At 41.9% G+C, this 70,084-nt stretch overlaps 5 protein-coding genes across 8 annotated transcripts in view; 3 read left to right on the forward strand and 2 right to left on the reverse strand.

The window, feature by feature from the left end:
• gpatch1 (G patch domain containing 1) overlaps nucleotides 1–10,333 on the forward strand; it is a 13,019-nt gene extending 2,686 nt beyond the window's left edge. The window contains exons 4-21 of one of the 3 annotated variants that reach the window (XR_014601052.1): nucleotides 1–145; nucleotides 733–830; nucleotides 928–989; nucleotides 1,201–1,458; nucleotides 1,918–2,068; nucleotides 2,542–2,621; nucleotides 2,874–3,081; nucleotides 3,480–3,836; nucleotides 3,925–4,103; nucleotides 4,280–4,407; nucleotides 4,889–4,995; nucleotides 5,174–5,373; nucleotides 6,323–6,614; nucleotides 6,942–7,052; nucleotides 8,117–8,235; nucleotides 9,029–9,174; nucleotides 9,628–10,036; nucleotides 10,069–10,333. The exon at nucleotides 1–145 is cut by the window's left edge and continues 16 nt beyond it. Coding sequence is in view for 2 of the 3 variants with exons in the window: in XM_084060772.1 (XP_083916898.1) it covers nucleotides 1–145; nucleotides 733–830; nucleotides 928–989; nucleotides 1,201–1,458; nucleotides 1,918–2,068; nucleotides 2,542–2,621; nucleotides 2,874–3,081; nucleotides 3,480–3,836; nucleotides 3,925–4,103; nucleotides 4,280–4,407; nucleotides 4,889–4,995; nucleotides 5,174–5,373; nucleotides 6,323–6,614; nucleotides 6,942–7,052; nucleotides 8,117–8,235; nucleotides 9,029–9,174; nucleotides 9,628–9,661 (2,675 nt within the window). In the remaining variant the exon portion in view is untranslated. Of the gene's footprint in view, nucleotides 146–732; nucleotides 831–927; nucleotides 990–1,200; nucleotides 1,459–1,917; nucleotides 2,069–2,541; nucleotides 2,622–2,873; nucleotides 3,082–3,479; nucleotides 3,837–3,924; nucleotides 4,104–4,279; nucleotides 4,408–4,888; nucleotides 4,996–5,173; nucleotides 5,374–6,322; nucleotides 6,615–6,941; nucleotides 7,053–8,116; nucleotides 8,236–9,028; nucleotides 9,175–9,627 lie in introns of all 3 variants that reach the window. The other 2 variants (XM_084060772.1, XM_084060773.1) reach the window with 2 other exon arrangements.
• A 5,919-nt stretch (nucleotides 10,334–16,252) lies between these two features.
• Nucleotides 16,253–21,387, reverse strand: LOC311044550 (peroxisomal succinyl-coenzyme A thioesterase-like). Its single transcript, XM_084056224.1, has 10 exons — nucleotides 21,023–21,387; nucleotides 19,333–19,432; nucleotides 19,032–19,222; nucleotides 18,753–18,913; nucleotides 18,396–18,515; nucleotides 18,103–18,185; nucleotides 17,912–18,005; nucleotides 17,418–17,498; nucleotides 17,195–17,336; nucleotides 16,253–16,799 (listed from the first exon to the last, which is right to left on the reverse strand). Exons 1-10 carry the CDS (start codon nucleotides 21,312–21,314, stop codon nucleotides 16,669–16,671), a joined length of 1,395 nt encoding a protein of 464 aa, XP_083912350.1. The 5' UTR covers nucleotides 21,315–21,387; the 3' UTR covers nucleotides 16,253–16,668.
• A 4,800-nt stretch (nucleotides 21,388–26,187) lies between these two features.
• Nucleotides 26,188–33,830, forward strand: LOC311043807 (WD repeat-containing protein 88-like; the record flags this gene model as incomplete). Its single annotated transcript, XM_084055173.1, has 11 exons — nucleotides 26,188–26,295; nucleotides 27,783–27,893; nucleotides 28,478–28,566; nucleotides 29,646–29,709; nucleotides 30,566–30,704; nucleotides 31,050–31,179; nucleotides 31,316–31,500; nucleotides 32,241–32,323; nucleotides 32,718–32,786; nucleotides 32,907–33,005; nucleotides 33,380–33,830. 11 exons carry the CDS (start codon nucleotides 26,188–26,190, stop codon nucleotides 33,500–33,502), a joined length of 1,200 nt encoding a protein of 399 aa, XP_083911299.1. The 3' UTR covers nucleotides 33,503–33,830.
• A 5,008-nt stretch (nucleotides 33,831–38,838) lies between these two features.
• On the forward strand, nucleotides 38,839–59,143 carry lrp3 (low density lipoprotein receptor-related protein 3). 2 transcript variants are annotated; one of them, XM_084059514.1, is made up of 8 exons: nucleotides 38,839–39,194; nucleotides 42,328–42,466; nucleotides 44,204–44,415; nucleotides 47,270–47,835; nucleotides 49,096–49,215; nucleotides 49,402–49,901; nucleotides 50,458–50,590; nucleotides 53,775–59,143. In XM_084059514.1, exons 1-8 carry the CDS (start codon nucleotides 39,083–39,085, stop codon nucleotides 54,651–54,653), a joined length of 2,661 nt encoding a protein of 886 aa, XP_083915640.1. In that variant the 5' UTR covers nucleotides 38,839–39,082; the 3' UTR covers nucleotides 54,654–59,143. The 2 variants fall into 2 exon arrangements, with proteins under 2 accessions (XP_083915640.1, XP_083915641.1); XM_084059515.1 differs by having other exon boundaries at nucleotides 42,331–42,466.
• Nucleotides 59,144–63,024: 3,881 nt separating this feature from the next.
• Nucleotides 63,025–70,084, reverse strand: part of slc7a10a (solute carrier family 7 member 10a) — a 40,317-nt gene continuing 33,257 nt past the window's right edge. Inside the window, exons 4-11 of the mRNA XM_084059532.1 lie at nucleotides 69,387–69,512; nucleotides 68,613–68,766; nucleotides 68,382–68,505; nucleotides 68,154–68,257; nucleotides 67,909–68,005; nucleotides 67,571–67,720; nucleotides 66,373–66,550; nucleotides 63,025–65,890 (exon numbers count right to left, since the gene is read on the reverse strand). Coding sequence (XP_083915658.1) covers nucleotides 65,787–65,890; nucleotides 66,373–66,550; nucleotides 67,571–67,720; nucleotides 67,909–68,005; nucleotides 68,154–68,257; nucleotides 68,382–68,505; nucleotides 68,613–68,766; nucleotides 69,387–69,512 — 1,037 coding nt within the window. The 3' untranslated portion in view covers nucleotides 63,025–65,786. The remainder of the gene's footprint in view (nucleotides 65,891–66,372; nucleotides 66,551–67,570; nucleotides 67,721–67,908; nucleotides 68,006–68,153; nucleotides 68,258–68,381; nucleotides 68,506–68,612; nucleotides 68,767–69,386; nucleotides 69,513–70,084) is intronic.

Here is a 70,084-nt window from a genome sequence, read left to right on the forward strand (position 1 = left end):
GTATTGCTCCCAGCGAGATCAGTCGGACAGAGGAGTTTGGGTCAGGGAGGAGAGACCAGCTGCAGGAGAAGGCCAGACTCATCAGCTCTCTGTCAGCTACTATACCTGGAGACACTCTGCTGAAGGAGCTCATAGCTCCAGCCAGGTACGCTACAAACATTATCGTCATCATTATAAAGAATAGCTTTTATTTGCATATTACCTTTCCAGATGTCATTAGCACTTGGACAAAAAGTGAACAAAAGTGAAAAGAACCAGTATAAAGACAGGATTCAGCCCCATCATAATAATAATAAACATAACACTTTTAATAACCACATTGTAAAATCCTTATGTGTCCATTTGTTTACATTTGTGTACACTCAAGACTTAACCACTTACCCTATTTACTCCTTTCTTCTTCTACACCAAAGCTCTTTGCAGAAAAATGGCCCATCTACAAGCTCACAAGGTGTCATGTTGCGACATGTTGTGATATTGTAGATCTGCTATTTTTGCGGAATATTTCTCTATTATGACATTCCCAGAATAGGGACGCTATGGATAAAGAGGTTAGATTAACAATGAGGATTATCTTCTTCATGTGGGGGCTGCATGTTTGGAGTGTGTAGATGTACTATTTTTTTAGGGGCTACAGGATCACTTTGTTGAGCAGCTTACATACTCAGTAGCAGCTTTAACGCAGTAGTGCAAGTCTGTGTTATTTGATTGTTTGTTTGTTTTGCATGTCAGGACCTCCATAGGGGTGGAGCTACTGAGGAAAATGGGTTGGAAGGATGGCCAAGGGGTGGGTCCTCGAATCAAAAGGAAGAAAGGCAAGCAGAAAACAGGTATGTTACCCATGGAGACAGACACAGGTGATTCCCTGTACCTGAGATTCTCACTGGTTACACTAAGCATATAAAAATACTCTTTTTCTCCTGTTAGAATCATCTGGTCACAGGATGTATGGCTGTGCTCCACCTCGTGCTGGCTCTGAGGACTCTGAGGTCTGCATTACTGTGTGTGTGTGTGTGTGTGTGTGTGTGTGTGTGTGTGTGTGTGTGTGTGTGTGTGTGTGTGTGTGTGTGTGTGTGTGTGTGTGTGTGTGTGTTAGAGAAACAGGCTTTTTCTTGGAGGGGAACTATATTCATATTCATACTTTTAAAAATATTTGTATAAGCTATATTCCTTAACCTCCCTCCTCTCCCTGTTGTCTAGGAGGATGAGGATGATGAAGAGTTTGCGCCAGAGAACATGACCTTTGCCCCTAAAGATGTCACGCCCATTGACTTCACCCCTAAACAGAATGTTCATGGGTTGGGGTACAGCGGTCTCAACCCCCTCAAGGCCCTGCTCGCATCCGGGTCCAGTTCTGCTTCTGGACACATCAATCTGTTTTCTCTGGACTCAGACAGAACCACACAACTGTTTGGACAACAGGGAGCACACAGAAGTAGGAAAGGCCCGACTGGACAGGTAAGCTGTGCGTGCCTACAGTAGGTGTGTTCATTTTATCCTCAGACAGGTTTGGTGTGAAGCTACAGCTGGACGCTATGAGTTTTATTGTTACCATATGGACCAAATGTCCATATTCAGTTTGTCTGCTTATTGTCACATTTTCTCTAAACTTCCTTTATTAAACAATTCAACCACACCCCTCCATGTTTATATGTTTTATGTCTATTTGTTGAAATCAGACGTCTGGATAACAGGTTCTGGGGGAAGCAACAGAAAGATTAAGAGTAGATGATTTGGATGAATCATCTTTCTTTCCGGTGTTGAAATGAAAATATTTTCGACCTGTGATATTGAATTTGTCATTATTGAGCTTTCAGATATACGGCATCAGATTGGAGAATTCAATATATTGCCCAGCACTTTGTAAAGCTACTGATTTCTGTTTTCTGATGCTCACTTCTGACCTTTCACCTTTAGGCATTTGGGGTGGGGGCGATGGAGGATGATGATGAAGATGTGTACCACAGAGACTCCATGTCAAACTATGACAAGGTCCTGGGGGGTAAGGAGTCTGGGGACGGACTCTATGGATGGACCGCCCCCCAGCAGTACAAGAAAAACAAGACAAGTGAGTGGAACTCTGTTTACAGGACTATTCAAACATAATATAATGGCGCTAGACCGATAAATCAGCCATTATAAAAAAAAAATTGCACAACATCAGTGTCAGTATTTGTACAATTATACGTTATAACTTTTTCAAAATTGAACAAACATTTTTTTAAATAGCTGATTTACATCTTATCTCAAGAAATATATCGAGCTCAAGCTCATTATCGTAAATTCTTTCAGCTGTATTATCACTCCCTTCAGCAGAAATAATTCTCTCCCAAGAGATTGACATTACTAATTTGGTCGTAATGTTTAGCCCGGTTTTATCTGAATTTCTTAACAGCCTAAGTCGTTGTAAGTATGTATAACAACTAGTCTTTGTAAACTTAGGGTATGTTCACAGCAGTATCATCAGTGGGGCTTTAGACCAGCTATTCATTTATTTTTCATCATCACTCAGCTGCATTATTCCCCCTTCCTTTGTCCCAGACATGAGTATAGATGCATCTTATCTGGGGAAGATTCTGGAAGGATTCACTCTGTCCTCTCAGACGGTTGAAAAGAAGACAGTGAGTGTTAAATCTACATGTCTCATTGAGTGAACAATATACAGTGTCTTCTTTCAATATTATACTGTCTCACCTATCACTTTTCTTCCTTCGTCTCATCTTTCTTTATCTCTTCCACTTCCCATCTCTTTCCTCTCCCCCCTACCGCTTCCTTTATCTTTCTCTTCCATCTCTCTTCCTCTCTCTTCATCTTTATAAATCTCTTCCTCCCTCTGTCTCTCTCCTCCCTCTCTTTCTGTCATGCTACTCAAGATTTTTCCACCTCCGGCCCTGCCCAATGACTATCGTCCAGTTCATTACTTCCGCCCGGTGTTGGATGTTTCTGGTGTGAGTCCTGCCCTTGCCCAGGCCCTGCAGGCGTCCAAAGGCCAGCTGACTCCAGACAGTGGCTCTCAGCCAGGCAGACACAAGCTAGATTCAGCCCAGAGAGGACAGCTGCTGGGAGAGACAGCACTACAAGGTACTAATCAGCCCTTTACATACTCTGTATACTATACTGTGCACAGCTCAGTGACCTTGTGGTTATAGAGTCCCTGAGACTGGCAAGTCGGGGTTCAATCCCTGGCCAAGCCATAACAAAGGCTATAGTAATGTGCCCAATGCCTCCCTTCTTGGCACTCAGCATCAATGATTGGATTGATCAGAAACAGGAGATCAACTCCTGACCTAGAGGCCACATGGCTCGGAACTGTTGGTTCCCATGGCTATTTACTTTACTCATGTACTTGAGGTTCTGCTTTGTAGTCCTTATATTTAGTTTGATTTTAGTTTACAGCTCTTCATGGCTAAAATGCCCTTTAACAATACCTGCTACCGTTATTCCTTTTTGCTAATTCTACAATCTGTTCCCCGTCTCAGGTCCTAGCTCCATATTTGACCTGCTGTCATCTGAAGACAGACAGAAATTGGCCAGCCTTCGAAGCACCTCCCATCCTCCCGCTGGCCCAGCCCCCTCTGCCCCTCCCTCCTCGTCGTCGTCCCACGATGCCATGGTGTCTGCTGGTGTAGAAGCAGCCAAGCTAACGGCACAGAGAGCCATGGCCTCCAGGTTCCAACCACAACAAACACAGCAACAAAAACAAGAGGAACAGGCCCTGTCTGCCTGGAAGGCCCCGACCGCACAGGGGGCCCAGACCTTCAAACCGTTTGAGAGCAATGCCAGCAAACAGGCACGCTACGACCTGTACCTCAGCAAGCTCAAACAGGGAGACAAGGGTAATGTGCGTTAGTCTCGATATATTTTTTCAATTCAAAACGTCCATAATTGTATGTATTTAACCCTGTGTCGTCTGTGTGTCCTTAGATTCGTTGGACTTGTGTATGGACTCTAACATGACTGAGTGGGAGAGGAGCAGAGAGAGGGATGAGTTTGTCAGGGCAGCGGTGCTCTATAAGCCTGCCTCCTCCTTTCTCTCCTCCCGCTTCACAAGAGGAAAACAGGAAGATAATGATGCCAACATAGAGGTCAACAGAGACCAGGAGGTAGGAAACTGTATATCGTCAATGTCGGGCAGAAACCTTGTATCTCCATATTATTATTTTTGTTTTGCATTTTTATTCACACCACGTGTGTGTGCTGTTAAACATAAATGATGAATTTATTTATTCAGTCATTATTAGCTAAATCAGTAATATTATGTTTGTGCTTTTGCCCCCAGAATGATGTAGATGACAAACAAGCAGCAGTGAAGATGAAGATGTTTGGTCAACTGACCCGAGACACGTTTGAATGGCATCCTGATAAACTACTCTGTAAAAGGTTTAATGTCCCTGACCCTTTCCCTGGGTAAGGCACACACACACACACACACACACACACACACACACACACACACACACACACACACACACACACACACACACACACACACACACACACACACACATGCAAACACTAATACACACACTCTTACAATGACTGATCAACTGCGTGTAGCTTTTAAAAAAATGTACTAATAGTTTTAATAAACACATTAATGTTTGTAATCCTGTAACTTCACTACTATTTTACCACCTAACACCACCCTATGCAGATTCCCAAACAAAGGCTCTATTTAATAGGCCCTCTCCTGTTTTCACTGTACACTAAATATGTAGCTCACAGTGTGTTGCAATGCATGGAAATATACTATTTTTGCAGAATAGACCCCCCCCCCTCCCCCAGAATCGGGGTGCTACTGTTCATGTGGTTAAGTGAGCACTTTTCCACAGTGTGCCGCGTACCTGAAACTGTAACCTGTAACTGTGTTATTTAATTTCTTCTTTAGGTCAGGTCTTGTGGGCATGCCCAAGGTAAAGAGAGACAAGTTCTCTGTCTTCAACTTCCTGAATGTCTCAGAAAGTCCAACAGCCACCGCCTCCCCACAGACTCACGGTAATATCACATACGATTACAACAGACTGTAATATGATTTCATGTAAAAATACAAGTTCAAACAAAAACTGAAATAAGAGTTAACTCTATTTGTCTCTATCTCATACCCATCTTCATCCATCTATCTTTCCTTTCTTTTCTGTCCTACCTTCCTTCCTCCTTTCCTTCTTTCCCGCAGCTCTTCCCAAACCTGCAGAGACCAGTCGGAGGTCCAGGTGGGATAAGGAGGAAAAACAAAAGGATCCTCTCAGTGAGTTCCTCAGTGTGGCTCGGAACACAGCATCTGGACCTCAACCTGACCAGAGCACCTCCACAAACCCCAGCACCACCACCAGTAGTAGTACTACTGCTGCCCCGACAACAGATATCAAAATTGAGGTAAGTCTTTCTAACTGCCTTAGGCCTACCATAAAAGCTCCAATAGCCAGGCTTTAATCTACAGAACCAGCCCTCAATCGGAGACCTGCCAGGTTGAGATAGTATTTCAACAAAAACAAAAAAGTATTGTCTGCATGTTTAAATGCATAAATCCCTGGATATATGTTGAATCCTGTGAAATCAAACTGTCAACTCACGAATACCTGTATACTGCCTTTAAACACATACAGTTTAGTTCACTTTCATTTCATTTGATTTGATTAAAGACCAGCTGAAATGGCCTTTCGTGACCATCTCGTGACACAATTCCTAGTGAAACTGGGTGCTTTTAAGTTACAGTGATGCGGCGGTGGGGTCAGAATTAAACCAGCTGAGCATGCATTTGTCCCCCTCTGGCTATGAGATTTAAACTCTGCATTGCGCACTGTAACAAGGCAAGTTTATGTCACTGCATTGCCTAATTCTCACCTCAAATGTGATACATATTTTAGTGTATTGTTTACGTTTAAAATGAGAACGTTTGAACTGTACGTCCGCCATCTTTGTGGAGATTCAACAGTGCCAGTCATCATATTATTGGTTGAAATCGGTTCGCACCTGCTGGTGTAATCACGCATTACATTTTTGTGTAACAGAAAGTAATTAAAACTATGAATACATCGTTTTGGTGGGGGGGGCATCTATTGTTTCCATTACGACCACCACGCATATACTGCTAAAAGTCTATGACAAACATCTTTTTCATTTCAGCTGGTATTTAGTTGATTGTGTTTTTCATTTCAGATGGTATTTAGTTGATTGTGTTTTTGCTCATCTACATTGTTTGTGGGATGTCTGCATCTTTTCTGGCTTGTTGCTTTTCTGCTCTTCATCTATTTAAAGGTAAAAGAAAAAGAAATACAATTGAATGCATTCTAAATTGATAAGTGAAATGTAATTCCCACCACAGCCAAAGTCCCCAGAGCAGCCGGGCGGGGAGAAGAAGAAGGGTACGGATGACGAAGATGCTGTTGAAGAAGAGGAGGAGACAAGGCCTCCTATGGACCTGTTCAAAGCCATCTTTGTCAGCTCCTCGGACGACAAGTCCTCCTCTTCCTCTGAGGGGGAAAGTGGTGATGAGGAGGATGAGAAGGATACAGAAGGTGCTAGTGAGGTGTCCAGTCTGTTTAACACAGTCAGCTTCAAGTCCACAGTCCCTGCCTCCACCCCTTTGACAGAGACCCCGCAAACACAGCTTACAGGTACAAAGTGGTAGTGATTAATTGAGTTAGAATGATGATAATAATAATACACCAAATGAATACTGCATGCAGTGAAAGTGTATCTTAAACATGAACGTTTTCAACAAGATGTGATTTTTTTTCTCATTCATTCACTTTCAACCTGGCGTCCCTATGTTGGGTGAAAATGTGAAGTGAAACATTTTAATTCGATGACGTTTTTAAAAGCAGATTTACAAGCTCACATGTTCACAACACATTATATTATTGTACAGCGTTAAAGTGCTCTATTAGAAATAATAGTTGTCATTCATTTCTAAACATTATCTCTCTTCCTTTTCTTGGCAGTGCTGCCTCCTGCTGGCCAAACTGTCCCTACTGTTGCCTCATCCTCTCAGAACATGGACCAGGAAGAGGAGGAATTTGGACCCAAGCTTCCGCCTCCTTCCTCTATCCCGAGTGAGTAGAACACATAAACAGAAATAAATATAGGAAGTCCAGAATTTCACCCATAATTAATAACTAAACTGTATTCAGCCCAAGCCTTCAATGCAACTGATTTTCCAAGAGACATTTTCACTACATTCTGTTGTTCATAATATATTTATCTATGTAGTTTATGTATTAATAGTATTAACTATTAATGTGTGTTGGTACTAGTGATAATATTACAGTGGGACAGATTCTCCCAAGGGTTTAGTGATATAGTCAGTAGCTCACAGCATAAGTCACAAGGTTAAAATGTGCCCCTTGGGGTGCCTGGCAGCACGGCCAGTTGGTGTACTGACCACATGCTCTATGTGTGTTGCAATGACCCAGTTTGAATCCTACTGCTGTCATTTGTATTTATTTTTTCCCTTTAAAAAAACAAATACCCTGCCTTGCCCTGTGAGTGTTGAACTGTCAGTATTCTAGTAGCAGAACGGAGTCTGTTTTGGTTAACCTATTTAGATCTGAGGCAGATTCTAAAAACGCCTTCTAAATCCTGACCTAAGTTTTCTGAAAAACTTCACATATTTATTAAAAAATTACAACAAATGTATGTTGCTATATACTGTACATACTGTAGCAACAAGAACCCCAAAAGGGGTTTCCGTCCTGAAAGGTATAGTTACAAATAGGGGTTCCCGCCCAAATTAAACAGCATAGACAGTTCATTAGGTTGCCATTAGGGGTGCAATAGTTCTCGGTTGAATAGTGAACCAAACAGTTGGCCATCCATGATTCAATACGCCCTTGTGAATCGCGGATTCTCGGTTTTGCACTCATTAGAATGTGCTTGAATGGAAAAACATATATATATTTGTATTTTTTTCAAACTGTAACCAAGCCGAAACAAAGCTGTGACCCAAAAACCGAGGTACGAACTAAACCATGGGCTAACTGAACTGTTGCAGCATGAAGCAGTACACATAGTACAAGTAGCAGTACACACTGAAGTAGTAGTTTGAGAAGCAGAATGCGGTAATTTATGTTTTGCCAGCATTCAAAACTAAACATTCTGTTCTACTTCCTGTGTTCAGTTGGAGAAGGCATGTCCTCCCTGACTCCTCTCACCAAAGAGGAAGTGAAGCACAGCAGAAGAAGCAACAAGGAGAAACACAAGAACAAGAAACATCACAAACACAAGAAGGAAAAGAAGGTGAGAAAGAAACAGTAATGACTTTTATTTGACTGCTATCCAAAGAGATTTACAAGAAGAGAACGGGTAGGGATTCAGTCACTCTTATCCAGAGAGTCCTGTGTGGAGTGAGCAGGCAGTGATTGAGATATTTCAATAGGATACATTGACAATCAATAGTCTATAGAATACCCACAGAACGTGTTTAGATATTTCTCCCACCACCTTCTCTTCTATAATGTCGCCGTTCTGGTACAGTCACTCCATTCTTATGTGATCTTACTAGGATCACAGGGATATTGTCTGTCCACTTTGTTTGCGTCACCCTTTTACATACATTTGTTCATTGTTATGTTGATGTAGGAACTTAAGATTATGCTACGTACCTCTTGACTTGTTTTAAGTCACTCAGTATAATGCCATCTGGCAAGTGACCCAAAAAGTACAGTCTACAGAACTGAAATTGGAAAGGACTGACACCTGTTAAAATCTGAATTCTAAGATGGCTGTGGTAACATACATTTTTGTGACTTTCAGCAAGTTGATCAAAGGCATTATTTGTTGTTACTAGGTGGTTTTCCTATTATGCTAACGACAGAACTGAAATTGGTTCATTATATACTTGAAGCCAGTATATTGCATAATTTATTGTTTCCACCATTGCCATTCCATAATTTACATTTTATGCTCTTGTAGTTGAATTATCATAGCAGACAGTACACGCTTCAGACCAATTTCAGATCCATCTGTGGCATCATCAGACCTGGACTTTTACTTTTTTAAATCCTTGTTTTCCTGTCACATTGTTCCATAGAAGAAGAAACAAAAGAGGCACAAACACAAAGGGAAGCAGAGGAAGCAGAGTAAGAAGGACACATCGGACAACAGCTCAGAAGAGAGTGAAGACGACGGCAACAGCAGACCGACTACAGACACAACCACACAGGAACTACTGAAAAGGTACCTGACTGAATACTCTCTCCACCACTCTTAAGCCTCAGTCATACTTAGTTATGTGCCGGCGTCGTGCTCAGTAAATGGCATATCTACAAGCTCACAACACGTCACGAATGTGACGTGTTGTGAGCTTGTTTATTTGCTAATTTACATCATGCAACACCAGCGTGCAACCAAGTATAAAAATCTGGCTTTACTCTGTGCTCTTGCTAAAGGTATGTGCATAAGTATTGAAGTGCTGACAACAAAGTTGAAGGAAAAAGCAAAGGGACAACTCGAGTCTGATACGTTGATGTCTATGCAGTCCATTTTATCAAGGATCATGTCATAGATTGTCACAAAATATTTTAGATCCAACATTTTACCATGCTTCATAATGCAGCCCTGGTTAAATTGGACTAATCTCAAACTAACACATAAAACAGTTTCTAACTGTATTGGTCATTTACCTTTCAGGTTAAAGACAATCCGTTCTCAGCAGCAGTGGTGAACATGGAGACTACTATGTCCTCTGTGGGGACTGACTGTATGAGACTGGCTGAGGGCCTGAACCTCGAGGAGTCTTGTCCCTTGAAAGTCGTCGGTTTAAATCTGCTGAACAACAGGATGGTGAAATGCTTGCCTCTCTGCAGCAACTACTCTCAACATGCAAGATGCTAATGCCACCAACTGCTATAGTGGTGTTGCTCACTGGACAAACGTAGAAGACTATGGCTGTGCAACTCCCAGGTGTGACTGTATTGTGAGTGTATGTGTGAAGCACCCATGTACACATCTGTGCTAACACCCAGGTGTGTGCAGTGTAAGTGTGTGAAGCCCCCAGGTGTGTATGAAAATAAAATGAAATGGTACAAAGCTCTTTACAGTGTGCATTACGTTCACCCACCAACGGCAGAGGAAACCGTGCAAGGCACCAACCTGCTCATCGGGGGCAGGTGGGGGTTAAGTGTCTTGCTCAAAGACCCTTTAACATGCAGCCAGGAGAAACCGGGATTCGAACCAGGAACCGTCCGATGCCACTGTTGCTGTGTGTGTCTGTGTGAACCTTTTTAAGTTTTCAATTTCACTGTTTTATTACTATAGAAGGAACTGGAATCTATTATGTGCAGTTTATTTTATAGCTACAATGCAGAAAGTGTGTTAATGAATAAAACATTTTAAACAATCTGTAAGGTACGTTACATTATAAATAGCACATCTGCAGTGGTTGGCTGTGGTTGATGTGGTCTCCCTACACTCATAAGCCCAATATCTCCCCCGCCAAGCAGGGATTTCCACATGCCTACCCATGTGGGAGACCCGGGTTTGAATCCTGGGCGCTACAGTTGCAAATGATCGCTCCCAGCTTCCTTGGCCTCATATGGGTTTTGTCTGCTCCATCCTCAACTGAAGGATGGTTGACTGGCTCTTTGGTTGTGAAAAGCGTGTCATGTTGACAGATCCAAGAGCACAAGAATAACATTTAGGTGAATGTAATCAAAGTAAATAATAGCAGTTAATTATTAAGTGACAACTGTGGCCAAAAAACATTGTGACCCAATACCTATTGAGCTATCTATTATGTTACAAGAAATTTGTAAAAAAAATCTATTCAAACTGATATCCAATATAGCTGGCTAAAAACATGTAAAAGGACAATTATATTACATAACCACTGGACTAGCTAATTAAGCTAGTTCACATACTAAACATTAGCTGACGAATATTTGGCATTTTCGGGCGTTTTTCAGTGTGTTTACGTTTGCCCTACTTTTGTGTTACCTCCACAAAACAACCTCAAAATATAGCTGCAAGCAGCGATAATATGGGGCCAGGAGAGAGAAAGAGAAATGATAATTCCTTTAACAGGTCAGTTCATGAAAGTCCTTGCAGTCTTGTTTCCAATGAGTGCCTGTGAGCAATTAGGGGTTAAGAGTCTTGCTCAGGGACAAATTTCATTTCATCGACACATTTGCTGACCTGGCCTGGAATCGTACCCCGGGCAACCAGAGTCTCTGGCTCCTTAGGCGGGCTCACTAACCACTCAGCTATGGCCACCCCTCAGAGAAAGAGAGAGAGAGAGAGAGAGAGAGAGAGAGAGAGAGAGAGAGAGAGAGAGGAGAGAGAGAGAGAGAGAGAGAGAGAGAGAGAGAGAGGAGAGAGAGAGAGAGAGAGAGAGAGAGAGAGAGAGAGAGAGAGAGAGAGAGAGAGAGAGAGAGAGAGAGAGAGAGAGAGAGAGAGAGGAGAGAGAGAGAGAGAGAGAGAGAGAGAGAGAGAGAGAGAGAGAGAGAGAGAGAGAGAGAGATACGGAATAGATTGAAGAGACATAGAGAGAGACAAATGGCATAGATTGAAGAGACAGAGAGAAAGACATGGAAACGGAATAGATTGAAGAGAAAGACATGGAAATGGAATAGATTGAAGAGAGAGAGAGAGCGCCATGGAAACGGAATAGATTGAGTCATGTTTTTTTGCGTTTCAACTTAAATGAGTCTGCATCAAGTGAGGCTTGAACCGGCAACCTTACGGTCATGAAGCACTCTTAGGTAGCTGCAACACTACCTATAGTGCTATATCTTTGTCCAGGCTGATATTGTCTGTGGAGGATCACAAACTCTTGCCTTCTGTCATGACCCAAGCCCCTGTTTCACTAACACTAAGATCACTCGTTCACAAACCATTTACCAATGAAGAAATTGTACATCTCCTCAGAACCAAAATTAGTGAAAGTAGCCGATCTACAAGCTCACAAACCATTAAAAGTTGTCAGATTGTACATTGGCTATTTTCACAATGAAGTATGTTATACATTGAAAAAACATACTCTCATTGCTATCTGAAAAGTTGTGAGATTGTAGATCAGCTGTATGTAAAAAACACTCAATTAAGTATTTCATGTTATCTTAACAATTGCAGATGTATTCATTGATAGTCATGTTGTGTGAAATGCAACTTGGATGAAGTCTGCACCAAGTGAGGCTTGAACTGGTGACCTTCAGGTTGTGGGGCACACATTTAAGCGAGAAGCCACCAACACACAAGAACCTGTGAAAAAGGAGATCACACAGATCATACAGTTTCACGCAAATAGATGAAAAATCCTGGGTTTTAAGTGTTTTTCAAACTGCTCAAGATTGCGGACAATCTAAGGGCGGTGCTTACTGGTCAACGTGATAGATGTGTTCCTCATTAGTCAAGGCACATGTGTAAGCAGGTCTAATGGCTGTCGGCCAAACGAGGCATGACTTTGCCTGTTTTAAAGTTTCAATTTTCAAAAAATTGCTATAGCGCCCCCGTTTGACCAATTGGAGTAAGATTGTTTCAGTGATATTTGGAATGGCCCTTTACATTTCTGCAAAGTTTCAAAGAACGGTAAGTCTGCATGTATGTGTTAGGGGCAGATGAATAATTGTCATAAAACTGCAATATTCATTGGCTCATTAAAGCTTCATTTTTTCACTTATGGAAGATATTTTGCAAACGTTTTTTGGTATAGGTCCAAAGTTCATGTGTAAAACGTTTCGTGCAGATTACTCAAAAATCCCAGGAGGAGATAGGTTTTAACTGTTTTTCATATAATTCAAAATGGTTGGAGATCTAAAGGTCAGAGGTCAAAAGTCAGAGTGTGAAAGTTGTTCAGCATGAGGAGACGCATATGTGCATCGAAGTTTCATGGCTGTAGGTGAAACAGGGCATGAGTTGTACCTGTTCAAAGTTGTCATTTTCAACTGAGTGTTATAGCGCCACCTTTTGACGAAAGATTGTGAGATTTATTTTTTGATCGTTTTTCATGACCATCTACCATATGGCCGAGTTTCATAAAAAGCGACTGCACGGTTCAGCCAGAACTGGCAAAAACGGCAGAAGAAGAAGAAGAAGAAGAAGAAGAAATGGAATAATGCGAATAACAATATGGGTCCATGCTGGAAGCCTGGCCCCATAAATATAGCTGCAAGCAGCGATAATATGGGGCCAGGAGAGAGAAATGATAATTCCTTTAACAGGTCAGTTCATGAAAGTCCTTGCGGTCTTGTTTCCAATGAGTGCCTGTGAGCAATTAGGGGTTAAGAGTCTTGCTCAGGGACAAATTTCATTTCATCGACACATTTGCTGACCTGGCCTCGTACCTGGGGCAACCAGAGTCTCTGGCGCCCTAGGCGGGCTCACTAACCACTCAGCTATGGCCACCCCTCAGAGAGAGAGAGAGAGAGAGAGAGAGAGAGAGAGAGAGAGAGAGAGAGAGAGAGAGAGAGAGAGAGAGAGAGAGAGAGAGAGAGAGAGAGAGAGAGAGAGAGAGAGAGAGAGAGAGAGAGAGAATAGATTGAAGAGACATAGAGAGAGACAAATGGAATAGATTGAAGAGACAGAGAGAGAGACATGGAAACGGAATAGATTGAAGAGAAAGACATGGAAATGGAATAGATTGAAGAGAGAGAGAGAGAGCGCCATGGAAACGGAATAGATTGAGTCATGTTTTTTGCATTTCAACTTAAATGAGTCTGCATCAAGTGAGGCTTGAACCGGCAACCTTACGGTCATGAAGCACTCTTAGGTAGCTGCAACACTACCTATAGTGCTATATCTTTGTCCAGGCTGATATTGTCTGTTGAGGATCACAAACTCTTGCCTTCTGTCATGACCCAAGCCCCTGTTTCACTAACACTAAGATCACTCGTTCACAAACCATTTACCAATGAAGAAATTGTACATCTCCTCAGAACCAAAATTAGTGAAAGTAGCCGATCTACAAGCTCACAAACCATTAAAAGTTGTCAGATTGTACATTGGCTATTTTCACAATGAAGTATGTTATACATTGAAAAAACATACTCTCATTGCTATCTGAAAAGTTGTGAGATTGTAGATCAGCTGTATGTAAAAAACACTCAATTAAGTATTTCATGTTATCTTTAACAATTGCAGATGTATTCATTGATAGTCATGTTGTGTGAAATGCAACTCAGATGAAGTCTGCACCAAGTGAGGCTTGAACTGGTGACCTTCAGGTTGTGGGGCACACATTTAAGCGAGAAGCCACCAACACACAAGAACCTGTGAAAAAGGAGATCACACAGATCATACAGTTTCACGCAAATAGCTGAAAAATCCTGGGTTTAAGTGTTTTTCAAACTGCTCAAGATTGCGGACAACCTAAGGGCGGTGCTTACTGGTCAACGTGATAGATGTGTTCCTCATTAGTCAAGGCACATGTGTAAGCAGGTCTAATGGCTGTCGGCCAAACGAGGCATGACTTTTGCCTGTTTAAAGTTTCAATTTTCAAAAAATTGCTATAGCGCCCCCGTTTGACCAATTGGAGTAAGATTGGTTTCAGTGATATTTGGAATGGCCCTTTACATTTCTGCAAAGTTTCAAAGAATGGTAAGTCTGCATGTATGAGTTAGGGGCAGATGAATAATTGTCATAAAACTGCAATATTCATTGGCTCATTAAAGCTTCATTTTTTCACTTATGGAAGATATTTTGCAAACGTTTTTTGGTATAGGTCCAAAGTTCATGTGTAAAAAGTTTCGTGCAGATTACTCAAAAATCCCAGGAGGAGATAGGTTTTAACTGTTTTTCATATAATTCAAAATGGTGGGAGATCTAAAGGTCAGAGGTCAAAAGTCAGAGTGTGAAAGTTGTTCAGCATGAGGAGACGCATGTGTGCATCGAAGTTTCATGGCTGTAGGTGAAACAGGGCATGAGTTGTACCTGATCAAAGTTGCCATTTTTCAATTGAGTGCTATAGCGCCACCTTTTGACGAAAGATTGTGAGAATTATTTCTTGATCGTTTTTCATGACCATCTATCATATGGCCGAGTTTCATAAAAAGCGACTGCACGGTTCAGCCAGAACTGCCAAAAGTGGCAGAAGAAGAAACGGAATAATGCGAATAACAATATGGGTCCATGCTGGAAGCCTGGCCCCATAATTACTCATTTCAGTGTTATGAAGAGCTACAGCAGTCTAGCACACACACACACACACCGTAATATTAATATTGTGTAATGTTAAAGTTAAATCATGATTATTCTGGGGGGGGGTTTTCACATTGCATATTCATTCAGATGTAATGTTCTTGAGTATCAAACATTATGGAACCTAATGTTATGTTTATCTAATGTATTGGTAGACACCATACTAGTTTTTCAAACCTGATTTTAATTTGAAGTACTGTGCAGCCGATATCTTAACTTTGGTTTGTACATTGTTCGGTTAGGAGAACATGTCATTTAGGTGTTCATTTTACATTTTAACTGATTACAGTAATTGATGGAAAGGGGTGATTGTACAATCGGAAAAGCAATGGAAAGAAATGATGCACAGTGCATCTAAAGTACCAAAAGTAGAAGTACTCATTTTGTAGAATATCCCATTTCAGAAGTTTTCAAATGTATAAACATCTTTTGAAAATAGCAGTCATTGTAACCCTCATAGTTACTTACAAATGACTATTAACTGCATATATGTATACAAACGCTCTATAGTTGCGACCAAATTCATTCAATTTATGTAGAGAGCAATACAATACGTCATGACCCCGTTGCCGGTGCTCTTATCCTATTGCCAACTGTTGCACAGTTTTATTGCAAAATATGCATAGTTTCTGCCATGTTATCACTCGGTACATTTCTAATACATTCTTAAATGATATTTTGGTCATGTTGTTTCACACTATTTCCACTTCCCAGATTGGTCCTGCAGTGATTAGCAGTTTAGAAGAGTCAATGTCGCCATCTAGTGGCATTCCACGGAACTGCAAAAACCCACTGTTTGACAACTGACTAGCTATGTTACAGGGAAATTGGCATTCCAGGGAAATTGAAATTAGTGCAAGTCACACTAGCGAGGGCGCGCCTCCTCGGCCTCAAGCTCTATTAATTCCCACTGTCCATGATGGCGCGCCTCCGTCATGGAGAATAACTATTATCACGTGTGTGTGTGAACGCGTGTTCAGCGTTCCCCTAGCGTAGCTTCCTGGTTCTCTATTCTGTTCAGAACTAAAATATGTTTCTTGCATTAATTGAAAACGGTTTGGGAAAATACTAAAAAAAGAAAAACAAAATGCAATTCTCCACACAATAATTATTAATGTGTTTAATTGATAGAAACAAATACAAGGATATTTTAAGACACTTTCATGTAAATGGCCAAGCACAACACCACGATGCTAGAGAGCTGATTTCCTCAAATATAAAAAATATACAATAAAGCATGAACACATTAACTTGTAATCACTTAATACTTACATTAAGAGATTAACCACATAATATTTCATTCAACATACTCACATGAACACTTTTAACAAAATAATTTCATACAGTATTGGCATCGCAGCGAGTAAAAGATTCCTCATAAAAACGCTCATAATATCATACAGCTGTGGCTTTAGGTCTGAAAGTCTCCCATTGAAAGAGGTGTTAATCATAAATAATACATTTACATTGTGGTTTTCCTATGATTAACGATACAGTAAGGTTAACATGGCGTGCGTGCGTGCGTGCGGCTTTACAGCTTCACAGCTTGGCCTGAGGGACAGAGAGAGTGCTGGGATACAGATGCTGTTGGAGAAACGCCACCATCTTCTCCCAAGAGTCTTCCTGAGCATCTGCATGAGGTTTGGTCTGTCCTCCCCACAGCACAATCACTGCAAAACACATAAATGCACACTTGTTGATCATAAGGCTTAAACTAACACACACACACACACACACACACACACACACACACACACACACACACACACACACACACACACACACACACACACACACACTTTACAGCTACTGAATATCTGACACTAGTCCAACTTAAAAAACAAAATCAGATACTCCTAGTTAATGTGAATATTGACATGATATGTTTGATAAATATGATGGGTAAAAGCAACAACTGATTATTGGCCACATAAGATTTTGTAAAATTGTACGTTTAATTGTATGTGTGTGTGTGTGTGCGCACGCAAATGTATGTATGTGTGCGTGCATATGCATGTTTTGTGCATAACTGTGGCCTTTTAAACATGTATGTATAGAGCTTCACCCTTCTTTCGTGTGTCCAGCGTTATGAAGTTGGTGGCTCGGAAGTGTGGTGTGTAGGGGGGCTCGATAAGGTGTCCAGCCTCGGGGTAGGTGAGTACGGTCAACAGGTGCTCATTGCCTGCTGCACGCATCATCTTGGTCATCTGAGGAGGAAAAGGAGTGAAGTCAGTCCTACTCAATCATGGAACTAAAAGAGATATGCGAGTGTGTTTGGGTGCACTCACATCCTCAGCAGACTCCACCGTGGCCCAGCTCTGATCGTCATCACCGTTGACCAACAGTACTGGACAGCGTATCCTCCCCATCTTCCAGAACATTCAACCATAGATTCAGAGCAGTAAAGGTATTGGTGCGTCTCACAATGAATAACAAATACATACGCATGGGTACATGGGTTTGAATGAATTGGACTGTGTTAGAGGCAACTCTTCTCAGCTGAATATAATGCAGGCATGCAAATAATGTTTGGAAAGGCTACGTTCCAAAGCACATGTTTGAGAAATACAGTCAGGCTCCAAAGTGCAATAATATCTCCCTTTAGTTACGGCAATGTAAATTTACTTTTCTTCTTTTTTTAAACACAGAACACAAACCTTAAAGGATATCCTCTCTTCGCAGTCAGACTGCCATGGCTAATTGGAGCTGAACCGTTTTAAACTTTGGTTTCATTAACAATTTATCACTACAGCATTTGTTCTAGAATACTATATGTACTTACAGCCACTTTTTGATTGGGGTCAGTGGGGATTGGTAAAAGAATGTCTCTACAGATTAGGCGGTTCTGTTCATCAGCCCTCGTCTTGTCCACATTCCTGTCAAGACAAACAATTACATCTCATCATTGCTGTAGTAAAGTCAGAGTCTTCTTAACAGGGTATACTGTGTCATGTTAGCATGAAGTAGACTTACTTCTTTATATCAACAAATACGTCAAATAGGGACTTGGTGACTGGATGGACATGGGTACCACTGATACAAACACAGCATCGAGGCTAGAACACAATAATATTTATTATGCTTATTACACGTTTCTTTTTTGGATTATCAGCATCACAGCACATTTGTGATTCATGCAACACACTGTTTTCTTAGAAATAATAGGCAGGGTTCTGAAAGGGTTTGTAAAAGTCACTCCTCTTGACCTGTGAGCTAGACTTATTTCTGTGCACATAAACTGTAAACTGTGGCGGACAAATACTCACACTAACAAACTCGGAGTAAACTGCCAAGGACAGGGTCACAGATGTGCCGAAGGAGACACCAAACAGCCCAACTCTGTCTTTGATCACCAGAGGATGCTCCTGGACGATATTAAATGCTGTCTGTAAAGTTACGAGATAACGGTGGTTCCACAAGGCAAGAAAAGGTCATGCATCAGATCATATAATCTTGAAACATGACAAACCCTTACATCGCCACTGGGGTGACAGGGGACTGGTTGACAGTTCAAAAAGCTGGACGTTGTACACACAAACCCCTTCAAGATAATAAGTCTTGTTACACTACACAAAGTCTGACGGTAAAGGATGATGAAGAGATGAGGGTGACTGACTACATACCTCAAAATAATTGAGTTCAACATTTGCTGTTTTGGCCTCATCTATAGAGAGAAACTCCAACGCCATCGAAACAAAACCATGAGATGCCAAGAGGGCAGAGCGGTACTCTACCAGTCCACCAGTCCCCCACATATCCAACACCCCTGGAAACGGTCCTGAACCTGAGAGATAGTAATAAACCAATCTTATCACATCAATAAAACTCTTTGAATGTGTGCTGAAATTGCTAATGAAGGAGATGAAGAACATAGTTGTGTGTTTTTCAGATTGCTGGTATACCTGGAGGTATGAACAGTGTCCCTCTGACTCCTCTCTCTCGGATGTCTATCCTCTGGACACCTGGTGCCATGTACGATCTTTCTGTGACCACTGAGACCATGGGAGGCTGCTCCCTGAAGCCCTCCACAATATGGCCTCTGTACATGGAGATGAGCACCATCATGGGGGTGCAGACGTCGAACTTCCTCAACCTGAAAGAGAAAAACAAACAACAAGAGACAAGGAGAGACAGGCTCTGTTTAAATACCAGAATGAGCAAACTAAAGTATGACAATGCAAAGTAGTCTTTGTGAGTCTTCACCTGAGGCCAGTTCGACTCCCAGGGATAGGCCGCATACTCCACAGCAAACCCATGGGCTCTTTTCCTGTGTATGTTCCTCCAACACTGGCATCATCAGAGACTACAAATGTAAACAAAAGTTGACTTGCAACAACAGCTTTTTTTGTAATGTGCCGGTAAAAAAGAAAAGAAAAAGAAAAGGCTAGTGTGCTTGCCTTCCAAATTACTAATCTGCATGCAAAACTAGCTTGCTGATTTGATGCAATTAAATACAAATATTCAATATCCTGTGTTTGCATGCCCCCAGGGTCTCAGTCACATAAACATGAATGCATTTATTTTTACATTTAAATGCCAGACCATCAAAGCATGTCTTCAGCACTTTGTATCAGGGAAAACACCCCAAAAGTAGCCTGTAAGTCTTCCTCTTCCTATGCATTATCGCGACCAGTCATACCCACCGGCAACAGAGCCCCTGTCATCACTGACATAGTGACAATTAACCTCCCAGTAATCATTGTTCTCAGAGTGGTGAAGGGAATGTAGTGTAACTGGAGTCTGGAGGTCCTTCCTGGAGATTCTTCACCACTATTACCTTACAAATTGCTAATGTATGCATATCTAGCTTGCTAATTTGATGCAATTAAATAAAAATACAAATAGTATCCCACACACATGCCATCAAGCCCCATTCAAATCAAATAAACATTAACAAGCACAATAAACAAGCTTTATAAATATATATATATTATTAAATTGCCAAACCATCAAAATAGTGTCTTGGACACTTTGTACCAAGGAAACCAATCCAAAAGTAGCCTATAATGTCTGTCTTTCTGTCTTCACTGACATACGTAGATTGCTTTTGAATGCAAATGTCTAGAAACTTGAAAAACAAAAAAAACATGCTGATGTCAGGATTCTTCACACCCAGACAGCTGCTTTTTCTGCAGTTGTGGAGAACTTTTCTCAATTTAAATGAAATTATTGTCTAGATATGGACTAGTATGTAAATATAATTGTTTACCTACCTTCAAGGCATTTATTTTTATTTTAACTTGCCAGTCCAGACCATCAAAGCAGTGTCTCTCATGGGCACTTAAAGGATCTACACCATGAATTTAAAAAATAATAATAATATTTAATATCATATTGTTTATGTCCCTCAAACGTTTTTCAAAAGGTTTGAGCCTAAATCAAGCCTCAGATATACTCATTCCAACTAACTTCTCTCTGGCTTATAAAGCACTTTCACCTGCAATACCACATTGTCCTGTTTGGCACGGGGCGCTATTGAGCCAGTTTGTATGCATGTTATCCCCAGGTTCTGTGTGGAAAAAATAATAAGAAGAAAACAAGTTTTTTGGGGGGGGAACTGAAAAACGGGAGGGATTGTACCCTGACGTGACGTCACGCCAGGGTGCAAATCAGTTTGGCCTGTTTTGAGACCAATTTACAGAAAACCCCAGATTTGCTGTGAAAGCGTGAGTGTTCAAACTGGGGTATTTTTGGGGATAGAAGAGAGGTAGGGGTGACCAAAAACACAAAAAATAAGAAAAAGTTAAAATTCATGGTGTAGAAGGAGCAGAGAGCTCGAGACGGTTCTTCTAATGACAGAAGCTAATGAGGGAGGTTGGGAATGTGGTTACTTTTAAAGGGACTAAGTCCCTTTAAAAGTAACCTGTAATGTTTTCCTATGTCATATACCCACCAGAGACAGTGCCCCTGTCATCAGTGATATAGTGGCCATAAGCCTCCCAGTAGTCCTTGTCTTCAGAGTGGTGAAGGGAATGGAGCGTCACTGGAATCCCTGGTGGAAGGTTCTTCACCACTACCTTGAACTTCTCATCCACCAGAGCCCGTGAGGGAAGAACAGAGAGGATTGTAAATACACTCCCTGTTGTCATCATAGTGGAAGTGGACGACCACCTGCGAGGAAATACCAAACGTCTGCACTGAAATGTAACAGCTGCGATATTCAAAACGAGACGACTGTTGTGCATATTCCTAATTTCCTATCAATTCTAAACTGTGACCAGGTAACTTGAACAACTCAATGTTAAGTCACAAGGTCGAATTTTGACGTAAGGCAGGCTATTTCTTATTAGTCAAGAACAACGTTAAATAACTATCGGAAATAAACAATGTGCATAACGTTAGCCGCGTACATAAGTTCTACAGTTGGTCATTCTACCTTTATGTAAGCAGTCTCACTTGTAGAGTTTTAGTCACTCTTGGATTTGGATTCTACAAGTGGATACTTGATACAAGAAGATACTTGTCCGTCAACATTCCGTGTACAGTAGACACATACCGCCGTTGCAACACGTTTTCTGTGTGTAGCTAGACAGCTAGATAACATTTCTGGGATCCTCCAATAAAGAGACAAGGCTTGACTTTCTTGCAAATTTACTGAAGTCTCTGCAGGGTTTTGTAAAACTGACTTGTACAGGAAAGTTGCAAACATCGAGCTTTGCTCGATGATTATGATTATGATTATGATTATGCATGCACTTCATGGTATCACAACACCTCCAAGGCCTTAAAAACAAGGCTCTAAACATCCCAAAACAAACTAGTAAGGCTACTTCTTGGCCTCAATCACAAAACCCATCTAACCCCTGCTCATTTTGCTAGGATTGGATGGCTTAGGGTTGAGGACAGAGTACAGCAACTTGCTATGTAGTCCAGGCGTTTCGGGCCATATTTTGATGGAATCGTGCACTTTACGATAAAAGCATGAAATTTGGCACACAGTTAGAGCATGCCATAAGGAAAATGTTTGGCTATAGGGCCATCGCAGATTTGTCCTGTGGTAACCATGGCAGCCATTTTCCAAAATGGCCTCCATCTGCTGTTATTTTACCAATAACTCAGGTGCTAGACCACCTAGGATCTTGATTCTGGTGACTAATCCTACATTTTCAAGTATGAGGAATACAGTGGTATTATTTAGAATTGTCCTGTGGTAACTATGGCAGCCATTTTTCAAAATGGCCACCACCTGCTGTCATTTTACCAATAACTCAGGTGCTAGACCACCTAGGATCTAGATTCTGGTGACTAATACTACATTTTCAAGGATGAGGAATACAGTGGAAGTATTCACAACATGCTAGTAACTACCTAACTAACTACAGTACATGAGAAGGCTGATACTCGCGTCATATTACACCTAGAAGATGCTATGAAGGAAGGGTATAGCAAGGTGACAATGCGCACAGTAGACACGGATGTGCTGGTCCTGGCAGTAACGTCAGCCCAACACCTCCACTTGACTGAGCTGTGGGTTGCTTTTGGAACTGGGAAAAGTTCCTTAGCTGCTACCCCAGACAAAATAGATGACTGGATGGAGCCTCTGGAGCGATTTGTGGTATTGCTCTATGACCGCACAAGCGGCCAGGCATCAGTGAATCAGGCACGGAAGCAGCTATTCACCCAGAAGGGTAGAACAATTGATGGACTCCCCCCAACACGAGCTGCACTGATTCAACATACAAAGAGGGCAGCCTACCAAGCTGGCCACTGCTGGGGACAGGTGATGGTTGCAGCCCCTGAACTCCCATCCCCAGGTGAATGGGGGTGGAAGAGGAAGGAGACAGGTGAATACAAATAATTTAATCCACTTCTTTACACTTGTAAACCCGTGATCTGACAATAAAGCTGATTCTAATTTTGACAGGAGGATGGGAAGTGCACTGGACCACACAGAAGCGAGCCTGGCCTGTCGAGAACTCCTCCGCTGTGGTTGCAAAAAGGGATGCAGTGGACAATGCAGATGTGTTAAGGCAGCACTTCAGTGTACTGCCCTTTGCTACTGTGGTGGACTGTGCAACTAACATTGTGTAGAGTATCTGGCTTTATTGAATAGACCCCTTAACAGACGACGTCACACTGATAAGAACCAGTCCGCGCGGAACCAGTATGCGCGCAATGAACCCATTCTATCAGGTCTCGCTAGGACGCGCCTCACTAGCCAACACACAAGAGGGGGTTGGGGTGTGCTGAAACCAGCGCACCCCAAAACAACAGGTTGAGAATTGATTGCGTGAAACAATCACCTGTGCGTCCAGTCTCAATGTTGGTAAACAAATAATTGGTCTATATGCCATTAGGCTATGACTCATGAGTACTCTGCCTTTGTTGTGTCTTATAGTCCATTGAAAATAATTATGCAATACTACTACTAATAAAAGAAACATTCTTGACTCTCATGTGTCAGTTTGAAAACATGTACTGTACTACACCATTATATATTTTGATGGGTTTACTATTATTTAATTAACTGAATGCCAGATATATGTAGTTAGGTAGTAGCATGTTGTAAATAGTACCGCTGTATTCCTCATCCTTGAAAATGTAGGATTAGTCACCATAATCAAGATCCTAGGTGGTCTAGCACGTGAGTTATTGGTAAAATGACAGCAGGTGGCGGCCATTTTGGAAAATGGCTGCCATGGTTACCACAGGACAAATCTAAATAGTACCACTGTAGTCCTCATCCTTGAAAATGTAGGATTAGTCACCAGAATCAAGATCCTAGGTGGTCTAGAACCTGAGTTATTGGTAAAATAACAGCAGGTGGTGGCCATTTTGGAAAATGGCTGCCATGGTTACCACAGGAAAAATCTGCGATGGCCCTATAGCCAAAAATGTTCTTTATGGCATGCTCTAACTGTGTGCCAAATTTCATGCTTTTATCGTAAAGTGCACGATTCCATCAAAATATGGCCCGAAACGCCTGGGCTAATGGGCCTGGTCTTCAAGATACACCACAACATTGGGATCCCCCTGTATTTGTCTAAATACTTCCTAAATGTTAATGAAGTCCACGATCAAAACACCAGAGGCAGCTCCACTAATCATGTTCAACCCAGATTTGGCTCAACAAAGGGAATGAACTCGTTCTCATGCTGTTCATCAAAAATGTGGAATGCCCTACCAAAAGGAGTAAAGGAGTGTAAAACCCTACTCACTTTCAAAACTGCCCTAAAGATACACCTTCAGGAGGCTGCAATTCGAAAATGGCCCTTGTCTAAGTCTTAACCTACCCCCCCCCCCCCCCCCCCCAATTTATTTTTCTTCTCTTTCTCTTTCACTCTTCATACCAGTAACCTGTAAGCTGATTGTATGACATTCTGTATAGTAGTGTGTATATCTGTCTGTCTCTTATATGTCATCATGATTTGTGTGCATGGGGATCTCATCTTAAACAAGCTCAGTGCTTAATGAGTCTCCCAGTTTAGTAGACCTTGTATTGTGAATTTGTACTTCCATGTACTGATGTTCTCATGTCTTACTAAATAAAGTACATCAATCAATCAATCAATCAATCAATCATGAATACAATCATTACACAGATTAACTACAACTTAAATGTACTTACAGACAAATAATGTCCAAGGCAAAAAATGTTTAAGGGGAATTCTCAGCAGATCACATGCACAGCTCACTGTTCACTGGATAAATGCTGGCTTTACTGAGTGCATTTTACTTTCATTTTCGTTTTTATACTTTTTTAACTCCACCACTAGATAGCAGTACAAACAATATGATCTGTTACAATGAACATCACTTTTTAACTTAACTTTGACTTGACTTATCAAATGACAGAATTAAAATTATAATCTTAACATTCTGCCCTTACAAAGGCAGCACATCCTCACTATGTGCATGGTCTTGAGATCTCACATGAGAGAAAAGAAGTTTGCCAAAGCAGACTCCCGTTCCTCCATTATCTCCACCTTCTCTTCCTCAAGGGCCTCCCATTCATCCACCTTCTTCTCCCACTCTTGCAGAGTCTCCTTCTCTTCCACCTTCCGGAGAGAAAAGAAGTCTGCCACAAGAGACTCCCATTCCTCCATCCTCTCCTCCTTCTCTGCCTCGATGGCCTCCACTCCTCCTCCCTGCACTCCTCCATCTCCACCAGGTCTGACCACAACAGTGAAACTACAGCCATAATAACGGGCTTGGGTTCTGTTCTTTCTCTGTGACACGCACAGGTGCAGGCCAGGAGGCCACACGCGCGACATTAAACACTAGGCTTGTGTATTTGTGTTGTCATGGCGACATCTCCACACGGCCGAAAGCACGTTGTGCCTGTTGCCAGCAGAGGACGCTGTTTTTCCCTTTTACTCTGGTTTCCCAAATTGGTTGCCAGGTAAATAATCTGCAATGTCGGCCCTGAATGTTTCATCATCAATATCAAAAAGCAACGTCAATTCTCAAGTTTTTTTTCCTTTTTTTTCATCTTAAACTGTGACTTGACTTTACCGACGGTATGAATGAGTGAAGAGAAAATGATACACCTAAACTGAACATTAGAAATGTAAAGACAAATATATATTGAATTTAAAGTTATCCAGTGGAAATACTGTACAAAACAAATAAAGATTATGTTGCAACCCTTGAATTCTTTTTTAAATATTTGTAGGTAGGGTATTATCACTTATCAGTGTTGGGGAATTAATTTAAGACACAGGTACATAATAGGATTACTTTCTGTCTATTTAATGTGAATAGTAACAGTGGTAGAAGAAGTACTCACATTTTGTACTTAAGTAAGTACCAATACAATGTAGAAATACTCTGTTACAAGTAAAAGTCCGGTATTTACTAACAGTATTTCTACATTCATTGTGGTATTGCTACTTTTACTTAAGTAAAATATCTGAGTGAGTAGTACTTCTTCCACCACTGCCTAAAGAAAGGAATAAAAAGAACCTCTGGAGTCACACAATTCGACAGGTGACCAATATCGACGTGACAGCCCAGCGCCTTATTGTCGCTATGGAAACCCAGCGGGGGGCACAAGCGAGGCGACTGGTAAACTTTAATGAACACCCTGTTCTCTGCTGCTTAAAGTTGAAACACTAGATGAATGTCTGGACCATGTCCTCTAAAAACATCGACCCTTTGTCCCTAGACGAGTCTGAGGAAGAGGAGGAGAGTGTGTCAGTGTGGGAGCATGAAGCTCGCTGCAAGGTAAGAGAATAGAACAGAGGTCTTCAACAGGGGGTCCGGGACCCCTAGGGGGTCCTCAGAGTTACTACAGGGGGTCCGCCAAATGTTTGTGTGATAGGATTTTTTTTTTTTTTTACATTAACCACTTGAACCCTAGCATCCCTTAACTCAACCTATAACTCTTTGCCAAAAATAGCCGATCTACAAGCTCACAACGTGAGCTTGTAGATCGGCTATTTTTGGCAAAGAGTTATAGGTGTGGAGGGAAAAAAGAGCTCAAAAGAGGGAAAAAATACTCATTGAAAATAGCAGATCTACATTAACAACGCGTCGCATCTGGCCGAAATATATATAGGGCTGAAGTGATTAATGTTTGTTTTATAATAATAATCAAAATCTACAAAGTAACTTGTAACTAAAATTGCCAAATAATCGTAGTGGAGTAAAAGTATAATATTTGCCTCTGAGATGTAGTGGAGTAGAAGTAAAAGAAAAATTGAAAATTGGAAATACTCCCGTAAAGTAAAAATACCTAAAAATGTTACTTAAGTACAGTACTTGAGTACATGTACTTAGTTACTTTCCAACACTGGATAGACCCTGAGCTGCCTGTGGCCAAGAAAGAAAGTAGTTTGGAAGTTGCAGTGAAAACAAAACTGCTGAGGTTTAGAATTTGAATGTCTAACGTACATGTACATACTAGTCTGAAGATTGTAGTATAGCCTACAGTGCTTTTCAGATGTTTTCATTTCAAGTTCCCCCAGTTTACTATGCATTAGATCAGTGGTTCTCAAAGTGGGGTCCGGGGACCTCCAGGGGGTCCCCAGAAAAATGTGTTGATAATATAGCATCAGAAATCAGTTCAACCACTTGTCTTTAACCCTACATACATTTTCTATTGACAATCATTTTATTTAGATTTTTTTGACAACACAAATCTTGTAAAGGGGACCCTAGGCTGTGTGACAACATATTTTCAGATGGGGGGGTCTGCGACCAAATCATTTGGGGGTCCTTGACATGGGAAAGTTTGACAACCACTGCATTAGATCAGTGGTTCTCAAACCTTTTAATGTCAAGGAACCCCAAAATGATATATATTTGGTCGCAGATCCCCATCCGAAACATTTTTGATATTTTTCAAAAATAAATCAAAAATAGCAGATCTACAAGCTTGCAGCGCAGCACAGAGTGACGCGCTGTGAGCTTGTAGATCTGCTATTTTTGAACAGCCAATGTATAAATCAATAAAGTGGTTAAAATGATTGTGACGCTACATTAACAACCTTTTCTGGGGACCCCCTGGAACCCCCTCAATGACCCCTGGGGATCCCCGAACCCCACTTTGAGAACCACTGCATTAGATCATAGACCTCCCGTAACTCTCAGAGTTACCAATCTTTTAGCTGGGGACCTGGCTGTAACCCCCTCAAGGACACATGGGGGTCCCTGCGCCCCACTTTGGGAAACACTGGCCTACAATATAATGTGATTTTCAATGTGTGCAGATCCCATTGAAGGTGTTGAAAGGACACACAGGCAGTCTGACCAGCTGTCATTTCTGCTTTAACGACACAAAGATGCTGACCAGCTCTCAGGACAAGACTGCTATTATATGGGTAAATACTAACAATTTATAAATGTACATAAGACTGACATCATGTGGAACCATGTAGATTAGAGTGATATTGTAAGATTAGATGAGGACAGGGACGTCAGGGGTTTAGTTGGTGAGAAGATGTGATCAAGTGAACACCTCTCATCATCATATCATTCTCTCTCTCTCTCTCTCTCTCTCTCTCTCTCTCTCTCTCTCTCTCTCTCTGTCTGTGTCAACACGCAAAGCGAAACCTAACTGCAACATGCAAACCCAAAGCGTAGTGAGACCTAACTTGTTGGAGACCCACACAGATAAACAGCTTGGAGAGGCAACCCCACTTGCCTTGTTCAGGGGGGGTATTGCACTTATGAGCTTCAGGTAGTACTTCTTGTCAACTACCTGTCCTACCTAACACCAGGGTCTAAATGTATCAAGAACACCTCCAACCAGTGCAGATGTGCAAGTTATATTGTATTACTACATTCTAACCATACAGATTGGATAAAATAACGTTTTATCAATTTAAATAAATTCTGGATTGCTGCTTTAATGTGTATTGTTAATACATATAGTAAGTGTGTGTGTGCAACCATTGACATGCAGGATGCTGACAGCTGCTCCAAACTGCGTGTGTTTGAGGGAGGTCATGAGAACACCATCAGTGAGTGTGCCCTGGTCCCAGGAAAGAACAGGTAGGTACAGATGTCTTAAAAGCAGTGGTTCTCAAACCTTTTCGTGTCAAGGAACCTCACATTAATGTGTTCTTGTCCGGGGACCCCCGTCTGAAAATATTTTGTGTCATTTGTTTTTGTGTCGTTGTGAGCTTGTATATCTTGTAGGTTTGAAGTGGTTAAACTGACATTTTGATGCTATATTAACTCCTTTAGCTGGGGACCTTCTAGAACCCCCTCAAGGACCCCTGGGGGTCTCCGGTCCCCACTTTGAGAATCACTGTTCAGGAGAGACAGACAGTAGGAAAGCTGAAAGCAAGACAGACTAAGAGAGACAGACAGTAGGAAACAGCTGAGGAGGCATTGCAAAAACGGTTTGTTGTTGAGCTGACACAAGCTGAGGGTTTTATTACAGTGCCCATTGTCTACTCTAAGACCTGCTCACTGGATCATATGCACATCCCACACACACCCGCACGCACGCGCACACACACCCACCCACACACACACACACACACACACACACACACACACACACACACACACACACACACACACACACACACACACACACACACACACACACACACACACACACACACACACACACACCAGGAACAAACAGGAACACATGGACACACAAGATATCCGATAACAAGAAAACGTCTGGAACACACAGCACAGCCAATACCCTACCATCCCAATTTTGACGGTGAAAATAGCCGATCTACTAACTCACAGCTTGTAGCTTGTATTGGCTAGTTTTGGCAAACAGAAAGGGGTAAAAGTTACATCCAAAGGGTAAGGTAATAATGTGTTTCCTATTAGGGAGATAGGTTTGTCCTGTCTATGAGGTAATAGGTGTTTCCTTTCAGGGGGACAGGTGTTTCCTGTCTATACTAGGTTTAGGCTGATTTCAGACCTGCTGCCTTTTACTGAGGTTTTTTAATAATTTCTTCTGCACTGTTTAATTTTATATATTTTTTTGTACTTTTTGTATTCAAATGTCCTTTCATCATGTTTATTTTTCACTGTCTTAATGACCTGTGTCTCAATGCTTAATATTTTATATAAAGCTTTCTTGTTGAAATGTCTTTCAGCATAATAACAGTATCATGGGATAAGTCTATGGCTTGTTGGGACATGGAGACAGGACAGAGATTGGTGAGTTCATTTACTGTCTCTTTATCATCAAACCCAATCACCTCCTCCCCGTGATCAAATCACCTCCTCATCTCCTCTTTATCATCACCCTCTTCACCCCACATCATCATCATCATCACCATCATCTCTCCTCACTCCAACAAGATATCAGCTCCTCTTCCCCCCCTCTTATCATCACATCACCTCCTTCTGTAAGTTTGTGTGTGTGTGTGTGTGTGTGTGTGTGTGTGTGTGTGTCTGTCTGTCTGTCTGTCTGTCTGTCTGTCTCTGTGTGTGTGTGTGTGTGTGTGTGTGTGTGTGTGTGTGTGTGTGTGTGTGTGTGTGTGTGTGTGTGTGTGTGTGTGTGTTATCTGTAGTGGAGGTCCAATCATGCAGGTCTGCTTATGTTCTATAGTTTATGTTTGGCAATTTGTTTCTGTGTATAATATCGTTGCTGTCGGGCAGAAACCTTGTATCTCCATATTTCAACCTTTTATGTTTTTTAATAAATGTATGCCCTTATTTGTCATGCAAGTGTTACAGATAAAAATCTATTTATAAGATAGCTGTTCTACAAGCTCACAACACGTCATGATGTGACACATTTTAAGCTTAAGTGGATATTTTGAAAGATTTTGAAGTGGTTAATGCTGTCAGTGGCTTTATAAATATTTAACGAATGAAAAGTTCTTGAACTTGTGACTGAACAATAACTACATCGGATCCATTGGAACACAGGTTATAGTCCAGCTCCTGAAAAGTAATGGTTTTGGACATACAAGATTTCCACCCGACAGCGACGATATATAGTGTGTTCCTGTGTGCGACTGTGCGTTTATGTATATAGTGTGATTTATTTCTATGTCATACTGTGTAGTGGCAGTCAAGCCACGCAGGTCTGCTGACGTCCTGCAGCGTGTCGGCTGATGAGAAGTTAGTAGTGTGTGCTGCAGACACGGAAAATGCCCTCTACATTTCTGATACTAACACAGGACAGAAAATACATCATATCACAGGTAACATCATTAAAAAGTATAATGGGTAGTAGTTCTAGTAGTAGCAGTGCTGGTAGAAGCAGTGCAGTAGTGGTAACATTAGAAGTAGTTGTAGTGTTATTAGGTTAACTTAACATGCGTTCTGTATAAGTCTGTATACATTTATTAAAATGAGTTTGAAGGTGTCTTATTGTGATGTTACTCTTCTGCATCTAACGTACTTCCATGCCCTGTATCTGTAACTTTTACTGCTGTGCTGTCTCTGGCGCTTGAATTTCCCCCACGGGATCAATAAAGGTATCTGTCTGTCTTTCTGTCTGTCTGTCTGTCTGTGTGTGCATATGTATGTTCCCTTTTCTATTCAAGACCATCACAGGTCCACCATAACGCGGTGCAGGTTTGACTCTCAAGGCCAGCATGTAGCCTCAGTGTCTGCAGACAGGACAGTCAGGCTGTGGGACCTGCTGGCTCTGAAAACCACCATCAGCATCAACAGGTGTTTGATTAGCCACTGAGAACTGCTGGGTTTAACAGAGTGGATGTCATTCATGTTTCCGTTATACATGTACAATATGGAAATGACATGGAAATTGGCTCTCTGCCCCTCTGTCTCACTCTGTCTCTCCCTGCAGTAACCATAGCAACGTTGTGTCCAACTGTTGCTTCACGTCTGACGGTCGCTTTCTGTGCACTGCCTCGTGGGATAAAACTCTGCGTCTGTGGGACATTCAGACGGGAGGGTTTCGCTCCAGCGGGGGGTTGACACTAAGTAAAGGTCATGCTGGTAGTGTCAGCTCCTGTTTCTTCTCATCTGATGGTAAGAACTGGAAACATTTACACTACTGAAAGATCTAAAAAATATTGTAAGTAAAGATCAACCTTTAAATAATAATAATAAGGAACGCAGAGCCATATAGGAACAAAATGCGGACTGAGATACAATCAAATAGTTCATTCCAGAGAAAATGTATGACAGTAAAGGAGAACCCTTTGTTTTCTGTAACTTGTTACATTACAGTCATTTAGCAGACGCTTTTATCCAAAGCGACTTACAATAAGTGTATTCAACATAGGTAGGGAACGAAAACTACTAATCACCAGAAGTTTTAAGTACATTTCCTGCAAAAACAAGCAACCAAGAGTATACCTAGCGCTAAGGTAAAAGTGCAATATATCAGCTACCTACTTTCTTAAACAGATGAGACAAAAATGGCAAAATCAAATGAGCACGAGCTAAAACAAATAAGTGTATCGACTAAACAAGATCCAATAAAACAATACAAAAATAAAACAAGAGTTCGTACAACTAGTTAACAACAATTGTCACATTTGGACATTTATGAATACAGGAGTCTAGCCGGCTGTATCAGTTCATGATGTAATGAAGGACGTTTTAGCTGGTTACGGAGATGACAGTACATGAGATAACAGATAACAAGGTGTCGACAAGACAAGAGGAGTTATGTGATGAGTCTTTCACTTCCTGTCATATTAATACTATATGTTTGTATAAGTGATCCTGATCTTTTATGCTCTCCTCTCTTGTTGTCTGTCTAGGTAGACTACTGGTGTCTGGATCCTATGACAGGACTGCCATTCTCTGGGATATGGACACGCACTGTCATACACTCACTCTGAAGGTATGCCACTATAATAGTATTTCCCATTTTGTGTCACAGACCCATTTGTATTGGGTCGGGAATAAAATCCTAAACATTGAAATCTTCACAAAATAATTAAAGGATGTTTGGTCCAGGGCTGATACCACATTTCTCCTTTGGGTCTTTCGGAACCCCTGCTATAATATTCGCTACTGCAGTTATTCATACTAAACACACTCATATCCTAGTATTTAAAATGTAACGCACCATCAATATATGAACACACTCTGTCATATACTCACTCGCTTTCATTCCTACTTGCAAATCACAGGTTTTACAGAATAACATTGAATTTCAAGTATGGATTAGAATTTTTAATTTTTATAATTTATTTCCATTTTCTTTACATTTTGCTTCCTTGAATTGTACCCAGGGCCATGGTGATTGGGTGACAGATGTGTCAATAAGCACTGACAGAAAATGGGTGGCCTCAGCCTCCAAGGTACACATGGCCAGTCATGTCCTTCACTGTCCTCAATTGACCTTACTCACAGCAATGACAATCAATGAAGCGCTCTCTCTCTCTCTCTCTCTCTCTCTCTCTCTCTCTCTCTCTCTCTAGGACCGTACAGTAAGGTTGTGGAACATAGAGCACAGTGAAGAAATCCCAGAGATAATAGAGAAGAGAAGGGAACAGGGGATGGGATTTCACGTCATCAAGGTTGGACTTTTAACATCTTTTAACCACTGACACCCTATATACTTCATTGACAGGGGTCTCCCAGGGGTCTATACTTGGTTCCCTCCATTTTCCCCTCTACACCATTTTTTTTTGATGAAAATAGCCGATCTACAAGCTCACAACGCATCACAACATGCCGCATTTTGAGTTTGTAGATCTGCTATTTTTGGTGACTGCTTTTTCCACCAAATGTTCGCCTGTTATGAGGGATGGTAGGGTTTGTGACGTGGTTGCCAGTACTTTTGCCAGTGCTTTTACTCTTTCTCCTGCAATAGTTGGCCTTATTTCAATATTTGTAATTCTGCGTACATTACATATTAACATTCATTAATGTTCTGTGATGTGTGTTTCAGTGTGAGGAGTGTGGGAAGCCGTTCTCTGTGTCCAGACTGGAGACAACGGACCTGATCACCAAGTGTGTGTTCTGTCGCCTCAAATCTCCCAACTCTTACAGAGCACAGCCCCCAATCTGCTGACACATGTTAATGGCAATGGACTGTGCATGAGAGTAAGAACTAAAGTTTGTACAAGATGGAGCAGAATATGAAAATGTATTCTCTAGTCTAGACTAGAGACTGGTTCACAATGTCACAAATTCTGTGTTGGCCACGAATACAGAGTCCAGTAAATGGAATAACACGATATATACTAAGACAACAGGAAGTTAGTGATGTTATTTAGAATGTTTTTTACCTTTTATTTAAAATAAGGTAATTATAGAGCTGGGAAAGTGACACCTGGGCATGCATGGTCTGTATAAAGACTTTATGAAAACTGATATTAATATCATTACAAACAACCTGTTTAACTGTCACAAAAAAACGTTCTCTGCTGCAGTTATCGGCGAATGCAGAACGTGTCTAATGGGTGGGCCTGGAAAAATCTAGGTGGGCCTATTTCTTTTTTTGTTTCTTACATATTGCAATGAGCGGTGGATTTCTTCTCCAAAGGATTAGCATGACAATTTTCATAGATAGGAACACTTTTATTTTGTACTTTTTTGAACCACAAGCAGGTGATGAGATCAATCAGAACATGTCTTGGCAGACAATACAAATTACACTTGTTAACATGCTATGGAGGGCAAGAAAAACAAAACTGGTAAGCATAAAAAAGTTTCATTTTTAACATAATAAAAGGCTAAATAAAAGGCTAAATAAAAGGCGCGTCTTTGTTGCGAAGAAAAGTCTCTCAACGCTGCAGGATGTTAGTGGGACGGTTATGATGGCCCTCAATAGACTGTTAATATTTGGGAAATAGTCTGCAGGGCAGCTGTCCAGTACTTCAATTAATGTGGGGCATTTCTCCTGATCCATAATCCTTTTCATGTAGTCAATGTACACAGTGTGTTCAGCATCAGAGATTACGATCCCATACAAATCACATGGACCCTTTAAAGGTTGTTTAATGCCAAAAGTGTCAGATTCAGGTAGGAGAGAGGCCGAAGCTCTCATGATTCCATAAGTGTCCTCTGTAAACCGACAGTTCAACTCGGTTATCTGCCTGTCTAGAACACAGTTCCACAGTGACCTTAAATCATCATTGCTCTTGACATAGTTCACCCATGTTGTGACAGCAGAGTCGTCAAATTTTGCAGGCAGTTTGCGCTTACGAGAACGAGTGATATCCCAGTTAGCTACATTATGCTCCCCCATCAATGCTTCTGTCAGTCTAAGCACTTTATCAAAGTCACCCTCTGAATCATCACAGAAAATCGCATATTTTGCTTTCAATGTTTCAATAAAAGATATACAGTTTGTTGCACAACGTGTTGCGCTCTGTAACCCCTTTGTGGCAAAATCACTGTTCTCAAACAGTTTGCAAAATGTCACAAGCAAAAACAGGAATTTCTTGGTTTCCATTTGTAGCAACAGGCCCTCTGCCTCTTTTCTACTTTGCCCATCATCATGTCAGTGTCAGCATATTCAGCTAGAGCCTTCAGTAATTTGTCTAGGTCCTGCAATAGCTTGTGCAGTGACACAGATTCTAAGCTCCATGGAGATCGTTCCAGCTCCTCCATGCACTGGCCTTTTTTCATCTCCCTTTGTATCTCCAGGAACCGGGCGTGCCTCTGGGCCCCAGTGAAGAAGTTGTGTATTTGATTCACAATGTCAAAAAATTGGCTAACAAGATCATAGGGCGCTTTGGCAGCCGTGCAGAGCATTAAATCAAGCCGGTGAGAATTGCAGTGTGCATACACTGCTTTTGGAAAGGTTTCTTTCAGGAGCGCCTGCACCCCTCCTCCCCTGTGCCAGGACATGACCGATGCTCCATCACAACAGACCCCGACACAGAGAGAAGGATCCAACTCCAGAGTTTGAAGGACCTCCAGGATCTTCTGTGTTATGGCCGGTGCGGACAATTCCGCGGTTTCAACGAAGCCCACTGCCCGTTCTTTGATGACCCCTCCGAGGACGAATCGGACACAAACAACAACTAGGTCCCGTTTGTCACAATCTTTATACTCTTCTACGAGGATGGCAAAATATTGTCCACTGAGTTCAGCCTTTGTGTGGTTGGTGGACAATATTTTGTGTGTGGCATAGACTTAGCATTTCTTGGCAGTCTATTTTCAATCTCTGGATCATATCTTGACATGAACTTGAATATCTCTTTGAGAAATTACCCGTACTGAGCCCGTCCTCTGACTGCCCTCTGAGGGGAATGTCCAGCATAGCGCATATCATATAGCTATGTCCAACGCAACTTGCTCCCCAACAAATGGAGCATCACCGAACATTTGGGTCACCAAATCTACGAAAGTATTTAGGAATGTTGGCTCTGGTTCGTCAATAGGTGACAGATCATCGATTTGCTCTTCAGCCGTCGGTGGCAGTAGAGCATCAACAGGGGCCTCCTGTGGCAGGGTTGCTGGTGTAGGTCTTGGCCTCGCTTCGAGAATAAGTTTTCTCTGGACAAACGGTGCACTCATGATGATGACTGATGAGAGGCAGCTCACATCAGATCAGATCAGATCAGATCAGATGCTGACTGCTTAACTCTAAACTGAGCTCTCTGTCTGTGTTGTTTATACTGTATGTGTGTGATGGCGTAGATTTATGCAAAGCAGGGATAGGTGCGGGGCGGGCACATCTAATCAAACAGACGCTAGCGAGTGGCGGCCTGAGGATGTAGCCTTTTTACAACGTGAATAGACAGATTTGTGTAAGGTCTGGACCTCCAGCGCCAGCCCTAGCCTTAAGGTGGAAAAATCAGAAAGCTGTCCATCTGAGTGAGCCCAGATTAGACAACTAGATGCAACACATTCAGTCAAATGTCTAGGCTAGTATCAATCTCAATCTAAGGTATTTATGTTGAAACTTTTAAAATACTATATTAAGTGTCCTTGATATGTTGCAAAATAGACTGCGGAACTCTTTTTTTCCACTCTCTTTATTTAATCACTTTCCCACCTGGGCATGACATAGGGACCGTACCTATGTTCCCCGCTGTCCTAGGGAGAGCGGGGAACATAGGACCTAACCTAAACCTAACCCTAACCCTAACCTAAACCTAACCCTAACCCTAACCTTAGTGGGGGAACATAGAACCCGGGGAACATAGGGATGATGACCCCATGACCCCACACATGCTAGCCATATGGTTCACGTTCACGGCGCTCGTCTGTCATGGTATGACAGTCATGTTTCAGGGCTAGTCATATCCGACAAAAGTATACATATATAGTGTATATATACATCTCATTAGCCTTAGTTATATCAAGACTATCGTAGATGTATTTAATCGAGTCGAACTTTTACTTTCGTATCTACAAGAGTCTTAGCCGCCACTCCCCCAGTCTGCTCTGAAATTTCACCAGTAAAGCCTGTATTTATCCGAACATGTACAAATGCAAAATATAAGGTGCTTACCCGAAATGTTAACTAGGTGTCCGGCGTGTTTGTGCAAAGTCGATATTTTTCAATAGAAAAATGTTTAAATCCCGCCTTTGGCCGATTCTGTTGGAAGTTCCCAATGGATGATAGTCATAGGGTGATAGTGACGGGGCGCATCCGGTGAAAACCGGAATTACACTCAATTTAAACAGGAAGTAAACGAGGGGGAAGGAATGGCGTTCGGCCACAGATGGGATTAAAACACTTCTTTATTGAAAGGTATATAATACATTGCACAAACACGCCGGACACGTAGTTAACATTTGGGGCAAGCGGGTAAGCACCTTATATTTTGCATTGGTACATGTTCGGAGAAATACGGGCTTTACTGGTGAAATTTCAGGGCAAACTGGGTGGTGGTTGCTAAGACTCTCGTAGATATAAAAATTGAAACTTGCAGAAAATGATTTCACCCATTCCTACATACCCAGTGTACACTTGTGAAGTGACAATACATTTGAAAGTTACATCATTATGTGTATATGTGAATGTGATTAAAGTAGGTAACCGTATATTTAAAACTAGTGTAAGTATAGTGTCCATGATTATAGAGCTATTTTGTCGGCCATAAGTACCAGTGGCGCTATGGCTTAGTTGGTTAAAGCGCCTGTCTAGTAAACAGGAGATCCTGAGTTCGAATCTCAGTAGTGCCTTTTGACACTGATCAACCAAATCACGGCTTTATCTGAAAACAGCGGAAGGGACGTGTGTAAGAGAGAGAGAGAGAAAGAAAAGGGCTGAACAAAACCTAGAGAGTAAATTAAAATTCATTGGTTGAACTCAAGCATGTTTAATCATGTAAACACTTAAAAACTCGCTTGCAGGCAGCTGAACAGGGTGCATATTTCCTTCAAAATAAAAACTTAAAATGTAATAATAAATAGTGGAATGCATTGAATCAGAAACATCATTACTCAATCAGAAACATTTGTTTGGTGTAGTCGTGTGAACAACACACTGCCACAGATAACAAGATGGGCCTATTACAAATACATAATAACAGTTAGTACACATACTATTTAGTGTCTGTATTCGCCAAGAGGTGGAGTGGTCTTGACGTATGATCTTAATTTATTTCCTTTTTTTCAGTCAGCTTAGAATGCTTAGATATGAGAAACTCTATTCTTCAATATTGTAACGTTTTCGCAACCTAAGCTGGAAGCGAACCCCGGCCTCCAGTTCGGCAGACCGGAAAGTAACAAGCATCGTTAAGAGAATTAGCTATCTAGAAAGAGGAAGTTACGGACGGTTTTTTTTGTGATCTTCCTACACTATCATACCAATTATATATAATATATATTCCAATACAAAAAAAATCTTGTTTCTTCACTTTAGAGATTTACGATTTCTCAATTTAGTTATAAAAGTTATAGGAAAAACATCATCGCTTGCAACATCAGTATCATAGAGGTAGGTATAATATAACGGTCAGTATAACAGGTTTTATTTCGAAAAGCCTTCGCCGGAAGTCGTATACGTTTTCCTAGTGGTTGACTTGACAGCAGTATTTTAATCAGGGTTGCCATGTCTGTTTATTATAAGCAACGTTGGGATTGTTTTTCTGTAAAGTTGCTTGTAAATATTGGTGGTTGCGGGTTTTTGGGCTCGTTTCTGAAGTGTAGTTTCTTATTTGGCCTTGTTTCCTAATGTTGTTTAAACCAGTGGTTCTCAAACATTTTCATGTCAAGGACCCCCCGGCCCAAATTAATATGTATTTGTACACAGACCCCCCCACCCCATCTGAAAATATTTTGTGCCAGGGATTTGTGTTATAAAAGTATGTAAGTAAGTGAAGTATTTTTCTTTTTTTTAAAATAGCCGTAGCCTAGTCGCTTCTTTTGGGCTTGTTTTCATAGACCCAGTTGCTTATTTCTATTGCACAATCTGGCAACACTGGTTATAATGTGTCGGTGAGCAGCACGAAGAAGGCTTCGTTTGTGGCTCTTGTGTGAAAAATGAGTTGACCATTTATTTCCTTTATTATCATCATCGTTCCTATTATTATGCATGATCCTTCCCAAGGCGAGGAGGTGTGTGTCGCTGTGTCTCGGTGGAAATAACAACGACACCGCGGTCACACACAGAGCGACGCTGCAGATGTTGGCTGAATTGTCTCCAAGATGACAAAAGGAGACTCATCAGTACCTGGGCTGTAATGATATGAGGAGCACCACCACCACCATGGAGGAGGAACGGCTCGGAACGGCACGGCTGCTGCGGCTACTGCTGCTGGCATGGATGGGTGCACGTCTGCCTCTGATCTCTGTTGTTGGTGAGTGTTCCTTCCTTCCAATGCAATGGTTGTTGCATTGATTGGGTTCAGCAGCAACCTTATGTTTATTGTTGTTATCATTGCAACTCTGAAGAAGAAACTGAAGATTCTGCATGGTTAGTGTGTGTGTGTGTGTGTGTGTGTGTGTGTGTGTGTGTGTGTGTGTGTGTGTGTGTGTGTGTGTGTGTGTGTGTGTGTGTGTGTGTGTGTGTGTGTGTGTGAGAGAGTGAGTGAGGGGGTTGGGATAGAGGGAGACAGCAAGAAAGAAGTATTCTATAATAATGGTTGGTGCTGTTAATATCAAGCCGTGTGTGGGTGTGATATGTTTGTGTGACGTGTGTGTGTGTGTGGATACTATGTTATAGTCTGCTTTATAGACTTTATCCAGGTGAGGTGATGATGGTTTCCTGCTGTAGAGACCTGTTCCTATGAGTGCTGTAGTCAGTGAGGTCATCATGCATCGGCCTAGGGAGGGAGAGAGAGATGACCAGTTATGGTTGCAGAGTCATATTTTTTTCCTATCTGTCATAGTTATAAATCATGACAGGTATTGATTCTCCAGTGAGAACTGATAGGTGTTGTTGTGTAAACAAAAGCTGCTTGGAGACATCTGGGATGCAGAAGAACCACAGAGACTGATGGACTCACTGCTGTGTGTGTGTGTGTGTGTGTGTGTGTGTGTGTGTGTGTGTGTGTGTGTGTGTGTGTGTGTGTGTGTGTGTGTGTGTGTGTGTGTGTGTGTGTGTGTGTGTGTGTGTGTGTGTGTGTGTGTGTGCGCGCGCGTGCGTGTGTGCAGGCGACTGTGCGTGCGTGCGCTCCATTCTGTTAAACAGCATTACATCACTGCTCTGCACAGCATCACTCTGCCTGCACATCTCACTTCTACACAGGACACAGCACAACTCTGTCTGTCTGTGTGTGTCTCCTCCAGAGAGTCTGTCTGTCTCTCAACTCCAGAGAGTCTGTCTGTCGTTGATCATTTTAACTAACATTGACTGACTGAAGTTATGAAATATAATGGACATAAATATGATACACATTTGTATCATATTGTATCAACCTGTATCATATCTGTGTATATATATACTGTATATATGTATGAAAGACATACTGTTTATACAACACACACACACACACACACACACACACACACACACACACACACACACACACACACACACACACACACACACACACACACACACACACACACACACACACACAGAGGACAAGGTATGGCTGGGTTGTAGGTTTGTCTATTGACAGGGACATTCATTTACACAACACATCAGTAGGATGGTATCATAGACAGTCATGTTTCTTGTTGTAATCTCATTTTAGCAAGTCACCAAGCCCTACCATGGTTGGCCTACATAGACATTTAAGATAACTAAGTTAAGGGGCTAGTAGTTAAACAGAAAAACGTTTAGTTTATCTTCTGCTCTGTTCCAGCAGAAGTACAGGTACACAAATCAAATCGATGAGCAGATATTTTAATGTAGTTCATACCAACTTAACTATTAACCACGTGTGCCCAATAAAATACAATTAAAATACTGAAAATAGCAGGTTGCATTGTGAGCATCTAGATCTGCTATTTTTGCTATGTAAAACACACACAAAAAAAATCACCTATAATGACATTCCTGAAATAGGGATGCCCTGTTGAAAGTGGTTAATCTAAACAGTGACACATAAACAAGTCACCTCAGCCATTTCCCCTCTCCAGAGCTCCTTCAGAAGTTACTCATCAAGCAGATTAATTAAATGTAAATCACTGAGCACAGTGGGTCAACCCCAACACCCCACGGTGTCACACCTGACACACTACACACACACACAAACAATCTCTATTCAGTTGAAGGTGTAGATGCGGGGGAAAAGCCCCAGTGTAACCTGACACTTCCACTGCCTTACAGACACATTTCCCTTTCATTGCACACATGCGCATACAAAAGACTAGGATGAAACATATACACTGACAGTGTTTGTGTGGAGGGACACCATGGGGTATTGGGAATGTCCTACTGTGCTCTGGAAATTGCTTCTGTCGTTTACATTTAATGAATCTGCTTGATGAGTAACTTTACAATGACAGAGCGTTGCTCTACAGAGAAAACAGCTTGAGATTACTTTAAAAATGTGCATAGGCACCAGGCAGTGACAAATAAACTAGACACACTTTACAATTTAGGCATTTAGCAGCCGCTCTTATCCAGAGTGAGGTTACAAGTGCAAAATCTGAGTAAATGACTTGAACCCCAGTCAACTAATGACTGGGTAAATATAGTCACATAATTAGAGTGCAAGGAAAACAAAAGAACACACACACACACACACACACACACACACACACACACACACACACACACACACACACACACACACACACACACACACACACACACACACACGTACACACACACACACACACACAAACCACAAACAAATATTGGTTTTGCCTATGGCCTATCAGGAAGACACACACACACATACGCACAATCGTACACACACACAGCATCCTAATCACGCTAGGAGTGTGTGTGTGTGTGTGTGTGTGTGTGTGTGTGTGTGTGTGTGTGTGTGTGTGTGTGTGTGTGTGTGTGTGTGTGTGTGTGTGTGTGTGTGTGTGTGTGTGTGTGTGTGTGTGTGTGTGTGTGTGTGTGTGTGTGTGTGTGTGTGTGAGAGAGACACCTAGAGGTAAAGCAGCAGCTAGAGGGACAGTTAATGAGACGGATGGTTTCTTCTCCTACTGCTGCTGCACTGCAGACTGAAGAGTGAGAGAGGAGGGGGTGGGGGTCATTGAGGTCACCGTGGTTTTGGTGCTGGGGCTTGTGTGAAATGTGGTTCAGGTCCTAAATAAAGACCTATCAAAGTACATGTACTCACACTCACAGTTTAAACACGAACGTCAAAATGTGACTGTAGTGCCAGTTATGAAAAACAGGAAAAAAGACACAGCTAGGAGTAACAAATAATACAGAAGAAGAAAAAAGTTTGTGTACACGACGTGTTTATGTTGTGAAATACTGCAGCAATTCAGAGGCAATTGACAACATTCTATCTGCCCTGAAACCGCCCCCACTCTCTCTTTCTCTTTCTTTCTCTCTCTCTCTCTCTCTCACTCTGTCAGCAGGTTGTGGAGATCAGACAGTGTTCCATACAGAGAGGAGGGGGGTGATCTACAGTCCCTCCTGGCCCCTCCCCTACCCTCCTGCTCTCAACTGCTCCTGGAGCATCATGGGAGCTCGGCGAGAGGTCATTACCATCAGGTAAATTACACAGAACGCACACGTCAACCCTGGCTGATTTATTTTGCGCATAACCCCCCAAACTATGTTCTTCTGACTCATGCGTGTCCAGGCTTCATACATATTTCACATGACTGCTTAGCACAGTGATTTTGACTCCTTAGGAATTCAGATCAAAATAGAATATTCTAATCAAGTATGTAAATTAACTCCAGACTGCAGCGAAAATCTGTCTTGGAGAAAAAGCTCCATGGAAGGCAATACTACAACTACTACATGGGTAGAAAAACATTGCATCTGGAACATCTCTTGTTCTATTGTCTCTCCCTTCCTGATACATGAGTGGTTATGACATTTTGACCTTGACCTTGATTGTGACGGTGACGTTTTTGACCCAAAAGTTTACCGTCTCTTCAGGTTATTGTTTGATTATTCCCACCAAGTTTGATGGTAAGGCCAGCCATTCAGAAGTTATTTTGCTGACAGGGATGTGAATGACTCTCAGCTTTACTGTGCCTTTTCTTTTTTTTCTGCAATTAACTGCTGCCATCGTATGTTCAGAAATTGTGTAGAAGCCTTAATGTTTCAAATTCAAATCCCTATTTCAAAGCTCTGTACCAAAAATGAGAGGCTTTATTTAAACTAAACACGTGTTTACTTGAGAGTTCCTAGTCACGTCTGATCTGTCTGTCTGTTATAATTTATTTGTTGTCGAGAGGGTAATAGCGTAGCTCACTTTAATCATACTTATGTTTAAGTCCTGCATCCTCCACGACTGCACAGGGCTGCATATGTTTTCCTATAAACAGACCAATGCTTTAGTTATGGAACGCTGCGTGGAAAATTAGTTAGTACCCAGCTCTCTCCTTGCGCTGTCATCGGACACAATGGGCTGATGTCTTTATAAATGGGCCATTATATTGTATTGCCACTAGCTTAAGTCATACATGTTGGACGGTGCTTCCACACAGTCAATGTTGTATCCACCACTTCTGTTTTGGTCATTGTCATAGGTAACAATGAATCCATAAACCTGATGTATATACTTTGTTTTATGTAGGTGTTGGTCAATGAAAATAACAGATCTACAAAAGAAGCTATTACAATACCGTGCCACACATTGCTGCAGACAGGACAATTTGTAAAGAACTAGACTAGAGACTGTAGTGAAATTGTTCTTTGTTGAATCTCCACCACTGATGGATTGGACAGAATACAGTTTGAATGAAATCTGTGATACATCACAAGGCTTTTTAGCTGGGATGTTCTGATCTATTTTTTGCTCTTCTAAATAGATGTCTGTTTAATTTAAAATTCTCAGCTCTGCTCTCTGACACATTTCCTCCTTGATTTGATAAGCAGCGGAGAGCCAGACTCTGTCTGTCTGTCTGTCTGTCTGTCTGTCTGTCTGTCTGTCTGTCTGTCTGTCTGTCTGTCTGTCTGTCTGTCTGTCTGCCTGTCTGTCTGTCTTATCTGTCAGTCAGGCTAAACAGTCTGACAGACTGCTACTCTGCTACTCTGCTTGGCTTCTTTGTTCCTGACGGTCTAAATATATCTTCCTTGCAGTCCTTCTCTTTTTTTAAATACATTTTGGGGGCTTTTTTGTTTATAGCGAAACAAAAAAAACACCCAAAAACAATAATCGCTAAGAACATATTCGATAGGTGCAGCCCTACTCTGCTATGAACTTGAGTGCTAAATAAAACGACAAAACATACAAAAATATTCCACACATATTTCCTCTCTCCTCCCCTGCAGTTTCCGTAACTTTGACGTGGATGATGTTGCGGCTAGATGTCCGGGGGACTGGCTGGAGCTGTCCAGTCCAGGTTGGAGTGAGCAAGCCAGGCTGTGTGGCTCAGTGCTGCCCTCTCCCTTCATCTCCTCCAGCGGTCGAGTCACTCTGTACTTCCACTCCCAGAACAACAGCTCTGGTCAGGCTCAGGGGTTCAGGCTGTCATATATCAGAGGTAAATGAAGTGTGTGCGTCCAGTGGTGGAAAAAGTACCCAAATGTTTCACTTAAGTAAAAGTATCAATACTGCAATTCAGAAATACTCTGTTACAAGTAAAAGTGTGGAAACATTTACATGAGTAAAAGTACAAAGGTATTTGTATCAAAATGTACTTAAAATACCAAAAGTAAACATACTCATTATGCAGAATGTCCCATTTCATGTTTTCAAAATGTATAAAAATTGTTGACGCGTTGTGAGCTTGTAGATCGGCTATTTTCAAATAGCTGTAGTACAAAATAGGGCGTGTTTGGTTAATGTATGTTTTGTCTTAACACGCCACGTGCCAGTCGCGTAGATCTACGCGAACTGTTTATATTATGAAAAAGTGCACTTTCCCGAATTTGTTGATCCAGTTCCGGTAGGACGACCGGAAACAGAATTATATGGGTTCCGTTTTTTTCGATCGCATCCGCTTCCTTTCTGGGATCCAGTTTTAAACGTAATTTTCTCCTTGTAGTTTTTCTCCTCGCTGATTACTGTTTAACATAAACCGTTCTAACTACAACATGGATGCCCCGTTTGACACGTGGTCTTCACTGGTAGACACAGGGACATCTGCACGATGTTTACAAACAGTGCATCGCGCATTCTTAAGGATTTTAACGGGGTCTATGGCGACGTGAAAAAAACAAAAAAACAACAATAAAACCTTGGCACTGGTGAGTACATTATGAGATTAACCTCTGGCGGTCAATGTGTTTTAATAATCAATATCTATTAAAAACTAGTAACTAAAGTTTCTAATAATTGTAGTGGAGTAAAAGTACAATATTTGTCTCTGATATGTAGTGGAGTAGAAGTAAAGTACAGACAATTGGAAATACTACACTAAAGTAAAAAACACCTCAAAATTGTACTTAAGTACAGTACTTCAGTAAATGTACTTAGTTACTTTACACCACTGCGTGCGTGTGCATGTATAATTTATCACTAACGTTCAGAACTAACTGACTCCCTATCTAAGAGCAGCTACACACTGTACGACTTTTAAGGTCATCGTAAAGGGAGTCATCAGATCGTTAAGCATTTCACACTACACATGTCTCTTTCTGTCATAATAACGTTGTGGTTTTCACACTATACGATTGACGGCAGCGGGATCCCGTGGTACCCGCAGGTCCCAACGCAAATCTTACGGGCGCGGGCCGTATTTCAATAGACTACGCATCACTCCGCACCAAACCACATATAGAGCGGCTGGAGCATGCGTAGTTATGCTTTACTTTGCAAGATATTATGTCTACATTCAATCAGAGGAGAACATCTTTTCCCCTAGCCCTAAGCCCCAAAATAGAACAAAATAAATATTTTGTAGCATACTAAAGAACTGAAATTGCAAAACAAGACTAACTTTATGCATCTCTCCTCCTATAAACAACACATAGGCAACACAGTACTGGGAATGTTTAGTGTGCAGTAGTGAGTATCAGCCACACACACGCACGCACGCGCGCACACACACACACACACACACACACACACACACACACACACACACACACACACACACACACACACACACACACACACACACACACACACACACACACACACACACACACACACACACACAGCCCCCCCCCCACGGGGAAGATGCAGATAAAAGCAGATAATTGGCTGCTATCACAGGTGATGTCAGAGCAACTCAGCACACTGGCAATCGATATCTAGAGAAGCACGAGGAAGCACTGATTTGTTGACTCATTATTAGTGTCTGTGGATAATTGAACCTATCCTTTACCTCACTGTAACGTAATGTAGAGCCTCTTAGAGGCTGAGGTGTTTCGTTCTATCAGTGGGAATTCACTTACACCAAAACAATAAAATATACTAAATGAAACCAGTTAAAACTAAACTAAATTGACCTACCGGTAAATTGAAATTAAGTATCATGGTAAGATTACTTCACTAACCAAAAGTAATTCCTCCCTCTCTCTCATATTCAATGCATCCATTTTCCCTTTCCCTTTTTTTCTACCTGACCTTTCTGTGAGTTTTTGAGTCATTGAAATGTCTCTGTCATCCGATTGTTAATTCTTTGTGTCAATTATGTTTGTATCAGCAGTTTATCAAACGTTACGATTTGAAAAGTGTTCGCTTCCCCACATTTACTTTGTGACTCTTTCGCGAGAGGAAGCCTGGAGACGCAAGGCAATGGGCAGTACATAGGAAGTTTGTCTCTAAACAGACAGACTGTAGTGATAATCTTCACCAATAAGAACAAAAATACTTCACAAGAACGTGTACCGCTGAAACTTTTGCTGAAAGGTAGATGTTTTACATGCATATATTATACATAACTACATTAAAACTTTCACAAGTTGGCATTTCAGCTTTGCAAATGCATGTGTTTGACTAGTGCTGGTACATCCCATGAGCTGGAGGGACATGAGTGTTGTAATTTACTATTTAGTAGTGTGCTTGTAGATCCCATACGGCGGACAGACAGATTGCGTACGATTGGCTATTTTGGTCTATAGCCCCACGGGATACCTATAATTTTGCTCTGTGACGATTAATTCACATAAATTACGTGGTTTTCGTTGAGGGTATTTGAATAAATATTTGGTAATAGAGGTCCTTGGCCTGCTGTCAGCATGCACAAGAAATATGGCGATTAGCTGCGGACATACACACACAGAGACAGAGTCTCTTAGTAGGCAGATGGATTCCTTTGTTGGAGTAGCTTGTGTTTAAGCAAAAACTTCTTCTTAACCTAAACCGCCAAACGTGTTAATACCTGCTTTGAACACAAGCTGCTGTAATAATGTTAATGCTATTATTATAACCTGGTCTCCTGTTCATAGGTCACCTAGGTCAAAGCAGTTGCCCACCAGATGAGTTCCTGTGCGGGAACGGGAAGTGTTTACCGTTGACCTGGAAGTGCAACGGCCAGGACGAGTGCGGTGACTCCACAGACGAACGAGGCTGCTCCCCTCCTCCCACCGATGCCCTTCCCCTCCTCCGCCGCCCGCCCTGCCCCCCCGGATCCTCCCCCTGCACCCACGGGCCCTCCACCCTTTGCCTGCCTCCCCTACTCCGCTGCGACGGCAGGCACGACTGTCCGGACGGGAGCGACGAGCGTGGCTGCGCTGACACCGCCTGTGGGAGAAAGCGCCTGGGAAACTTCTACGGCTCCTTTGCCTCGCCGGATTTCTACTTCCGGGTCAACCGCAGTGTGGCGGGGAAGGCGGTAGGAGGCGAGGCAGGCGGGGCAGGAGGCGGGGAAGGAGGAGGTGAGGTGAGGTGCGCCTGGTTCCTGGACACCCAGGACCCCAAACCCATCGTTCTGCAGCTGGACCTCAGGCTGGGCCTCGGGGACTCGCTTCATGTCTATGACGGTCTGGTACAGAGGGCCGAGCGCCTCCTGCAGGTGAGGCAGTGGAATTACGCTGTTACTGCTGTTAGCTGCATGATGTAATGTTTATGTAGAAGTATGTCGTGGAAGAGATAGGCTATCAGTATGAAATGAGAAGACGCAGCAGAAGATATTCAGCTCAAGAAGCAGCAGATATTCACTTTAGAATTGTACGATTAAAGATAGTGATAAGATTATCATAAGAATATCGATATCAGTTAATAAGATAACAGTTATGAATATAAACATTTGTTATTGCCTGGGAGTCCATAACTGAGGGCTGACTTGGATGTGAGGGCAACAATGAATGCCAGGTGATCATTTGTTTTATGATTTAACACTTATTACCATGTGGCTCTGAAAGAGGCAAGCCGTGTGTGTGTGTGTGTGTGTGTGTGTGTGTGTGTGTGTGTGTGTGTGTGTGTGTGTGTGTGTGTGTGTGTGTGTGTGTGTGTGTGTGTGTGTGTGTGTGTGTGTGTGTGTGTGTGTGTGTGTGTGGGCCTCTGTCTGTCCGTAGATACGGCATAGACTAATGGCATCACAGACAGGCCACATGAAGTCCAAGATCCACATAAAGCCACGCTGTTATTAGACCCCATTTTGTTCATTAACAAAGACAGGAGAATGTCAATGAATCAATGTAGTTTAATGTCAGTCCTCATCAATAGCATCAAATAGTCTCACGCACCTGTACTTTGACTTCTGGTTGCTAGATTGTTCTGGAAAAGAATGCCTCTGTGAACAAACGGGTAGTTCAGCTGGGATATCCCCATTGTGGGGAGGGAGTTCTATGAAACCACAGCATGTCTGCAGCTGGCTGCCATTCTCTGAACCGTCAAAGGTCATGGCTTCCACTTTGTGTTTTGGTTCCTATGCACCCGGATACACTCCAGTGTAATTCAAACACACTATACAAAGCCATATAGGCAGCCAGGTTTTGCCCACATTTGATACTGTGGGATCCTTAAACTAACCTTGTTGTCCACAGCCCAAGCTCTAGTTCTCAGAGGGGTAAGCAGAGAGGTCCCTCGCTGTGCAACGTGTTCTGAGCAGCGATATATATAGAGAGAGTTGCGTCACGATTTGATCTCGCCGCAAAGTGTTCACCTATTTTCACCAAATGTTCGCCTATTATGACATGCCCAGAATAGGGATGCTAGGGTTCATGCAGTTAAGGGAACTTTTGAGCAATTATTTATTTTAGACACTTTTTGCACTTTTTACTTACCTTAGAAAACAATCAATATGTAAATCATGGTCTTAATTCTTCCACAGGCTCTGTCCCACCATAACAACCACAGGCCAGCTCTGCTGGAGTCAACCAGAGGACAGATGAGTGTGTTGTATATGGCTCAGCCTCATAGCCTTGGGCGCGGCTTCAATGCAACCTACCAGGTACCCAGCTCTAAACCCCTAACACACATAACCTGTAATAACTTTAAACACCCAACCCTAATCCATATTCCTGTACCTGGAATGTGGATTAGCACAGCGCTGCAGTGTGGGCCGGAACATCCGTGTTTTAGAAATGTTGGTCAATCACTGGTCATGAATAGGGTTTTATGTTTTCGCTTCTTCTAGGTCAAAGGTTACTGTTTTCCCGGGGAACACCCGTGTGGCGGTGACCAGGGCTGTTACTCGGACCGCCAGCGCTGCGACGGCTACTGGCACTGCCCTTCCGGACGCGACGAGGAGGGCTGCCCGGCATGTCCGGCAGGAGAGTACCCCTGCGAGGGGAGCGGGGGTCGGATTGGCATCGGCAGCGGTAGCAGCACGTGCTACCCGACCTCCGAGCGCTGCAACAACCAGAAGCGATGTCCAGAAGGGTCGGACGAGAAGAACTGCTTCGACTGCCAGCCGGGGAACTTCCACTGTGGCACCAACCTGTGCATCTTTGAGACGTGGAGGTGTGACGGACAGGAGGACTGTCTGGACGGCAGCGACGAGAGGGACTGTCTGGCCACTGTGCCCAGGAAGGTGATCACCGCTGCCCTGATTGGAAGCCTGGTCTGTGGGCTGCTGCTGGTGGTCGCCCTGGGCTGTGCCTTCAAACTCTACTCGCTCAGAAACAGAGAGTATAGGTAGAGCCTTTTCTCAAATCATTTTTTTTTTGTATTGGTGCAAATAATCGACCTAATCGATTAAATCATCCATTTAAATAAAATAATCGATTCTCAAAAATAGCGACGTATGCATTGCATTATGAGCTTGTAAACCAATTTTTGATTGCTGTGTGACACAGTTTTATGACAAAATATAGAACAGGTCCTAAGTGTTTAATCAGAGTAATCGATTTAGTCAATTATAAAAATTCTAATAAAAAAATAATGTTTATTCATTGATATAGATGAAGCGCTCCTTCTGGGGTCCTTTGCTGGACCATTTTTAATGTAACAAATCACGATCAGTGTGTCTGAATTGAAACCAATGTCATTCTTCTATGAACTAGCTAGCATAGGTTGTGCGACAAAAAGTTTTTTCGAGACTAGGTGGCGGTATTCAGACTAGGTTACCCTTAACCCCGCAGCCATAGTGCATTGAGCTACACAGCACCAATCTCTCTTGTCTCTCTTCCTCAGTCCACTCGTAGTCTCTCTCACATTTCTTCTTCTGTTCTGTCTGTCTGTCTCTCTTCAGAGCCTTCGAGACTCAGATGACTCGTCTGGAGGCAGAATTTGTGCAGAGAGAGGCTCCACCCTCCTATGGTCAGTTGATCGCCCAGGGCCTCATCCCTCCCGTGGATGACTTCCCTGTCTACAACCCTGTACAGGTAGCACATTACTTCATTACACCACCACATAGATATAAAATGGCAGTGACAACAGAGCTGTCCGCACTAGACATCACATATTAGTTAATGATAGGTCTCTGATGTCCCCAAAACAAACCTTTAAAGTTGTTTTCTGACAATTCCACTCTATTCTGTCCTTTTCTGGACAGGCGGTTTCTATGTCTCTAGTTTTAAATGCAAATGAGGTACAGCTTCCCTCACCCTACTCCAGAACTGGTTGCCTCTCACATAGTTTTCATCCGCCCCATGTCATCTCTAAAACAAACCCACATTACATCTATGCGCTTCACATTCAACACTGGATGGGTAAAGATAGTACTGAGAAAGGGGGCAGGATTATTTGTCCCCAGTTGACGTAGGACTGGGAGGCGATGTTTTCAGACCTAGGCAGCCAACAAGTAACTGACTGGGTTGTCTTTATTTCACAGTTTGTATGTTAATAGGCATTTAAACTCTGATTCCAACTTTGTTCGTGCACTGCAACAAGGCAGTGTAGAATCAAGTTTATGTTACTGCAACTCCAAGCGGTTTTGCAGTAACATAAACCCGGATGAAGTTGTAGCAGCGGCGGTGAATATTTGTATCTTGAACAGACTAACAGAGAGACACAGAGTAGCACCGCTCTCTAGTGTGAAAGAGGCTTTGATTCTTTTGCAGACTATGGACTTTGGCAACTGAATTTCCCCAGCGGGATCAATAAAGGTCTTATCTCATCTTATGTATCTCTTATGGATTGTCCAATTCCCCCAGTTGGATCAATAAAGGTTGCATCTTATGGATCTCTTATGGATTGTCCATTGAACTATGGGATTTTTATTGGTTGAAATTGGTTGCCTGCCGATGTAATTGCACATTACATTGTCGTTTGACGGGAAGTAATTAAGATTAGACTTTTATACACTTGTGATACAAAAGTTTTGTTTTTGTTTTGTTTAGATTTTCTTCCAATTTGTTTGGCCTGTCTTGTTATCTATGCCTTCATTATGACCATGGATATGTGTGTCGAAAAATCTCTTCATTTCACCTCTTTAAAGTGATGATAATAGCCTGATGATAGAACTCCCAGCATCAGCACACTTCCTAAGCTGCACATTACACACACACACACACACACACACGTACGCACGCACACGTGCGTGTGCACACTGATTTACTGTCACATACTCACACAAGCACACATAAATACACACACGCATACTTATACATGCACATACACACTCCCAGTCTCTGTTGCTTGTCCTTGGGAACGTCGCCAAGCATTCAGAAAACGCCACGTCAGCGCGCGCGCGTGTGTGTGTGTGTGTGTGTGTGTGGGTGGCAGACGGTGTCGTTTATCTCTGTATGACAGACGGTTAGTGCGGTTTGTCCCTATAGGACAGAGAGTTAGTGATGTATGTCCCTGTAGGACAGAGCTTTGACATATTTGTGGCTGTTGAGGTGGTTTTACAAACCATGCCATTACAGGAAGGAATCACAGATCATTAGTGTCCTTCAAAAAGACACCTATCCACTACCTGCAGTGCTCACTGCTCACTCTTTGACCCTGCTCAGACTTGACGTCACTATTACTTTTTTACCCAAAACGCATTGCGGTTGCAATGATCCATTAAAATCCAATCATTCAGAAGACCACATGGTGGTCAGTGACATTGTGTGGCCAAATGCGTCCCTTTCTGCATTTAAGGACGGCATAGTCACCTGCATCCTTCAGCTTGTTCTTAAATTGTGTAAACTTGCTTCGTCCATGATGTCTGAACATTTAGAAAAATAGACAGATGTGTGAAAATTGGATCCCAAGTAGTCACACAAGTTATGTTTGTAGAGGTGCATTTTGTTGCCAGCAGCCATGTGACCTGCAATCCATCTCAACTTGATCTAGACACAATCTGGATTAAAATGGATACAAGACACTGTCACATCAGAAAGTGATCTGTAGCCTTCTGGAGAGCAGGCAGAGATCAGATCTACTAATTCATACAACTAAAAGAAACCGACTCTTATCTGCTGTCTCCATTCTTCCTTTGAGGACAGAGCCTTCAGTGTGGCAGCCCCCACCCTGTGGAACTCTCTCGCAATGGAGCTTTGCCATGCTCCAACACTGGACTATTTTAAGGCTGCCTTGAAAAGACAACTATTCTCTCAGGCTTATGGCAAATAGTTGTTTGTTGGTTTCTTTGGTTGTTTGTTTGTTTGTTGTTCATTGTTTTTGATGTAAAGCATCCTTGGGTTCATGAAAGGTGCTATATAAATTCAAGCTATTATTATTATTATTATTATTATTATTATTATTATTATTATGGTCTTTCTCATCTCTGTCCCTCTTTGTCCTTCACTCTGTATTTCTCTGCATCTCTTCCTCTACCTCCATCCTTCTCCACCCTCTCCCACCTCCTCTCTCTGCCCTTCACGTTTGCTTTTCAATTCAATTTATTCTCTTGGCATGAATTCATTTGAACGCCTCCTCTCCTCCATTATTGCCACATCTCTCACTTGCTCGCTTTCTCCCTCTTGTCCCTGTGTCTCTTCCCTCCCTCCCCTCTCTCTCTTCTTATATATCTGTACCTCTATACAACAACAACAACAACAACAACAACAACAACAACAATAATAAACATAATTTACATTTACAATTTAAAACACAGTGCAACAGAATAAAAAGACAATAGAAAAGAGTTGACTTTTATAAGAAGGACGACTTCACCCATCTTTATATAATTGGTCCTCACTAATGCTCATGGTACCATTTTTGCCTACTCGGTCTGTGTCTCAGAGGAGGGCTGTGGACAGTCCAAAAAACACCTACCAGTGACATCATCGATGGGGAATCCAAGCTAATTAAAACTGCAGGCTTTAGAAGCCATTGTTCTCACGTTTATAAAAATAAAAATCTTGTTTGAAAAAATAAACGTGCCTAACGATGTTATCACTGTCATCAGTGTCAACGGATACAAGCTGGCAATAATAAAAAAGTAAACCAGGAAGTAAAAGAGAGTAAACATATCTCTCTCTCTCTACAGTATCTCTCCAGTGAGATACTGTATGCAGCATTACCCTCATCCAAGGAAATGATCAGGGGATTATCAGAGCTCGTCCAAGGATGACCTAGAGAGATCATCAACACTACATGTCCAAATGATTAATATCTCGCTCTCTCCGTCTCCAGTCGTCTGTTCTTCAGAACCTGCGAACAGCGATGAGGAGACAAATGCGACGTCACTCATCTCGTCGCAGCGCGTCCCGCCGGCGCCTGGGCCGTCTCTGGACCCGCCTGTTCCAGCAGAGAGGGGGAGCGACTCGACCCCACGGAGGCCGGGGCCACGGCATCCCTCTCCTCTCCCCTCCTTCTGCGCCGCCTCCTCCTATCACTTCACCAACACCACTTCCTCCCTCTCTTACCTCAGATCCGGACACGTGGCCTCATAGTCCCGGCTTGCCCCTTTGCCTGCAGGAGGGACGGGGGAGCGAGACGCCAGACGAGGCCGGAGGAGAGCTGAGGTTGGTGGGTGTGACTTCAGTCGCGACCCCCTCTCCTTGCTCCGTGGCGGCGCTGGAGCTCGCGCTGTCCCTTCCTCAGTTCTCCTCGGACCCCCCGACGCCCTCGTCTTCCTCCTGCTCCTCATCCTTCTCCTCCTCCCCTCCTCTCTCCCCCCTCCGCTCCAGTTCGGAGAGCCAGGAGGAGGACGAGTTTGAGCTAGGGCGCGAGGTGCGGTCTCTGGAAGGCGTCGAAAGGGCAAACGGCAGGCGAGGAGGGGGATTTGAACCGCCCACCTCACCGCAGCGAGGAGACTGTCGAGCCCTGCCCACCTGCGGCCGCAGACCTCCGCACGCGTCCTCCTGTTCCTCCTCCGCCCCAAGCCCCTCCCACTCTTCCACCACCCCCTCCCACTACCACCCCCTCCACCCTCGCCACCGACGTAAAGCCTCCAAGAGGCTGGTAGTGGGACTGGCTGTAAACCTGACCTCTGTATCCCTGAGGAGGTACTCCCCTCTCAGACACATCTCCCCCATCTCTCCCACCGCAGAGACTGCTGACTCTGTCTGACTCTGTCAGACACCGTTAGCTGAGCATGGAAGTTCTTTTTACAGCGACCACCCTGCTTCGCACTCGATACTCGTTCCATACCTGTACACTATTCTTCTACTATTTCCCAGTGGGAGAACGGCCACAGTGTTCTACCATTGGCTACGGAGCAACTCCACTGAATCAGGCCAGGGGTTAAGTGCCTTGCCCAAGAGAGAATAATTTGTCATTCACTTTGTCACGCCCCCCAGGCGCCTAGGGATACCAACCACCGACGCTGCAATCACAAGACTGAAGCTCCTCCAACCTCTAACCTACTGCCATCCAGTGAGACAGACAGGCTGATTCCTAATTGATGCTTCGTCATACGACGGTGTTACGCCCGAACACATCGACTGCGTTCGGCGCACGATACTGTTCTGCGACCCAAGTATTAACCAGCCTTGAGAGCCCAGGATGGAGGTACTTGACTCCAAACTGCAGACAGATGCAAAAGGTTGGATAAAGAGCCATGGCGACACATTTGTGGGATATATATAATGACATAGAGATGTTTACGCTGTGATGTTGCCCAATCAAACCAATTCTTGAAAGACTCTTTACATGTTTATATATGTTTTTCCTCTTCCTGACATTTTTCTGCATTTGATATAGTTGCGTTCCTTCCTTCCTTAGGTAGCCTGTTAATCCACCTCAGCACTGCTGATGTAAACATGACTGATTTGCATATTGCAAGTTAACATTTCAAAAACAGTTTGCTTAAAACTCCCCTGGCAGTTTAACAGAGGTGAATCTTGTAAACAGTGTTTACAAGGTAAGAACCAAGACCAGTGTGAGCAGTGTTTGATCGACTTGTATTCAAATTAGAGCCTGGCTGATGCCAGATTTTTCAGTCCGATGCTAATCCCAATTTTGTCAAAGTCAAAACATCAGTAATCGGTGATCTAGGTCTAGGGCCTAAACCACCGATTACTGAAAATAAAAAAAAATAAAAAATTGGAGGGCACTATTTGGGCACTATTTGGCCTATAATGACATGCGCAAAATAGGGAAGCCAGGGTGTTCCTTTCAAAAAATCCAATAACGGCCGATACCTCGGCCAGACTGCTAATATCAGTCAGGATAGAGTGGCTCAGCAAACAGGCACCATAACTCCCTCTCCATAGACCAGCAGAAAATTTTCTGATGCTTGGAATTTATAAATGCAGCAGAATGTGACTTTATTCTTGTTAAACATCATGCAGTGATATGATCATCATCATTCAGTTTTAAAAGGATGACATCACAGACAAAATCTCACTGGAATCTGAAAGGTGTGCTCATTTTTCTCAGCAGAAAAATGTCATACACTAGCTGGATTTGCTACAGACCTGACTACATTACTCAGGACAGGAGATAAACATCTCTGTTTCACTACTCGGTTCTGTAGAACCGATCTTGTACGCTTGTTTTTTTCCAGGGGACTTTTTTCTTTAAGCCTTGTCAAGGAAATACTGTGACAAAAGGACAAGAAAGCAAAAGCCTCTGTTTCAATGTGTATTAGAGGTTTGGACGACTGTAGCTCTGCTTTGTACGTTAGCCTCTGCTGCCACACAAAAGCTGTTCTACAGTATATGTCTGTCTGTCTGTCTCTGTCTGTTTGGGGTGCCTTGCTCTAAATGCTGTTTAAATGTTCTGCAGAATGCACTGGTCAGATGACACTGAAAGGAATTACTTTAATCTCCTTCCGCAGTAAAACCCGAGGTTTTGATGTTATTGTATTATTTTCTGTTCAAAACAATCTACATAGTTGGCTCTGCCACTGTGGTAGGCTACCAAGCATCATGGAGGTTCTCTCCATTCAAACAATACCTTTTAATAAACAACCAGGGTTCGATTTGCTAGGGGGGATCCATGCCTCTGTTTTTGATATCCCCCTCTGGTTGTTCATTTTTATGGCCGGTGGGGATGTTTGAGTCCCCCTCCCCTCAGTTTTTGTTTCTCAAATCAAACCCTGTAAATAACAATGTGTCAGTGTGAACAGTATGAATGGAAATGCCAAATGTCCTGGTGTAGAGAGAAACCTTCTTCACCTCCTGTATGTTCCTATGCGTGCCATGCCAGTATGAAATGTTTTCCCACAAGATAACAATCTAACGCATCCATCTGTTACATGTATGGCCTCATGATCAAATATGATGATTAAATAGTTCACCATATTAGCATATTGGTTCTCTATGCCATTAGAGACATCTCTCTCCCATCCCTGTCTGTCTATATCTATGCTGTACCTCACACAATGACTGTGTGAAGATACCTCTGTTGGTTTTTCTTTGCAAAAGTTATATTCATATTATATTCTATTATGTTCTTTGGAAAACACTGGAAAAAAACATCAGAACCCAGAACTGTGAATTGTATGATATTGTGGAGAGACCTAATCAAATGATGTGACTCCACATGTCACTGTTTTAATGTTGCACAACATTGAGGTAGATGACTGGACACCCATTTGTGAAAGGTTTGTGTTTGAGGTTTTGTTATTATACAGTAACGTGCAGGTCATATGAAATAATATAGCATAAGGCTATAATTCTCGCTTTCAACTCTTTATATATGTGGTTTTGCAACTTGTTGTGGCCAAAGCACACCAATGGGCAAGTCAAAATCTCAAGGCACACCTGTATTCATAGGGAAGATAGCCGATCTACACGCTCACAAAGCATCGGGAGATTCGGGATGCAACGCATTGTGAGCTTGTAGATCGAGTATTTTCACTATTTTTGAACATAGGTTTGTGTCGGAATTTAATATTTCTGTCTATAATGCCTTGCCCAAAATACGGATGCCAGGTGGAAAGTAATTCATATATATATATCTTTAGAGTTTGCCTCTAGGAAATGAGTGCACACAACAAAGTACTTATATAGAAAGAAATCTATATTTGTATAGTGGTATACATTGCAATACTAATGTGTGGTTGTCCCAAAACCCAAATCATACTCACTCGTCTCACGGCACAGCAGTGTGCCTCGACACACTGTTGGGGAACCACTGATTTAGAGTGGTTTTACCTAGCCTGAAAGCCTGGCTGTCTATGTTCATCTTTTGGATTTTTTCACTAGTATTAAGAGAGGGAAAATCCAAATGTCAGTCTGGATTCTAGGCTAGGTTGCATCTTTTTCACAGGGAAAACCTCCACAAAATCAGTCTAAAGCAGACATCAATTCACACAGATGCTTAGGTGCTTTAACAGGATGCAAGAGGTGTCTGTTAATCCTTTACTGACCAATGACTAATTTGCTATCTTGGGTTAGTGTTGACAGAGTTGCTAGTTTGATCACAACACATGGTCACATGCAGGGCATGTGCTGGACACCCGTGGGCCCAGCACATGCCCCGCATAGGTCACAACATCTTTGGCCACAACAGGAGTCCTGTTTAAATACAGTCAGGGCCATTGACAGAGTTCAAGAGCCACAGTATTCCAATGTCAATGCCAATGTCGATAATGGTTACTTACAGCTGGGAGAGAGAACGGATCCTATTTTGTCAGAGAGCAAGATTAGATTGTCAGAGAGTTAGATTAGATCTCTTTCATTGTAAGCCATGTATCAAGTTCTAGCTTGTATTTTGTGGGCCATTCTGTCTCACTCTCCATCTTTCACTGTTTCTGAATGTTCTGTAGAATTTAAGTTGTACTGATTAACAGTCAGAATGCTAAGATCTGGTCATAATGCTAGAAGAGATTAAAAGACTACAGACATTGTAATTGGCCTAAACCGAAAGAATAATATATTTCGCATACATTTCATGTGTGATAGTTTGCCAAAAGTGTATTGAGCGTGTAAAACATAGCATATTGTTTCCGTTATATTAGTTGGATGTACTTGTCAAGTTATACTGTATGTTTTCAATCAGTGCCCAAAATATTCATTTCTGAATTGTTTCTTTGGCCAAATATTATAGGTTTAAAACATAATCTTGTGATTTATTCTGAAGTATATATCTTTGTACTGTTTTGTTTTAATAATAATGATGAATTATTATTGGAACTACTTTGCAGATGCACTGCACTGGGTTTTCTGGTAACGATCCTTTTGAGGTGGCCTATCAGGTTTATGTTAAGCAAGGGTTTTAAAAGGTCATGGATATAGGTGTTTAGATTTCTTATCATTAAAAAAATGGTTAAATGTGTCACTGCTATGTGATATGGTATATTTTCTGTCCAAACAATATATTTGGTGGTAGGAGAGATACACTTGAAATAATCTTTTCTCAGACAGTTCCTGATTTTCTTCTTTTGGAGGACAGAATGTCTTCTCCACTCTGCTGTGAGACTGTGTTTATCCTTGTGCTGAAAGAGAGGACTCATGTTTGTATAAAATAATTTATCTTGTTTTGGGATCTGTCTGTATATTTTGTGCTGTGAGAAAGACACTGCGTAATGACTCATTTCACTGTTGCCATGCGTTTGGGAGGTTAATTGCCACTTGAAAGCCTGTACATGCAGCTGATCGGTTCTGAATTCTTGTGCCTGCTTTTAATAAACATGAATCTCTTTGATAGTTGATCTGCTATGGTTCATTTATTTACCTTTTAAACACATGAACCCTAGTGTCCCTTTTCTGGGCTCGTACCATCATTCTGTGAAAATACCCGATCTAGTTGCGAGCTTGTAGATCAGCTATTTTCACTATATGATGTAGAGGGAAAAAGGAGGGGCCAATTATAGAACCCTGGGGGACTCCGGTCAACGAAGTATATACATATTAAGTGTTTAAAATGTGAACCCGTGCATGACTAAATGAGTGCATGACTTGGACGTTTGTTTCCTCTGTGTGGAAAGGCTGGTGATCAAAATATTACAACCAAATGTATGTAATAATGAACTACTAGAAACCAGTGGTGTAAAGTAACTAAGTACATTTACTTAAGTACTGTACTTAAGTAAAAACCTTTAAGTAGGCTACTTTTACTTTTCTGGAGTATTTCCAAATTTCAATACTTTTACTTCTACTCCACTACGAGGCAGAGGCAAATGTTGTACGTTTACTCCACTACAATTATTTTAGAAAATGTTAGTTACTAGTTACTTTGTAGAGTTTGATTATTATTACAAAACATAGACATAATGATAACTTGTGAAACAGGCCATTCTGCACAACGAGTACTTTTACTTTTGGTACTTTAAGTATATTTTGATGCCAATACTTTTGTACTTTTACTCAAGTAAATTTTGATTACCGGACTTTTACTTGTAACAGAGTATTTCTGCATTGCAGTATTGATACTTTTACTTAAGTAAAACATTTGAGTACTTTTTCCACCACTGCTAGAAAACTATAATGGACTTTTCTATGCTTAGCTCTGGGATAACACAAACCCCGGCCTATCCTTAGCCTGTGGCTTGTTTTATCCTGGAGCGTAGCCCATGCAGGTCTGTACTGACCCAGAGAGCTTAGTGTAAGCTCTGAACTAGCTTGGAGCGGGGCCAGCAAGCCCAGGGCTAGACCGGGAGCTAGCACTCTTCAAAATATGGTGGTGTGAAGAACATCCTTTTCAACATTTCTTAGCCTGGGGCTGTAAATCACTTAGCTCTAGGATAAGAGCAGTGTGAAAGCGCCTGTAGAGCAGTGGTTCTCAAACCTTTTCATGTGAAGGACCCCCAAAATGATTTTGGCTGCAGACCCCCATCTCATATTTTGTGACAGTGACCTCCAGAAGCAAAGATTTGTTGGCTTTAAAAAATACATATATTCAAAGATTTGCACCAATTTTCACGACTTTTCAAAAATAGTAGATCTACAATCTAGCTTGTCTGGCTTGTTTGGCTATCTGCTATTTTTGAATAGCCAAAGTATAACATGGTTAAAGTGGTTAAAATGATTGTGACGCTAATTTAGTAACTAATTGTAACTAATTTAGCTGGGGACCCCCTGGTACCCCCCCCCCCCCCCCCCCCCCCCAAGGACCCCACTTTGAGAACCAATGCTGTAGAGAATCAATTCCACTCAAGGCAATACTACTACTACTTAAACTACTACTACTGTCTACGACCACTACTACTACTTCTACCACTACTACAACAACAACATACAGTATACATACATATGCAAGAACTACTGGCTGCACTTAACATTTTATGTGGTATCACTTCCTCTGATGGCTGCAATTCAGATTGATTACATTTTTCTCATTAAGTTAAGTGCTGGTCACAGCTGCATGCACAAGAGAATGGTTGTCCACCACAGTAATGATTGTTCATTCATAAGAGCCCAGACAATGAGACGCCTCTGCATCTGTATAGGCAGAAACCTGGTATGTCCAAAACCATTGCTTTTCAGGAAATGTGTTCAAATTGATCCAATGTAGTGCAAACTACTTTTGCGCTACACGGTCATATGATAAAGTAGAGCATTCAGTTATGAAAAAACAAGCATAAAAACATGGAGATACAAGGTTTCTGCCTGACGGCGACGATACACACTTTTTCCACCTGTGAAACTGACACACGCATACACACAGAAGCTGGTTTATCCAAACAAAGAGGACCAAAGTTTATAATTTGTTTCCAATCAACTGAGAATTACATTTAATGAGCTATTATCTTGTTATCCTTTTACATCTTTAAGCTCTTTTTACAAAACATCAGTTCACCAAAAAAAAAGAAAAAGGTACACCATACGTACAGTATGTATATGTAATCACAACAGGTCTGAGGAATGGGTTTTCTCAGGAATCCCCGATGCTGGTTCACAATCTTTACAGATTAGAATATTTACAGGACAGGGATGATGGTGTGTGTGTGTGTGTGTGTGTGTGTGTGTGTGTGTGTGTGTGTGTGTGTGTGTGTGTGTGTGTGTGTGTGTGTGTGTGTGTGTGTGTGTGTGTGTGTGTGTGTGTGTGTGTGTGTGTGTGTGTGTGTGTGTGTGTGTGTGTGTGTGTGTGTGTGTGTAACGAACAGAGAAGCATCACTTAAGAAATACACATCACATATACTTTACAATACATTCTACTAGGTTTCAAAGGAGACAAAATATAAAATAAACTTGCATTCATTGGTTTAAATAGTATATACTGTAATGTAGTATTATAGTATGCTATACAGTATGATATTGTATACCTATGTATACAATAGCCTATTATTATTATTATTATTAATAATACTTCTTTTTTTTGTGGCTAGTTATTGGATAATATATCTAGACATATTCTAAAGAATATATGAAATGTATTTTTTCAGCTCTGTGAGATGTACTGCAAGCCAAATATTTAAATAACATTCATGTGGACCAAGATTGATGGAACGGTATTAACCTTGGTCTACATGCATGGTTATTCTTACATTTTCTTACAGCCAGTGGATGTAAATGTAATGCTTAGTTGAACACTCCAATGACCAGTTGAACATGTATCTTTTCAAGTGGCAGACTGGATAAGACCAGCTCTCTTGGTCACATGCACATTATGCTGGTGAATGGAGGGTTGCTAGTTTGAATCCAAGCAGACAGTAAAGTGCTCAACTTCAAACACCAGTGACCATGCAGCAGCAGTTACATGTCGACAGGTCTTATGATAAGGATTACACAGTAAAACATGGTGTAGTTTTGTCCCACGCAGAATGGATGAGAAGATAATTCTAACAAGAGTCTGCTGTTTAACAGCCATGACAAAAGTCTCATCCACCCCCATTTGAGAACATGTCCTGAGTCTCAACGTCTAGTCCCCGTCCTCAACCTCTATTCCACATATCCCCAATCCCTTGTCCATCCACCCCAGTCCCTAACCTCTAGCCCCTATAGCTTCAACTCCTAATTCCAAGCCCTTAGGTTCTATTCGTGAGCCCCTACCTCCAAACCCTAGCTCTTGGCCTGTGCACATTAGCCTCTATCCTCTAGGTAGCTCAGTGGTTTTCAAACATTTCTTGTGCCCAAGGCACACCAAAGGGCAAGTCGAAATGTCAAGGCACACCTGTATTCATACGTATCCGTGCAAAATAAGACTCTTTAACATTTTGATCACTGTACACTTTTTTTCTTCTTTTTTTTACTAATGGCAAATACAAAGTTTGGGGAAATTCTGGTATATAATTTGTCTCTGTAATGTGAATTGAGTACAGTACACACAAAGTACTGATAGTGAATTAAAATAAATAATGCAGTAATAATTGGTGGTCTCAAAATACAAAAAGGCACACCTGGACATGTTTGGGAACCACTGCACAAGCTCTTCCACCTCAACTCACTAGTGATACCTCCTATCCACCTCAACTCACTAGTGATAGCTCCTATCCACCTCAACTCACTAGTGATACCTCCTATCCACCTCAACTCACTAGTGATACCTCCTATCCACCTCAACTCACTAGTGATACCTCCTATCCACCTCAACTCACTAGTGATACCTCCTATCCACCTCAACTCACTAGTGATACCTCCTATCCACCTCAACTCACTAGTGATACCTCCTATCCACCTCAACTCACTAGTGATAGCTCCTATCCACCTCAACTCACTAGTGATAGCTCCTATCCATAAACACTACTCCCTACTCCCTCCTATCCATAGACACTCCTCCCTACTCCCTCCTATCCATAAACACTAATCCCTACTCCAACATGCTGATGGGATCTGTGGGCATTTGAATCAGTGTTTGTGTGCATGATGAGTGAGTATGTATGGCTTCTTTTCACAAGGACAAATACTAGCAACTTCATGTTGCATTATTGTACATTATACTGTGTATGGCTAGTTTCCAATACAGGAGCTTACAGTATGCACAGGGTATGGTGTGCTGGCTCAGGTGTTGTTAAGCTACACATTTGGGCACTGGGCATTGTCTGCACTGGCAATCAAACCGGGAACCTTTCACCTGCTCAGCGGCCTCCCTAGCCTCCATTCCACTGCACCAGATTTACTTTATCCATCTAGGGCTAGGGGTTGCTTAGCTACTGGGTATGAGTCTTCCCATTCCACAGTGTCACATCTCTGCTCACGCATCAAAAGCGCAACTTCTTCAATTCATAACGAAGCCATCAGTCTGCCCTTACAGAACGTCTGCATAGTCAACATGCATAATGCTATATAGACAATACACATATGTATATAGAAAAGTACAATGCAAACCCACAATATTTCCTATCAATTACTCACCCCATGCTGCCTTGAATTCCTGGAGAGTTTATTTCCTTCTCACATACCTATGGTGAACGAAGAATCCAAAAACTGAGCCTGAAGCCATGAACTGAAGTAAACAGGGGCCAAGTTTAACCAAACCATGTCAAAACATTAGTTTATAAACTCTCACACAACTTATAAAGTATAATCCAAGAGTCATGTATCAGTACTTTCAAAACACATGTATTTTCACTCAAACCTTTTTTAGTTTTTTGATTGATGCTTTTATTGACAAACATGCATATACATGACCATATATTTGTACATATCTGTCAAAACAAAAAAGCTAGAGAGCTTATTTCCATTGTAGTCCTCATAGTTTTTCCGGATAAACAGTCTCACGCACAAACAAGTAGCTCGCCTGCGATGTTTGATATACGTTTTCTGTTATTAACATTGGCCGCTGTTAACTTCAATTCATCAAGCATTTTCTCAGTTTTTGGATTCTTCGTTCACCGTGGAGGTATGCGCAAAAAGAAAATGTCTCCTGTAATTCAAGGCAACACAGGATGAGTTATAGATATCAAATGTTTCATTTTGGGGGTGAAAAATCCCTTTAAAAGGAGTTAATAATGTTAAAGAAGGCAAGGACAGCACTATTTATTGTGGCAATAAATAGTAAATTTAGAGTGGTGTCCTTGCTTTCTTCATTATTCTTTATCTTTATGTATTCTGTATACAGTAATAGTATATAAACATTTGATTATTGCTGTGAAGCTTTTTCCTGTGTGTGACAGGTGCTACGCAATACAGTTTTGACTTGACTTGTGTCTTTTGATAAACAGCTTATTGTTTAGAACCAGAGAGAACACAAAAGGTAGTTGTTAGATTGTAATATTGCTAAGGCAGGTGAGGGAAGTGCAGTAAGTGGTGAAGTACAGAAGAGTGTGCTACCAGCTCAGCCGGGCAGACAGAACATATTAATGTCATCAGATTGATCAGTGACAGCAGACCTGATGCTGTCAGTGGCAGGACATAGTGAGTAGTTGAATAGATGTTAAGTGCTGTCAAAAGAAAACAAAAGAAAAAACAATTATCCCCCTTTCCTACTGTACCTCCTCCTGCATAGGTTAGACTTGTTACAAATTCAATATAGCCCCCCACACACCCTTATCCCAACACTAACACACAACATACACTTCACATTAGGGGTGCAACAGTTAATTGAACTATCGATTATTTAAATTTCTTTTGATTTGATTAAAATAATCGATTCTGTGGGGGGATTTATTTCTTCACACGCACGTTTTGCGTGTTTTGTATAAAGTACAAAGTGGTTATTCAGACTAATCGATTTAGTCGATTATAAAAACGATTACGATTTTTTTCAAGTCGATTCATTGGTGTATAAAAAAAAAAAAAAAAAAACGTGCTTCTCGATCATTAGATTAATTGAAAAAGTAACCAATAGAATAGTCACTAAGAAAATAATAGACAGTTGCATCCCTACGTTCACATACACAACTCTCAACACTCAGGAAGGCAATAAGGCACAAAGATTTAGCTCAATTATAAAAATAAACCAAAAACTAGATTGTTAATCGAGACACATGAAAGGTGCATATCACAGAGAACAGAAGACCAACAAGCAGTCAAATAAAACAGACAAATGAAACAAAATATGTGTGACATGGCTGAGGGTACGTGACCCATAATGTCTCAAATATGGACAGATTAATTCCTTCAGACTGAGGGGCTTGGATCTCAGCAGCGCAGGAAAGAAAAATGACCCGAAATAAAGCAGTTGTCCACAGATGGTGTAGTGGTTAAGCGCTCCTGTCACTGGAGACACGTGGAGCCTTGTCTGGTGCTTGTCTGGTTGTTGTAGCCTGTCCAACGTTTCAATAGTTTGAAACATAAATGTAAAAAAAAAGTTTTGACTGTCTTGTCAAAAAAATAAAACTAGGGGTGTGTACTGCCCACACCTAAAAAAACAAAACAAAACAAAACCAAGCAGTACTTCCAGGGTAAATGGTAAAGAGATGAAACAAGGCGCTCAGTCATGTTTGGTGTCGGTTAGCGGCTCGGTTTCTGAATCTAACGGGTCCTCCTGAGGGAAAACTACATAACACACCTTCTGTCCAACGTACGTCACCAACTCTGAAACACAGCAAGAGGAGGAGGGGTTAATTCTGCGCTGTCAAACAGATGGATATTAATATTTTTGTAAGGAAACCAGGGTTTGACACTAAAGGTTGCCAAACTAGTAAATAAAACGTTTGGGCGAGTTTCAGGTTATATATAGCGGATGTGAAGCCTCCTCCCCACTTCCGTTTCGTCTTTACAGTTGTGCAAATATATCCTAATATAAATCAAAATCATCTAAGCATATATAGCTTGCTGCTTAAAATAATTTAAAAATAAAATGTAAACCGTGTAAATCGTGACCGGAAATGCCAGCTTCCTGACTCTGACTTCCAGACTCTATATAGCATTCAGAGATCGTGGAATAGTTGTCTGGCTACGTGAGACTAATGGCAGGCCAACAGGTTTGCGTTGCATCTCTTTGAACTCGGTAAAGCGATAGTTAACCAGAACGCAGAAATGGAGCAACAGGCAATAGATAATAAAGATTTACTCACCGACCACCGTGTAGACCCATTTGGGTTTGTTTTGCCAATATACTCCCAGGAAATAGACAGGTACACCAGTCAGCATGATGACCATACCCAGGCCACACACCACAGGCTCAGAGTACATACTGAACCCCAGCAGAACGGCCCAGAACAGCATGTAGCTGATTGGAATCAACAGGTTCACCTTAACAACAGAGAAGTTAAGGATAAGGAGAAGGATGGGGCTTTATAAATCGTTGCTGTCAGGCCCTTCATCATACTACAGTGTCACACAGCATCAAAAGTAGCAGATCTACTGAAAGGATACACACACATTAGAGATGCGCAGATCTCGGTTTTAGCCGCGGATAACCGCAGTTTGGGTGGATTTGGGTCAGTCAAATATAATTATTAATTCATATTGGATAACCCACAGGTGAAATCATATAGGAAATAAATTAATGACATATCTATAGGCCTATTATAGACCAATCTTGGTGTGCGTGCGCTTGTAGTATCTTAATATGAAGTCATTTTCCATCAGGCACAAATTAGCCGCATACTACACGTGTTTTGCCGGCATCTGGAGTCCTTCAACTTCCAAACAATAACAGTGGACCAGTGGACGCAAAGGCAGCTAAAGTGAGAGTGAGAGAGAAACTTAACGGAGGATTTAAAACAAAATAAAAAAGTAGGGAGGAATAAAAGTTTGGCGTTGGAGTCATTTAGTGAAGTTGTTAACCCTGCCGACAACGTGTCAAGTGCTGGATATATCTTATGAAAAGTTGCGATGTGAGAACGTGATGGAAGACAGAGGGCTGTTACCATGGATATTAATATGTATACAGTCACTACATCGGTCATCGCAACAGTGGAATTGTTTGTACAAGTACGTATCCTTATAGAATCCCATTGCCTACAGTACAGTTAGAGCAGCCTCCGTAGGTAAGGCCTGCACGCCACGGAAAAAGAAGAAAGAAAGACGGAGGGATGTCCCAATCATCCGTAAAACCATGCATTTCTGTGCACAACTAAGAAAACGAACGTCAGGAAATAATTATTATTTGACATGCGGATGATGCGGTCGGTGCAGGTCTAATATAATGCGGGATAATATAATTATTTATTTTCGATGACGGATGGATAATGAATGTGTACACACGGATTAGGGTGACGAAAAAGCCCATCCGCCCACACACACACACACACACACACACAGTGTTACCTTGATGGGTCGCATCATGTCGGGTTTTTTGTAACGGAGGTAGAGCAGGCCGGCGATGGTGACTCCGTATGACAAGTAGTTGATAAAAGACACATAGTTGATCAGGTTGTGAGTTTCTCCTATACACAGGATCAGTATAGTTGCTGAGCACTGTGTGGAGACAGAGAGACAAACCCAAAGATTGAAAAGACAGAAAAGTAAGTAAACCATCATGCGAGACTACACCTGTGCCTTGGGTGATGGGTGATTGCCCTCCCCACCCCACCCCCAGTCAGGACTGCAGAACCACTCTCCTTCTTGTGAGATTACTTTAGTTGCCTGGTTGGTGCAGTACTCACACAGACCAGCAGGGCGGGGATGGGTGTGCAGTTCTTGAGGTGGATCATGGCCAACAGGTAGGGCAAGTGTCCTTCTCTAGCCCCTGAAAAACACAACCTGACAACACAAGCACACACACACACAGATACATGGTAGGGTTCAAATTATAACAAATGTGTTTAGTATCTGTGTGTGTGTGTGTGTGTGTGTGTGTGTGTGTGTGTGTGTGTGTGTGTGTGTGTGTGTGTGTGTGTGTGTTAGTTACCTGGAAGATGTGAACAGGTATCCATTGATGCCTCCGAAGGTAGATAGAGCCACTGAGATGGGCATCACCCACTTGAACATTCCAAGTAACTTCTCTCCAAATGTCTGTAATAATAAAAATAAATAATAATAATAATATATACAGTACATAAACAATGAGAAAACAGTTACTAATCTACCAATGTCTGATCAACATCACAGACAGACAGACAGACGGATAGATACAGACCACAGCTACTGCATTAGATGCCAGCAGTTCCTCTGGGGTCATGGAGGAGAAGTAGGCGATGTTGGTCAGTGTATAAACCAGTGTTACCAAGGGGATGGAGATATAGATGGCACGAGGTAGGTTCCTGGACAAAATAACATCACATCACATTATATAACATACAGTACAATATCATAATGATATTGTACCATAGTGTGTGTGTGTGTGTGTGTGTGTGTGCGATGTTCTTACTTCCTGGGTTCTACCACCTCCTCTGTAACGTAGTTTAAGAAGTTCCAGCCGCTGAAGGCGAAGGAGGCCTGTAGGAAGGCCAGAGCGATCTCTGGTACTGACGGATCAGTACTGAACTGGAACGCCACACTGGGACGCAATGCATCATAGTAACCTGGATGGACGGACGGATAGACAGACAGATTGTAAACCTTGTTAATTTTAATTAAACATCATAGTAACAAAACTAGTAGAGGTTGGTCCACTAACAAGACTAAGCAAAACTTTATTTTATTATGAGAAGTGATTTGATTCTCAGGTCCCTTTTTTCACCTCTGTGTAATGACTACTAATAACCAGCAGGTGGCAACATTGTCAATAGGTTACTAGTTGTATTGGATTTACAGACCATTCTTTAGATCAGCATTCATATTGTTATATGATCCATATAGTTTTATGCCCCATGCAAACCAACCACACTCAACAATGTCTTAGTTTTTGTGTATTATTGTGTAGCATAGTGTACTTATAGTACAGCCCAGGGGTTTGCAACCACCTCTTTTTGATCTGCCAAGTGATCAGATTGGGCAATTTATGTGATCAATTGAGTTGATCAAAATCAACCATTATTATTTGTTGTGCATAAAACCTTTCTCCCACGTATTCAGAATGTATCTTGCCTTTTGTTATTCATGTTAAATTATATGTGTGTGTGTGTGTGTGTGTGTGTGTGTGTGTGTGTGTGTGTGTGTGTGTGTGTGTGTGTGTGTGTGTGTGTGTGTGTGTGTAGTTTACCTCTACAGATCTGAACCAGTCCCACTAGTATGATGAGACACAGAGCCAGTAACTTTGCCACAGTGAACACGTCCTGAATCCTGGTGGCCCAGCGCACACTGGAACAGTTGACCCAGGTCAGAAACACTGATGCGCGCGCGCACACACACACACACACACACACACACACACACACACACACACACACACAAACACACAGTAAGAATCAAATTTGTCTTGACATGGGTCAGCCTTAACATGTGTAATTCATTCTTCTCTGCATAACATTACTCAGAAGAACCTCAAAATATAAATCTTCAAAAGCAAAACATTTTTTAAGTAAAAAAAAAAAACGAAAACATTTCCACCTATAATGACATGCCCAATGCCGACAGAGGGATGACTGACAACATTCAACAAAATGATAATGATGTTCAGATCATTAAATCTGCGGTGGTGTTGATTCACATTGCTAGAGCAACAGGTAGGATGTGACTGTATGTTGAGTTTTGATGGAAGTTGAAAGTTCCCAGTTTCTATGACGTATATACTATATACTGTAGCCATAATGACATACATTCATATAGGCCACACAGGGTCTACTGGTCTGTACAGTTGGTTTTACAACACCTTGTCATTAGACCTCTACTTTTAGTGATAGATGGACACACACACAAAGAGTGAGAGAGACAGAAAGAGTGTGTGCGACAGAGCCTGTC

The sequence above is a fragment of the Gymnoscopelus microlampas genome, assembly GCF_963454915.1.
Source record: "Gymnoscopelus microlampas genome assembly, chromosome: 1".
Classification (NCBI taxonomy): Eukaryota; Metazoa; Chordata; class Actinopteri; order Myctophiformes; family Myctophidae; genus Gymnoscopelus; species Gymnoscopelus microlampas.

Bases quoted from the DNA above. Each gene is read 5' to 3' on its own strand.
- LOC311044550 (XM_084056224.1), bottom strand. From the start codon at position 21,314: ATGCACAACAGTCGTCTCGTTTTGAATATCGCAGCTGTTACATTTCAG. The intron at 18,186-18,395 runs GTGAGTATTTGT...ATTGTGTTCTAG, and splicing joins TTTACTCCGAGTTTGTTAGT to CCTCGATGCTGTGTTTGTAT. The intron at 17,499-17,911 runs GTAAGTACATAT...ATGTTCTGGAAG, and splicing joins ACCCCAATCAAAAAGTGGCT to ATGGGGAGGATACGCTGTCC.
- lrp3 (XM_084059514.1), top strand. From the start codon at position 39,083: ATGAGGAGCACCACCACCACCATGGAGGAGGAACGGCTCGGAACGGCA. The intron at 49,216-49,401 runs GTACCCAGCTCT...CGCTTCTTCTAG, and splicing joins GCTTCAATGCAACCTACCAG to GTCAAAGGTTACTGTTTTCC. The intron at 50,591-53,774 runs GTAGCACATTAC...CTCCGTCTCCAG, and splicing joins CTGTCTACAACCCTGTACAG to TCGTCTGTTCTTCAGAACCT.